Genomic DNA, 59,465 nt, shown 5'->3' on the forward strand with positions numbered 1-59,465 from the left:
TCACACGTGGCATCCATGGGAGCACACCCAGCGTACTTGGTCTCCAGGACAGAATTGCTGCGTGAAGCTGGCTCCACGCTCCGCGTACAGGGACGTATGCCCCGCGTCTCCTGTTGGATGCCTTTGCTCTTCCTTTCCTCGGTTGGCTCTCCCTGGGTCTCATCTCTTGGTTTTGGAATCATACTAGACGAAAGGATGCCCTCATCACTTAACATATTTATACTATGATCGGACTGTAGAAGACGGTTATGAGTTGGGAAGCATGATGTGATATGTGTCACTTGTTGATAGGTGAACATGCGCTGGCCTAAATCTGGAGGTTTGGTATTCCTCAATCCCGCTAGGCCCAAGATTCACGAGATCAATATGATTGTTGTAACAGATGGATCATTGACTAGGATTTTTTTGGACTTCCCAAGTCGAGGTCTCTAATACGGAGTCGTATTATCCACTTTTTCTATGGAGGCGTCATGTGTTCCATTTCCCTATGGTGTTGGTTTGGGTCTCCTAAGTGCCTCATGCGATTTTATATTCACCTAAAATCAAATGTCCCCCACCCCGGGTCTAATTTATCATTCTTTAGAATTAAAAATCATTGGCTTCAGGAAGCATCATACGTGTTGATTCATGAGAAGTTGACAGAGGGGGATTGATCTTTGATAATTTTCTGATTTATTGAGAAATGAGGGAGTGATAAGGATGTTGTGCAGGCTCTTGATAGTTGATTTTCCTATCGCTTAGTTTGCTCATTAATGCAACTGCTAGAGTACGTTTCCTGTGCATTTGGACATCTTTCGAGTTGATGGCGGTTCGTCTTTGTTCATCATGTGTCACAATTTATCATTTTTAGAAGGGGCGTGTTAAGAGTAGTTAATGATTCTTGATTATTACTTGTTAGTAATGATGTTTCTCGTCTCTTCATTTACATCTCGAGCAGTATAAAAGGAGAAAGGGGTTAGGTGAGCCTATTTTCTTTCCTTGTTCATCTGCTCTGCCTTTTGCTGCTTCTTTACAATTTCATCTTTCTTGAGATTTTTCTTGCCAACAAAAGTAATATTTGATCCTTTTCTTCTTTTTAGTTCTATTTTTGTTATGGCTCCTAAGAAACAGAACCCTAAGAAACCTTCTGAGGCCTAGAAACTCGATTGGAAGAAAGTAGTGGACAATGGGAATACAACTTATCCTTGGGCTGAGGAGTATCCTTCCACTTTAAATACCGAGAGGTTGTGGTTGATTCTTGATTTATGAGGGATGAATGTGTGCCTCCCTTCCTCCACATGTTAGGTGCATACCGGTCATCATAGTTACTTGGGTATTTATAGCCAACATGTTGAATTAGGTCTGCGATTCCCTTTAATGAGTAGTGTTGAGGACATTATTTAGTAATTTTCACTTTGTGCTTCCTAGATTTCTCCTAATTCTTGGGTCAAACTTCTGGCCTTTGGAAGATCGCTTATAATATGAGCATTGAATTGAATGGGACCATCTTCTGCCATCTTTGGAAGCCTCAAACTTTGCCTCAGAATCCCCACCTTTTACCTGGAGGTTTCTTTCCTTGTGCACCCATCAATCCCGAGTCTAGTGTTCAACTACCCTTTCCTCACTTACAGATCTGGACTCAGAAGACATGTGTTGGGTTCTTTTACGGTTTATGTCTAGGGTCCTCCTTTTTGGGAGTGCCGATGCTCTTCTATCACTCAGGTTGATCTTTCGGGGGACTGCTCATTGGCATTCTTTGATTTCCTTATAGGGGGGAGTTCAGGATATGTGACATCTTATTGAGGAGTCTTCTTTTCCCCTTAACTGGGCGTTTGAGTCCCTTACCCGATCCATTGGGGATCTATCTCGTTGATGATGACAGCTTTGGGCAGTATGATGCCCGGTTGAACATATGATATTCTCAGGTTTATTCATGTACCTAAGAGTCTCTTCTGTTATTTCCAGCTTTTCTTTAACTTGGGATATTTGGATATGAGGCTTTTGTTGTATGATGTTGACAACATTGTGGATAGATCCTAATTTTTCTACTAGTATTGTTGGGATTTTAAGGCCTCAGTGTCCTCCACCATATCTAGAGCTAGATCGCGATCGGCCTGAAATTGTCGCCGTGCTTTTTCTTTTACGGTAATCTAAACTCCGAAGGTGGGGAGTGCACTAGAGGAAGGAAGTTGGATGGAACTACTTAAGTGAGTCGTTGTTGTTTGATCCACGCTTACCGCATCAATTTGATGTGGTTGAATTCTAAAACTATGCTTGGAGACCAACATTGGACAAAAACAAGGTCACATGGGTTTCTCTGGCTAACCCGCTCTAATGCCTAAGTCAGTTTGAGGTAGAACTCGGGGATGAACACAACAGTAATTCAAAGTTGTAATATAAGCTTAATGAATTAATGAAGTAGTGTACCTTGAGCCGAGCTTACCCTATTTATATTGTGATTAGACTGTAGAAGACGATTATGAGTTGAGGAGTGGGATGCGTTATGTGTCACTCGTTAATAGGTGAATGTGCGCTCAGATATCAGGGCATTGATATTCCTCAAGTCCATTAGGCCCGAGATTCACGGGATCAGACATGATTACAGTAACAGATTGATCATTGACTGTGTTTTTTCAGAGTTCTCGAATCGAGGTCTCTAATACGGAGTCATATTATCTAGTTCAGCTATGGAGGTGTCTGGTGTTCCCTTCCGTCTAGTACTAGTTCAGGTATCTTAAATACCATGTGACGAGTTTATATTTACACAACGCCAAAACCCCCTTCAGACGGCAGTTGAAAATCGTCATCCCACGAGATATAAATCTGTCACGGGGCTCACTACCGTCTGTTGCCCCTTCAGACGATGGTTAGGTTCTGTCATGTGACGATGCGACACATGACATTATCATATCTGCGTACTGTCATATTAATCTTTGTTACAATGCAGCTAATTTATTATTACCGCCACCTTTAATGTCATCACATGACATACTACTAATTAAAACCGTCAAGTTTATGTGTGGGAATTTGGCATATTCAATTTGTGATGACAGTTCGTATAATAATTTCTGCCATCGTAGCTTGTTTTAGATGGCATAGGTCATAATCAATCATGTCAAATGATTAATTTTCAGATAACAGATTCGTTTATTTCAATGTCTTTTTATTGTTCTTTATATGACATTTTTTAAAACTAAAATGTCACTTTTTGCCTTCTTCGTATGGATTTCTGGTTTTTACCAGAATAATTAACACACTCAAATATGAACATGAAATTCTATATAACAATGGTTTTAATTTTATTGGATACCAATACTCATAATCTGTTTATATTTAACATACATTCCTGATTTAAAACTAAAAAAAATAACCAATACATATCCAAATTCTGAAACAAATCGATCAATTCATGTATCCATATCTTGGAGTCATTATTAGGCCTATAATCCCAAAGTCTTGATATCTGCAAAACCCAATCCAGGTCATTAATACATAGCATCATTGCACATAACCCTAACCGCACTAATTAAGACTCATCCCCTTTCACGACCTTTCACTTAGCCACCACTATCATATCACTATAAATAACAAGCATATCATAATCGTTCAGTGTCCATTCAACCCAGAAAACTTACATTATACAATGGATCACCTTGCACTTGTTCAATAACGGATAATTGCTGAGATGGAGAAACTGTACATCGAGAGCCCAGGGTGGCTTCTGGCCATCGATGGTATGTCAATCCATATGTTGTTCTTCAACTCTTCCTAATTTCTTCTATTTACTTGTAATGATTCTTCTTATCTTGGATGATAACAGGTCCTCTGGATGATAACTTCTTCAAATGGTCGATCAGAATAAAAGGCCCACAATACACCCCATATGAAAGGGGTGTATTTGAACCAGAATCAGCTACCCTCCAGATTTCCCAAACAGACCTCCAACAATAATATTAACTTATCTCCTTAATATATATGAACCTACATGACATTGTATACACATACACTAATCAATGTCTCTTCTTATTCTCAGTTTCGCTTCTGGAATAAGGTTTATCATCCTAACGTGGCTCCTCAGGGGATGATTCATCTTCCCCATCTCCTTACTCACCCTCCCTTTCCCACTGCCACGATTTAGATATGCCACCATTTATCTATTTCATTTGATAAACACTTAATCATGTTTGTGATCTAATTATTCTATGCATTTTGTAGCTGCTGTGGCACAATATGATCTACTACTACAACCCCACATTGAGGCGCCATATCCTGGGCAAGAAGCAGTTGCTGAGAAATACCTCAGCAACAGGGAAGTGTATGATGTGCTCGCTTGGAGATGGACTGAGCAGTATGCAAGGTGGATATGAGGGTGTCCAAATCTCCTAAACTATCTTGACTAAGAGAAAGAAGAATCGAAAGGCAATGTGAGCTCCAAATGTGGTTCTCATTCCAATTCCAAATTTCCCTTCTCTAGTCAAAATAGTTAAGGAGCTTTGGACCTTCAATTACAACCGAAAGGCAACACTCATCCCCCCCTTTTGTAATATAACGTAGAGCTTTGCTATTCAGTTCGTATGTATATGTATATTCAAGTCATATCAAAAGACATCAGTTCATATGTATATGTATATTGACCCTTTTACAATGTTCCTCCCACTTGGATTGTACTCGTTGAACAATGAACTTGGTAATGAGGTTTATGATGTTGTCACCACATTCATACATATATTCAATCAGTTCTAACTTCCTAAACAGAAAATAAAACAAGCCAACATACTTCATAGACATACACAATCAGTTCTAGCAATATAACTATAGGAGTATTGCCAATCACAATGAACATTCAAAGCTTAAGAGTATGTCTAATCAGCCACATGCTCAATCAGTTCTAGCTTCCTAAACAGAACATAAAACAAGCCAACATGCTTCGTAAGAGTATTCCCATATCACAATGAATATTCATATTGTTAGACTATTCCTAATGATGCTACATGCCAAATGAACATTCATACACATACTCAATCAGTCTAGCTTCCTAAACAGAACATAAAACAAGCCAATACGTTCTTCATACACATACACATACACATACTCAATCAGTTCTAGCAGTATAGCTCGTAGATATAAGAGTATTCCCATGAGTTCTAGCTTCTTAAACAGTTCTATAGCAATGCACATACCAATCATTTCATAGCAATATAACTCACATTCATACCAATCACTTCATGCATTGTTAAGGTATTCAAGCAAGCAATTAATAGCAATGCACATACATAACCCTTTACAATATTCCTCCCATTTGGATTGTACTCATTGAAAAGTGAGCACGGTGATGAAGTTTGTGATGCTCTAACCACAAGTTCATAACTTATGCTGATAACATCGAAAACTCATCACCATTCTGAATGGTTTCAATCAGATAATAAGCCAAGTGGAAGGTACATTGTAAACCTATCTCAGCAGCATCACCCACAACATCATACATATACTCATTGAGTTCTAGTTTCCTAAACAGAACATCAAACATACCCACAACATCATACACATACTCAATCAGTTCTAGCTTCTTAAACAAAACATCAAGCATAAACAAGCCAACATGCTTCATACACATAGACATACTCATTCAGATAACAAGCCAAGTGGAAGATATATTGTAAACCTATCTCAGCAGCATCACCCATAATATCATACATATACTTATTGAGTTCTAGTTTCCTAAACAGAACATCAAACATAAACATGCTTCATACACATACCCAATCAGTTCTAGCTTCCTAAACAGAACATCAAGCATAAACAAGCCAACATGCTTCATACATATACTCAAATCAGTTCTAGCTTCCTGTTGAGCGATTTCCGCAAGTGCACGGTTTCGCTTGTAGGAATAAAAAGATATCGATCCCACAAGGAATGTTTTTCAACAAAAACTTATTTATGTGTAGATTAAATACGATTTAAGGTTTATAGAAATAGATAATCGTTATTTGAAATTGGTTTTGAAATTGATAGAATAAGAATTAGGTTAGAATATGTAGAATGTTAGAAATCAATTCTGTTTTGAAAATGAATTACAAAACAGAAACGTTTAATGTCTAAAATAAAAGATTTATTGTGTTCGTTTGCATTAAGCAAAGAAAATAACTTTAAACTTTGTATAAATTATAAATGTGTAATAACGTAAACTCCTTCAATTAAAGGGCTTTGAACCGCAGACAATCCTCCTACGGCCGGGTTAGATTGCTACCTTAACCAAATTAATTCTAAAAGAATGAATTTGCCTAAGTGTTGAACAAAGTTTCCTTGTAAAGATATTGAATTTAACTACGTTTTAATGAAAATAACAGAACTCACTTCGGATCATTTACAAAAGTGCTACATAAAAATATATTGAATTGCATGAACTTTATTAGATGAAGTGTGAATTTGATTCAAGTTTACACAGAATAAAAAGCATGGAAGCATTCAAAACGACATGAGAGTTCCGGATCATCAATCCTTTCCTCAAACCTCGTTAGAGTTTGTCAGGCTCCGGGGTTGAATCCGCTACTTAATCTTCTCGCTGAATCTTCAGAATAGAGATGGTTCTTCTACTACCAAAATGTAAACTAATCTTTGAACATATCTTAATCCAAATCTAAATGCTACTGTGTATGTAATTATTTGATAAACAATGTGTGTACATCATATTGCTTCTTACAAAATCGAACTTCTAACTCTGAATCGTTTGACTCAAAATTTCTGCATAAATTCTGTACTAAATCTTAACTCTCAATTTATCATTTTTCAACTCTGAATCAACTCTTTATTTATAAATGTTGAAGAGTCGTGTCTAAGGGACATGTCTGCTATGAAGAGACGTTTCTATCCAATCGAACGGATGCGTATCTTTGAAATTGAACATGTGTAACATGTGCTGCCTGAAAATCTGAAGTCACCGAGATTAGGGAAGTGAAATTTCAGCCTTCGGACGAAAGGGAGGAGTGACTGGCCGATGCGTGTCGCGACCGAGAATAGGGAATCTCGGTCGTGACACGGGTGATTATTCCCGGATCAGACTTCGTTCCCGTCCTTCATAACGGTGCGTTTGATTTTCGTCGTCTTTGACTCTTTTCGTAGGGTTTTTCCTTCATTTCTGACCTCTTTTTGTTCCTAATTGGATTTTACCAAATATTTAGGTACCTTGCATGAAAGAAACATATTCGGACGTAAAAGTACTCTAAATAGATATAAACAACACAAATTCGTAGCAGAACTGATGTAAATAATGATGATTTTTTAGGTATATTTTGGGTTTAACAAATCTCCACACTTAATCTTTTGCTAGTCCCGAGCAAAATTTCACTGAACTTATTCTTTAACTAATCTCTTTATGAAAATAAAACATATATCTCTGTATTACGTTTTAAATTAGTTAAGCCGAAAGGATTAACTTTGCATGGCATTTATACGCAATCAAACTAACTAGCGTAAAAGCGATATATCATTCATCTTGTATTTTCAATTTTAAATTGAAGTATTCGGGACGATGTAAGCACGCATGTTATTGAGTCTTTCGTCTCAAAGCATTTCAAAGCACAAAATTTCCTTTCCCAAACCTAAACTATTATATGAAATATATTAAACGAATTAAGTACTTAGGTTAATTTATTTGCTTAGTTACGCCCTGAGATAAGGGTGGTCTCGATCGTAACTTTATATGCATTTTATTTGCTTTGTGTTCGCTTAAGAGGTACCGACCATGCCATGGGTGGACGCAATCGTTACATTAAACTTTAAACACGCTTAATTTTGCTTTTAAACGTTCCTTCCATACCTCGATTGTGATAAGGGTGGTCGCAATCGTGGCCAAAAGTACCGTTTACTTAATTTTTCTTCCCTTTTATATCTAGATTGTGATAAGGTTGGTCTAAATCGTGGCCAAAAGTTAAGAATACGAATAACTGATTTTATTAATATGAAAAATTGTAAATTGGGAAAAGAAAAATAGCACATTCATCCTATATTGACTTAAAATTCAACATGTATTATGGCTAAAGTTTCCTTAAAAACTTCAATTGGTGTTAATGTAAGACGAAAATCAAACCAAGCTAAAAATTGTTAGTTCAATTTAATGCCTATAAACCTAATTGAAAAATTAAAATAAGATTTATTGTATCATGAATTGCATGATATAAAATAGAGATTGAAAATAAAGAATTTTACTTAAATACATTCACTCGAGATAATTTTACTTAAAATCGTATCGGAGATTTGTGAAAAATTTGAAAAATATTGCCCGTATAGAAATATATTATTTCTAACGATAATGATAACCTAAAAATAATCATAAGTTAAATGTTACTTAAACATATGAAAATGTTGAGTTTATAAAAATAATGTTTATAAAAGGGTAATTAATTTATTAGTCCCTATATTTTGACAAAACACACTGTTTAGTCCTCGTATTTTAAAAAACACACGGTAAAGTCTCTAACGTTTTTCTCAGTGAACTGTTTAGTCCCTAATGTTTTTCTCGGTGAACTGTTTAGTCCCTACCGTTAGACTCTCATGAAGATTCTGTTAGTCAATTTGGATTTGCATTCTTCTTTTCCTTTCCTTTAAACTCTAATGCATCTGAAATTAACTTTGAATGTTCTTCTTCTTGATTTTCTTCTTAATCGTTCAAATTCGTAAGCATTGGGTCTATCTTTTTCTTGTTCTCCATACAAATAGCTTCTTCTTCTAAATTGGATTTCCTCTTCTGAAGTTTGAAGGTAAATAGTAAAAGGTAATTGTCATTTCCAAAGTTATAAACGGTAAAAAATCTAACAAACAGACGAAAGAACTAAACAGTTTACTGAGAAAAAGGTTAGGGACCTTACCATGTGTTTTTTAAAATACAGGAACTAAACAGTGTGTTTTGTCAAAATATAGGGACTAATAAATTAATTACCCTTTATAAAATAATGTCATTGTTTTGAATAAGTGTTGCAAAAATGTGTTGCATTTGCAGAAAAGAAATGTTGCATAAAAAATGTTGCTTAAAAATGGATCTACGTTTATCTTTATTCGTTATATTCATTCGTACTAAACAAAAATGATATATGTAATATCTCCTCCCACACTTAATTTGGACAATGTCCTCATTGGTGCAAAAATTGATAAAACACGAAAAATTAGACGAAATAACGCGTACGGAATGAGAGATAAAAATCATCCAACATTAAAAATAAAATAAAAGCATTCAACATGAAATAAAAATAAAAATGTACCAAGCATAATTGAAAAGAAATTGTACCAAACTTAGCATATCAAAAGAAATGAGAAAGAAAAGATAAAACCTAAGCATGTGATGGTGAATCCGGTGGAGATGGTGAAGTGTCAATATTTTGACGACGGAATAATGAGAGCATCCGACGACGGGTGGACTTGTTCTCCCTCCTTAAAGTGTTGATATTGTCATTTATCACATTATTGTTCTCAACCAAATCATCAATTCTCAAATTCATTTGTCTATTGTGGGCATTGATTTGGTTCCAAATCCTTCTTAAATCAATAGGATCCTCCTCATGTGGTGCTTGGGAATGTGGTTGTGCATGTGGAACATCATGAGCTTCGACCTCCGCCTCGTCCGTCGCACCGCCTTCTTCGGTACCTACAAATTGAGAACTCGAGGCTCCTCCTCCCGTATTACCACTAAGATGGGCAATACGTGACTCATACGAAACAAAAACGGGAGGATGAAAACTAATCAATAGGTGGGCGCGGTCAAGGGCCAGAATGTCTAAAAGAGGAACATAGCCATGGTAGGAGGTGATGTCAAATCTTCTAATTCCCCACGTGCACCCATCACTAAGCCGGTAATAAAATTTCCTAGAGGTACTTGCCTAATGTGTGACTTTGAAGCACGGTATAAATTGTCAAATAGCATTCCAATGCTATCAACCCTAAGACCTTTCAACAAATAATCCAGAACAAACAAATCTCGAACTTAAACTTTGGAACTCTCAACCCGACCAAACAACGAAAAACTCAAAAACTTGTGAAAATAAAACAGACAGTTGTCCCGAATCATTTTGCTTGAGGTGTTTTTGGGATTAAAATAGGCTTGACCCGAAAGTGCATTCCAAATAGTATCAGAATCAACATCCTTAGGCTTATCAACAAAACCACTCGTAGGAAACCCGAAAATATTCCCCATGGCCTCATAATCAATAGTATAAGTTACACTATTGTTCCTAAAGGTGATAAAATTCTTCTTCTTGTCAAATTTCAATGTAACCGAAAATTTCACAATGAATTCAGTATTGTTAGGGAATTTCATAGAAGCAAAGGTATTCCAACCTAGAGTATCAAGGAAAGCATTAATCCGATCAGAGAAAGATAACTCTCTTACCGAATCAAAATGTAGGAAAGGCATGTCCACAAACTCTATCTTCATATTGGAAAATGAGTAAACCGTTGTGCTTCTTCCTCGGAAGCAATATCGAAATAAGCGCCGCAACGGATACGAAGACGATTGGCTTTGGTAACCTTAGGCTTGTGGCCGGCAACTTTGGTTCTTGGCATGATGGTGAATTGGTGTTTGAGAAAAATAGAAGAAGAGAAATTTTGAGAAAAGCAAAAGCTTAAAGAAGCTTTGGTAATGGAATGGGTGAATGAATGAAAGAGAAGGTAAAAGAAAGGGTAATTGATTTGGAATAGGGATATGATTAATTGGGAAGAGTAAACGTTGTATATTGGGAAGAGTTTAGAGTGAGGGATTGGGTAAAAATTGAGGTGATGTGATGTTTGTGTAAGGAGTAGGTATATATAGGGTTGAATAGAGGTAATTATAGGTAGATTAGGAATAGGAATAGGCTCAAAATAGTGCAATTTTCGGAATTCCCCCTGCCTACAGGTCGCGTGTCGTGACCGAGAATCCAGAATCTCGATCGCGACACAGCCTCTTCAAGGAGGAATTCCTTTCGAGTTTGGCTCGCTTTTCGCTGGACTTACCGAGATTTGGTGCTCTCGACCGAGATTCTGCCCTGGTGGTTGAATTTCGCGCGTATTAACTATGTTCGTGCATTTTTCTGGGTAAATATGTCCTGTAAATAAATAAAAGTGTACCTGAACTTAAAAACACAAGTTAAAACATTAAATACAAGGAAAACCAAAGGTTTATCCTTATTAAATATGAATAAAGAATCATTAAATGTCTTAATGTTGAGTTAATGAACAATTAATGTGCATTTAAGCATCTAAGTTAAATGAACCAACTTTAATATAATTAATGTATGTTCATGTAGGTATTAATGTACGGTTAAGAACCGAAACATTAAAACTCAAACACCATTAATGAATTGTGATACAAATTCATTTTATAAGTGATGTACATTAACTTCAATAAATTCCTACTGATACATGAATAATCATTATGAAAAATTCATACAAGTTCATTATATAAAGGAAAATGCATTATCATGTTCTTCATTCCAAACATTATTATAAGTCATTAACATGAAAACGATTTTTATGGATTAAGTGGAATCATGGAAAAATTGGAAAATATAAAAATGAAAGAATGAAAGTAAGTAAGGAATGGAAATTGTATTTCATAAAAACATAATTACAAAAATGAACAATATATATACAAGGAAAAAAATCAAACAAAACATAAATATTTACAAACTTAAAACTTAAACAAACTAAACTAATCTAAATACTCATCCCGTTGAATCGGGATTCGCATTGCCCTATAACGATCTATCTTCATCTGCACGAAGATTTGCCTTTCTTCCGCAGAAAGAAATCGCGGGCCTACCCTAAAGATACGTTTCACGAGGCCCTCACTTTCCAAAAATTCATTGTCTAATGTTGGAAAGGATTCAGCATCGCTCCAAGGAATAGAAATAGTTCCCTTGGCCCCGAGAATTATTCCACAGATGATATTGCCAAAACCAATCTTCTTGTCCTTAGATCGAGAAGCGACAACAAGACCTTCCATCAATATTTTTGAAGTATTAACGGTATTCCCTTGGAAAATATCACCTAAAACGTACAAGTCTGTGTCTTGGACAACACTGCTAAAAGTGCGGCCAAATAAACTGTGGCATAGAAACTTGTGCAGATACAACATCGAATTGGAGTTGATGGATTTGTTGTAGGCGAGACGTGGATTGAAACGCCAGAAACCGGTTAACATCCTCCAAATGTCTCTGGATGTCATATCTTTACCAGGATGATAATTGGTTGTATCCCGTGGTGGAAAACCAAACCAGGCATGTAATTCAGGGTATCCAAATGTAAAGGTTTCGCCATCCCTGCGAAAACTCAAATGAACTCGACGCTTGTTCACGAAGCGCACTGTACAGAAGAATTCGAGAATCCAGTCTCCAATAATAGGAAACCGCATGTGGGCAAACTTTGACCATCCCAGATTCCTCACATAGCGATCCATATCGTCGCTAATTCCGAGTTCATCATTTAAGAACTCATCCATATATAGCATGCCTACAAAGAATGTGTAGCGAAGTTGATAATAACATCGGCCCTCGTCATGGTTATATATAGGAAATGGTACACCGTAGCGTTCTGACAAGTCAGGATGCTTATTGCGTGCAGCAGTTATCTTCTTGGAAGATTGGCGCTTGGAAGTCATGGTTTTGAAACAGGAAAAAATCTCTGGAACTTGTAAAAAGGTGTTTGAAATAATTTCGAGAAGAAGTCAGAAATGTGTCTGATAGAGATGAAAAGAATAGGAAAAAGATTTCTGCTCCTCTCTGATTATTTATAGGGATTATAGAATGAAATAATGTGTCTTTTTGTTGCGAAAAGGCATCCAATTAGACCTCTTGGACTTGAAGAAACTCAATTTTTCGAGTTGAACAACTATGTCTGCAGGGAAGAAGAAGAAACAAAGTCTGACAGGTGCTGAAAGCACTTTTGTCAGGACCGAGAATTGCGAATCTCGGTCGCGACACGCCATTTCCCTTAGGGGAAATGGGTACCGTGACCTATGTATCCCGAATCTCGACCGAGAGTTACGAATCTTGGTAAGATCAGAAAAATCCTTACATTCTTGGACAATTTTTGAAAGTGCTGAATCTCAACTGAGATTCCTGAAATCTCAACCGAGATTCCTAAATTTCTTCTAATTCGAACTATTTACCTAAAATCTAATTAAAAACATGACTTAAATATATTTTTATGCATTTTAAACTTGATATAAACTCATCTAAAAACTGAAAATCATAAAAATGAAATGTGTAAAAATAAATAAAGCAAAATAAAATTAAAAATAAAAGCTAAACTTAAAATTAAACAAAAACGAAACAATAAAATGTATGAAAAGCAATGAATTAATCTTTATAAAATTTTGTTATAAACTTCATTTCCTTAATTGGAGCGTTTTCATAATAAATTTTGCATCTATTACCGTTAACCCTAAAACGAACTCCATTAGGTCCTTCAAGTTCTAAGGATCCATAGTCAAAAGTTTTAACGACTAAAAATGGTCTTGACCACCTAGACTTAAGCTTACCTGGAAATAGCCTGAGTCATGAATTAAACAGCAGCACCTTATCTCCAACATGAAAGCTTTTGACTTTAATTTTGGCATCGTGCCATTTTTTCACTTTCTCTTTATATATTTTTGCATTCTCGTAAGATAAGTGACGTAATTCATCCAACTCGTTTAAGTCGAATAAACGTTTCTTACCTGCTTCTTGTAAATCATAATTAAGTGCTTTAATAGCCTAATAAGCTTTATGCTCTAATTCTACTGGTAAATGACAAGTTTTTCCATACACAAGCCCGTATGGTGTCATTCATATAGGTGTTTTAAATGCAGTATGGTATGCCCATAATGCATTGTTAAGTTTACAAAACCAATCTCGTCTCGAAGACGAAACTGTTTTCTCTAATATCCACTTGAGTTCTCTATTTGATATCTCCGCTTGACCATTCGATTGAGGATGGTATGGCGTAGATACGCGGTGGTGTACTCCATATTTTCTCATAAGTGATTCAAAAATTCGGTTTATAAAATGGGTACCTCCATCACTTATCATAACTCTAGGGACTCCAAATCTACAGAATATGTCATCAAGAAACTTAACGACAACCTTAGCATCGTTTGTTGGGGTTGCAATTCCTTCAACCCACTTTGAAACATAATCTACGGCTACTAAAATATAAGTTTTACCAAAAGAAGGGAGAAAATGACCCATGAAATCGATCCCCCACACGTCGAAGACTTCAACTTCTAACATGTTTGTGATAGGCATCTCATCTTTCCTTCCTAAATTCCCGGTTCTTTGACATTTGTCACACCGAATAACAAATGAACGAACATCTTTAAACAATGTAGGCCAAAAGAATCCACATTCTAATATCCTAGCTACTGTTTTACTAACGCCGTTATGCCCTCCATAAGAGCTTGAATGGCATTCTGACATTATAGACTTGTATTCATTTTCACTAACGCATCTCCTAATTATACCATCACCACAAGTTTTGAACAAGAAAGGATCTTCCCAAAAATACTTTTTAATATCGGAAAAGAATTTTTTCCTTTGTTGGAAACTTAACCCTTCTGGAACAACATTAGCTGCGAGATAATTAGCTATATCCGCATACCATGGTGACATGACACTTTTTATCTGATAGAGATATTCATCGGAGAAATCATCTCGTATCCCGATAGTTTCTTTGATAGGACCGTTTTCATCTTCAAGTCTCGATAGATGATCGGCGACAAGATTTTCTACTCCCTTTTTGTCTTTAATTTCTACGTCAAATTCTTGTAATAATAGGACCCATCTAATAAGACGCGGTTTTGCATCTTTCTTAGCAAATAGATATCTTAAAGCTGCATGATCGGTATAAATAATCACTTTAGATCCTAACAGGTACGACCTAAACTTATCACATGCAAAAACTACTGCGAGCATTTCTTTTTTAGTTGTGGTGTAATTTAACTGTGCACCAGACAATGTGTGACTGGCATAATAAATAACATGAAGCTTCTTATCCTTCCTTTGACCTAAAACACATCCTACGGCTAAGTCACTTGCATCCATGATTATCAAAACCGGACCGATCAAAGAACCGGAAGAGCTAAAGGGTGAAGGGTTTAAGGTTTAACCAGGGTTAAACCGGGGTTGAACCGAGGTTCAAATAATCCTAAAAAATTATAATTTTCATTTTATTTACACCTTCCAACATAATAAAAATGTTAATTTGAATTTTATATTCTAATATATAACTTAATTATCATGACCAATTATAACTTGCATATTCTGAATGTAACAAAAGCTTAACATAACTTGACTAATTTATATTTTGATATATATAAGTTATATAACCAAATTATGAAATTAAATAATATAACTTGATTTTATTACATATATTATTAATATTTTTTTTACTACATATTCATCAAGCATGATTTAATTTATTGGTTTGTTCGATGTGAAAAAACAAAAATCAATTATCAACGGAATCAAATGAAAGTATGAATACCAAACCATTAACAAATATTCCTTCTTAAAAAAAAATATTCCAGTACTAAATTAATACTAATTTGAAAGTTATTTTTTTAAAATGAAATTCAAGTTAATTTTTTCTTAATTGGATTAGTAATTTTAATTGAAAGTTAAATTTTTTATTTTTTTTTTTAAAAATTACAGTTCAAATATTGAACCGTTTGGACCGTAAAAACCGTGACCGGGTTTCCGGGTCGCTGGTTCAACCGACCGGGTCACCGGTTTTTTAGCGATTTTCTAAGATGTAATAAAATAGTCACTTCCGGACCGGAATACCTACCGGGTCCGGTTCAACCCGGTTGAACCGGCCGGGCCGGTCCGGGTTTGATAACCTTGCTTGCATCACACATTATTTCAAAAGGTAAATCCCAATCGGGTTTAGCAATTATTGGTGCACTGACTAAAGCTGCTTTCAATGTTTCAAAAGCTTTAACACAATCTTTATTAAAATCAAAGGCTGAATCTTTCATGAGTAAATTAGTAAGTGGTTTGGAAATTACAGAAAAGTTTTTAATAAATCTTCTGTAAAAACATGCATGTCCTAAAAATGACCGTACTCCCTTAACAGTAGTTGGAGGGGGTAATCTTTCTATCACTGAAGTTTTTTCTCTATCCACTTCTAATCCTTTTGCAGATATCTTATGACCTAAAACAATTCCCTCGTCAACCATGAAATGACATTTTTCCCAGTTTAAAACTAAATTCGTTTCTTCACATCTAGATAACACTTTATCTAAATTTTCTAAACATACATCAAAAGAATCTCCATAAACTGAAAAATCATCCATAAAACTTCCATGATATCTTCAATGAAATCGTTAAAAATTGCAGTCATACAACGTTGAAATGTTGCTGGTGTATTACATAGACCAAAGGGCATTCTCCTATATACAAAAGTTCCATAAGGACATGTGAAGGTTGTTTTATCTTGGTCATCCGGGTAAATATATATTTGAAAGAATCCGGAATAACCATCGAGAAAACAATAAAAAGCATGACCAGCTATCCTTTCGATCATTTGATCAATGAAAGGTAGAGGAAAATGATCTTTCCTAGTTGCTTTGTTTAGGTTCCTATAATCTATACAAACCCTCCAACCGGTGGTGGTTCGCGTAGGTACACAATGGATTGGACTAACCCATTCACTATTCGATATAGGATAAATAATTCCATTGTCTAAAAGTTTAGTAATCTCTTTTTTTACTACTTCTTTCATGTTCGGATTTAAACGTCTTTGCATATCCTCTTTAGGTGGCTTATCTTCTTCTAAATGAATTCTGTGCATTACAATACTAGGATTAATTCCTTTTAAGTCTGATATTTGTCATCCCATACTTCCTATCCTATTTCTAACAACTTCTTTCAATTTTTCTTCTTGAACTTTTGTTAACTTGTTGGAGAAAATTATAGGTAGAGAATCGCCTTCGCCTAAGAAAGCGTACCTCAAATGGTTTGGTAACTCTTTAAGTTCTAATTTAGGGGGTACTACAATTGAAGGCGGAATTGGTCCATCTTCTCGAATCAAAGGCTCTGGGTCCTTATCTTCTAATTCTTCTCCCATTATAGGTTCTATTATTTCTTCACTTTGAACCATTTCATTAACACATTCTTCGACTAAGTCAAGTTTCATACAAGCGAATTCCTCCATAGAATACTTCATTGCTTTGTTCATATTAAAATCGATCTTATCTTCACCTATTCTTAAAACTACTTTCCCTTCCAACACATCGACTAGAGCACGTCCCGTGTTCATAAACGGTCTACCAAAAATTAGTGGACAATTAACGTCGTATGCAAAGTCTAATATAACAAAATCGGTAGGAAAAATAAATTTATCAACTTTGACTAAAACATCCTCAATTATACCATATGGTCTCTTAGGGGTTTGATCCGCTAATTGCAAAACCATATTGGTACACTTGATATTTTCTTCTAAACCTAACTTATTAAAAATAGACAGCCGCATTAAGTTTATACTTGCTCCTAAATCACAAAGACAACTTGGGAATTCAATATCTCCCAACTTACATGGAATGGTGAAACATCCGAGATCTTTGAGTTTAGTGGGCAAATTATTTGACAATATTGAAATGCAGTCCTCAGTTAGCGAAATGGATGAAATTCCTTCCCAACTGATCTTCTTTGAAATCAAATCTTTTAAGAACTTACCATAGTTAGGAATCTGCATAATCGCATCCATAAACATCAAATTAATATGCAAATTTTTAAGTTTATCCAAAAATGTTAAAAGTTGTTTGTCATAATCTTTATTTCGGACTTTGTGTGGAAAAGGGGGTTTGGGTACAAATGTTTTTGTATTTGAGTCAATAGGTGAACTTTTTGCATTTAATGTATCTTCTTTGGATTTCGTTGGTAAATCAGTTCCTTGTAAAGTAGAATCTCCGGGAATTTCCGGACCTAAGTAATTTTTCTCTGAACGAAGAGTGATAGCCTTTACTTGCTCTTTCGGATTTTCTTCCGTATGGCTGGGAAGACTTCCCTCTTTTTGGGATGGAATTGATTTAGCAATTTGTCCAATTTGAACCTCCAAATTATGGATGCTAGATGAGTCGTTTTTAATAAGCTGATCGAATTTATTCTCGATCCGTTTAAAACCATCGCCGTGATTACTTATTTTTCCACTGATAGCATCTATAAATTTGTCGATTTTAGAAGATAAAGTGCTAATCATATCTCTTGATTGATTTTGATAATTATTGGTACGATTTTGATTAGCATTTGCATTATTATTATTATCTTTCTAATTAAAGTTAGGATGATTCCTCCATCTAGAATTATAAGTATTAGAATAAGGATTATTAGTTTGGTTTTGCCCTTGGACAAAATTTACCTGTTGAATCTCGCTCATATCTTCATAATCCACATCCGTTTGGATTGGATTACCATTGGTATCGCACGGTGCCATAAACCTATCAATTTTGTGCGATAAGGAAGAAAATTGGTCTTGTAACATCGTGACTGGATCAAGATTCACTATACCTTTAACGGATGATGTGGTTGAGGACGATGGTTTCACCACCGGTATGTGTCCATGTTCTGCGGGCCACATACTGCTGTTGATTGTCATTTCCTCCAAAAGTTCTCTCGCTTGGGCGGATGTCTTCTTCATAAATAACCCTCCCGACATAGCATCTAATGAACCTCTAGTTGTAGGATTCAATCCATTATAAAATGTTTACATTAAAAGTGCATTGGGCAATTGGTGGTGTGGGTATAAACGTTGAAGTTCTTTAAAACGTTCTCAAGCCTCATAAAGAGTTTCATTATCATTCTGAGAAAAATATGTTAATGTTGGTCCCGTGTAACGTGACAAGATTAGTTCCAAGGGGGGGATAGGAACTATTCAAAAAATTTGTCCGTTATGGCTGACTTCTTTTCTTAGGAAAAGGTTTACACAGTAGTGCTGAGTAGTTTAAGACACAAGCTTAGTCAACTGATGACTAAGTCTGTTTCTTTTCTTGAGTCAGGAGATAGCACTTGAGTCTATTCCTGAACTCAGCTTCTCAATGCACTTAACTCAGTGTGAGTTCGTTACTTGGTCAGTTTTATAGCAAGCAATATATAAAGGAGTTAAGGGTTAGAAATATGTTACTCAGCAGACATATCCTGGTTCGGCCTCTCCGCCTACGTCCAGTCCCTGGAACTCGTTCCGAGCTTTTTGAATCCTCTACTGAGCTCTTTAAAGGTAGAGCACGAAACCTTTTACAACAGAAGCTGAGTATACAAGAGTACCTTCCTCTATTCCTCTACTCACTCTTATTACTACCACTGAGTACTATAACCGAGTACTCAGCTTCTCCTTTCTATGCTTCTAGAAATGATAAGTGTTTGTCCTAAACAACAATTGCTAAGACACTTTAGATGAATAAGATCACACTAGACTTTTACACAAGATTGTAATTGGTGTAAGATTTGCTTTGCTTTTCTCACAGAACTTCAAGTATCAATTTGGTCAGCGTTTCGACTTGATTGAAGATCTGCATCGAATGAAGCATTTGAGTGGCCTATTTATAGTGACACTTGAGGCACCGGTGATTTCGAATTTCGAAATAACCGTTGGAGTAAAACGGCTTCCTATCGCTTTCACTCAGTACGTGCTCAGCGTCCTCGGCCAATCATATTCTTGTATCTTCTGTCTTCGCCAGTACTCAGCAGCTTTTCATCAGATGAAACGGAATGTTCCCATATTTATGGCAAAGTGTTCAAGACAGCTTCCTGCGCCTTCTGAGCTTTACCCAAAGTAGAAATACTTTGTCTCCAAGTTTATTCTGTTCTTCCGCTGACTTGTACTTCTTGTCGTTCAACTCAGTAGCTTCATCTTGAAGCTATTGGTAGAAGGCGTCTCGATCCTTCTTGTTGTTGGGTTTATATCTTAGTCAGTACGACGACGTTTTAAGTCTACTTGGGCCATGAGGCTTTGATCTGTTGACTTGGGCTTGACTTCCTCTTATGGGCTTTTAGGCTTTTTATCTTAATGTCTTATAAATCAAATAACTCAACATTGAACAAACAAATTAGTGTGAATAAATCAAAGCATTTAAATTTAATGTGTTTAGAATATTTTTCATCATTAACATGAATAATTTTGTCAAATCAAAATCATGTGGAAAGGTGTTTCAACAGTTAACTCTTTTATGACTCTTGCGGTTTTTGCTAAAGGAAAATATTTTGATAAAAACGTTTGGGCTAATTGTTCCCAAGTCGCAAATGTTGCGCCTGACATAGAAGTTAACCATTTTTTGGCTCTATCCTTCAAAGTGAAAGGAAATAGTCAAAGTTTGATTGCTTCGGCAGTCACATCTGGTATTTTAAAAGTGTCACAAATTTCAAGGAAATTTGTCAAATGGGTGTTAGGATTTTCGTTAGGTAACCCATAAAATGTCATGTTATTTTGCAACATATTAAGCAAAGCGGGCTTAATTTCAAATTGGTTTACCGTGATTCTTGGTCTAACGATACTATTGGTTACACCGGCCACCCCTAGCCTAGCATATTCCATAAGTGTTGGTGGATTTGCCATATTTTCTATAGCTCGGAATTTTGTTTGTTTTTGTTTTTCTTGTCTTTCTTTTTCTTTTTAAGTGTCTTCTCAATTTCTAGATCTAACGGGTTTGGTGCAATGCCTGAACTTCAAGAACTGCGCATGAACTTGAAATTTTGCACGAAACTACCTTCAAAACAGAATTGAAAAATAAATATGTTAGTAAATTAAAATTAATAAATTATAAAAGTTAAAATAAGTATGTATAAACCTAGATTCGAAATAAAACACGAAAAATCTAAATTTTTGTTAAAAATTTTGGCGTTCCCCGGCAATGGCGCCAAAAACTTGTTAAGCGATTTCCGCAAGTGCACGACTTAAGGTTTATAGAAATAGATAATCGTTATTTGAAATTGGTTTTGAAATTGATAGAATAAGAATTAGATTAGAATATGTAGAATGTTAGAAATCAGTTCTGTTTTGAAAATGAATTACAAAACAGAAACGTTTAGTGTCTAAAATAAGAGATTTATTGTGTTCGTTTGCATTAAGCAAAGAAAACAACTTTAAACTTTGTATAAATTATAAAAGTGTAATAACGTAAACTCCTTCAATTAAAGGGCTTTGAACCGCAGACAATCCTCCTACGGTCGGGTTAGATTGCTACCTTAACCAAATTAATTCTAAAAGACTGAATTTGCCTAAGTGTTCAACAAAATTTCCTTGTAAAGATATTGAATTTAACTACTTTTTAATGAAAACACCAGAACTCACTTCGGATCATTTACAGAAGTGCTACATAAAAATATATTGAATTGCATGAACTTTATTAGATGAACTGTGAATTTGATACAAGTTTACAGAGAATAAAAAGCATGGAAGCATTCAAAATGACATGAGAGTTCCGGGTCGTTAATCCTTTCCTCAAACCTCGTTAGAATTTGTCAGGCTTCGGGGTCGAATCCGCTACTTAATCTTCTCGCTGAATCTTCAGAATAGAGATGGTTCTTCTACTACCAAAATGTAAACTAATCTTTAAACATATCTTAATCTAAATCTAAATGCTACCGTGTATGCAATTATTTGATAAACAATGTGTGTACATCATATTGCTTTTTACAAAATCGAACTTCTAACTCTGAATCGTTTGACTCAGAATTTCTGCATAAATTCTGTACTAAATCTTAACTCTCAATTTATCATTTTTCAACTCTGAATCAACTCTTTATTTATAGATGTTGAAAAGAGTCTAAAGGACGTGTCTGCTGTGAAGAGTCATTTCTATCCAATCGAACAGATGCGTATCTTTGAAATCGAACATGTGTAAGATGTGCTGCCTGAAAATCTGAAGTTACCGAGATTAGGGAAGTGAAATTTCAGCCTTCGGACGAAAGGGAGGAGTGACTGGCCGACGCGTGTCGCGACCGAGAATAGGGAATCTCGTTCGCGACACGGTTGATTATTCCCGGATCAGACTTCGTTCCCGTCCTTCGTAATGGTCCGTTTGATTTTCGTCGTCTTTGACTCTTTTCGTAGGGTTTTTCCTTCGTTTCTGACCTCTTTTCGTTCCTATTTGGATTTTACCAAATATTTAGGTACCTTGCATGGAAGAAACATATTCGGACGTAAAAGTACTCTAAATAGATATAAACAACACAAATTCATAGCGGAACTGATGTAAATAATGATGATTTTTTAGGTATATTTTGGGCTTAACACTTCCTAAACAGAACATCAAGCATAAACAAGCCAACATATTTCATACACATACTCATTCAGATAACAAGCCAAGTGGAAGATATATTGTAAACCTATCTCAGCAGCACCACTCACAACAACATCATACATGCAACCAATCAGTTCAAACCAGCATAACAATAATATATACTCAATAAGTTAAAGAAATCTTCCCATATGCTAAACGCAAGAGCTGATTGACAATCTCTTCAGTCAGCCTTTCCCATGTAGCATTCTTACTATCCCTGCAAATATTATGTTCAAATAAAAAGGAATCAGAACATCTTCAGCATCAGGCACTGTATTGCCCTAGGTTAAAAAAGATAAAGATCCAAGCTTTCCAACAGTGAATCTAAAAATGAATACAATAAAATCAGTGTATCTAAGCGAGAGATCTAACTCTTTCAACGATAGGTCTGAAAATCAATAGATCCTTATTCCAGCTGCTAAAATCGACATACACAAAAGTAAATCGGATGAGGAAAAGATAGAGTAAGGAACAATGAAAATCAATAGATACTTACCAGTACCGTGTTTCGAGCTCACTGATTTCATGTAGGAATCAACCATGGAGATAGAGAGAGATGAGAGGGATGAAGATTGCGTAACCTAAAAAATGGGGTTTTGGGTGAGATACAAGGTTTATATATGAGTTGAAATTTCAGTCAAAACATTCAGCGCCTAAATTTGGTATATGGCCGCGTAAGTGAAATTTCAATTGCCGCTTTTTTGTTTTTCTTATACAATGACAGTCATTTATTGCAGGTGTCATCTGATGAATAAATGAAATTTAACAAAAACGTGCGTTTTCTTTGGATGACAGGATTCTGTCATCGGAACGCCACATGTGAATCGAGTGCGTTTTTAATTACGCTTTCAGATGACAGAAATTTAAAATACTGTCACGAAAAATATTCAGACGACACGAAAACAAATGTCTGTCATGTATCTTGTGTCACGTGAAAGGGAAAATCGTATAGTGTTACCTACTAGCAATTAGTTATAAGTAATGTTTGATAGTTAACGCATTCCTTACTTTTAGGCTGGGAAGTTTATATGCATTGTTTAGTATTTGAGTAATCCAATATTAAAGTAGTAGATAGAATGCTGAAAATTTGAGACCTAATTTTAGCTAAAAAAGATGCTAAAAAAGAGAATGGTCTCACATGATTAAAAAGGAATACTTTATAACTATTCAATATAACAACGGTGATGATTCTTCGCTTTTTATTTTTTTCTTTTATCGAAATCTATTGTTTTTAAAATATGTAAATGATTTTATATCACTTAAAAGAAAAATCTAGGCTCAACATGCAATGGTAGTAGCATAAATGGAAAGGTTGCGAATCAATATCATCATTTTATATTTTATATGCTGCAAAATATATTTCTTTTATAAAAAAAAAAAATCATATCAAGAAAATAGTTCGTTTGATCGGGGGCTTTTAATTTTTACCCAAGAATTGAACTCCTACTGTTTTGTTGGACAAAAATACAAAAATATTTATAAAGTTTAGGGTCGTTTTTACAAATTAGGAAATAACTATAAATTATGGGAGTTTATCCTTATTGTCATCATGTCCCTGCCCTTAACAGTGGAATTAATTTGTTATATAATAAATTTAGATAGAATTATATAGTTAATGAAGGTTGTTTAACGTTAAATATAATGATAATTAAGGATCATCCTGATTATATTTTTTACTCACTCGGATCGGATGTTAGAACTTTTGTTTAGATCACCGGAGCGGATCATCCTACAAGCTTCATATTTTGTGAGTTAAGGATGTCTTGTCTTGGGTCATCTATTGAGGCTGCTTTGGGTCTGTCTGGTTCAGTTGAACATTCATGGACTTGGATATGCATTTGAAAGAGAAAAGTAGAGTTACTGAAGGCGGCTGACAGTGAATAGCAATTTCTTTCACAGGGGTTAGGAAATCTTTTTTTTCTACTATGAATTCCTTAATTATCCATGGCCAGGTCTCGACTCATATTTAGGATATCATTGACTCTTGAGAAATGGCTTCATTCACTCGACCCTCAAGGTCCAAGGTGCTTCATAGATTGAATGGTGCTGACTAATTTTATTTTTTAAATTATTTCTACAATCCTAGATGACTGCCTGACCTTTGCTTCCAAAATTATCTCTGATAAAGGGCAAAATATTCATCAATTTATAACTACTTACTTGGAGGAGATAAATATGCTCAATAAAAAATGTTTTTGGGGTAATTTAGCTATTAAAAATTGATATCTGGTAATGTTCTTCCTACAATAGCATTATAAGACAAAGTGGTGTTTATATTGATAAATTGTGATCTATTTCTCCATTTTAGTTCGGAGTCTCCTAGCTCTACTTCTAAGTGAACATTGCCTAGGAGAGTATGTCCAATAATCCCAACTAAGAGGGTTGTATTTGGTGTCAATTGATCCACCCTAATAGAAAGGTTCTCCAGTATCTTTCTTATGATAATGTTAACACAAATACTTGTATCAATGAAGACCTTTCAGATTTTAAAGTATGTTATCATCATTTACTATAGTGTCGTCTGACTTATTTTTCAAGTTGTCGAAGTACAAATCAAACCTCATCTCTTTCAATTTTTTCCAGGCTGGCAACATCTCCTCGCTTCCTTTTAGGCCATGATCCTCCCGCTATGACGTTTATAATGCCCTTTAGGGTACGCTCTTTAGGCTTCTTCTCTTTTCTTGATTCTTTTGTGTATTTTTTAAGAAAACGGTCTAGTTTACCACTTTCGATAATAAAAAATTCAATTCTATGATTAATTGTCTGCAATCTTTCGGTTCATGACCTTCACTTTTATAAAAGTGGCAGTATTTATCGTTGCTTCGGCTCTTCTTCAGTTTGTGTGGATATTGGATTCACATTTTGTTGTCTTTGACCAAGAAAAGCATTCATATGAGCGTTAAGGATGACCGAGGCTTTTCACTTTGCTCCTAAGGTTTTTGTTGATTTTTCTCTTGACGACTTGTTGTCGTTGTTTGGGTTTTGCTGGTTTTTTAGTAGGGGGTTTGACTTGTATTTGTCCCATTGAGTGTAATTCCTTACTCTTTTCATCAACTCATGAAAATCCCTATGTATATCCGCGATGATGCTTTACTGAAGATCGATGCTATGGCAATTGCCCGTCATGGCATCAATAGCTCCCCCTACATTGAATTCTTTTATCCTGATAACCAAAGCCTTAAAATGCTCAATGAATTGAGCCAAATTTTTCCCTTCGGTTTAAGTCTTGCATTGTTTTTCCCTCCGGAATGGAGGTTACGAAGTGATCCCCAAAAAGATGTTGCCATTTGATTGAAAGTATGAATAGAACGTGGGAGGAGCTACTTATACCAAAAAGCTAACAAATCTTTTAGAGTTATGTGGAAAAGACGACAAAGAACTGCATCGGTAACCGTTGTTGCTTCCATGATCCTTATGAATTTTTTAAGGTGATTTATTGGATCCCAATCACCCTCGTACTAATTGAAAGTGGGTACCTGAAAACCTCTAGGCATTGGTTGACATTGGATTTCTAAGGATAAAAAGGAGTGCATGTATCTGTTAAGGCCGAAGTCCTAGTGTATGCACTGTAAGTGTCCTTATTTTCCCAATCTTCTTTTTGGATGATCTTGTTCATCTCCTTTTTACTAATGGGTATGTTCTTGCCTTTATCCTCTTCATTCGATCTGTTTTTCTCCTCGTGTCTTTTAGACCGATGTCTACAGGGAGCATGTCTACCACTCTTGCCTCTTTCCTCTGAGTGGTGTCTAGGCCTTTCTCTATAAACCTCTGGATTCTCCCTTTGTTTAAATGGACTACGTGATCTGGAATATTTTCTTCTTAGGGATGGGCTTCGAGCGTACCTTCTAGGTGATTGAGATGGTTGACGATTGGATTCTCCAGGGTCGTGTTAATCATTCTGCAGGATCTCTTTCGTCTTTTTCAATTTTTCTTTTAACCCAACCATCTCTATCGCATGTTCTACCCTGATTTCATCCATCTCTTTCTGAATTTCCCCTAAATTTTGGCAAAATCAACTAGTGACCTCATCTACTAACCTTTGGTAATGTGGCTCTAGTTTCTCTTGGTGTTCAGATTCTAGGTCAGATTCCTTTCTATAGTCTCCATGGATTTCAAATAGGATGGGCCCGTTCCGGGTGTGATATCCTCTTGTCATTGTTATGTTTCTGAAAGCCTTACGCTTTAGTTTGAGTCCACACTTATCGCACGAATTTTAGCTTTGTTACTGAAGCTGCCTTCGCGTCCTTCCTTAAGTGAACTCGCTCCCATTCCTAAGTAAGCAAAAGTTGGAAGAGTTTGAAGGTGATAAATTACTTGTCAAGTAGTGATATTAACATACCTTTAGAATTTATCATATTTGTCTATAAATAGTGTTTCTGTTGAATCATTCTTCTTCTAGGAATTCCTTTTATTTATTAGAAATCCTTATTCAATTGGGAAAAAGTCTTCCATTAGGAGTTTTACCTAGGGGACGTTTCCTGGACGACACCCACTAGCTAGCAGGAGGGTTTTCCTAGTGGAAAATGGTTCCTGAAAGCCCGTCGAATCCGAAGGCCTGTAATATTTCATGTAGCCATCGGATTCAAAGGTTCTCTCCTTTTATTTCTTACAATATCAAAAGATATATTACATTAAAAAAAATGATGGAATAATTAATTTCACTAATACTTAAACCAAGCTTTCATTGATTTTTTAATTTAATTTACTAATTTTTTACTTTAAAAATAAAAATAATATATAATATTGATTAATAGAGAAATAGAAACTTAAAAGCTTGAAAATATGAAGTGCTCCTTAAGTTTTGGAGGCTTAAAGTGGAAGTTCGAGTGATTTACCCCTAGGCCTTACTTATGAGTAAAAATTAGTGAAATTTGTAGGCATATAGATACAGTATATAGATACAGTATATAGATACAGTATAAATTGGAAGAAATATGAAAATTAAATTTGACATGAATATTGAAATTTGTAGGCATATAAAATAATAGTGAAAGGTAAATAAAAGGAGGGGAGAGAGAGAGAAAAGGTAGAAATAGACAAAAGGGTTAAGTTCACATGGGCATGTGATGTGAATGTACATTACATCTTCTTCTGTCTGTCTACCATGTGGTTTAGTTTAACCTCCCTTCCTCTTCATTTTTCTTATCTATCTGGCACCAGCTAAGCAAAGCAATCCCCTTTCTTTTTCTTTTTCCTTTTTTCTTCTTCTTCTCATATATGTAATTAATTAATAGGATAATTAATCACATGACTCTCTCTCAACCAACCAACAATATCCTCAATTAAATTAACCAACTATTTCATTCTCAATTTAATCTTTTTTATTTAATCACTACTTCAATTGAATGTCACCCATCAACCCTTCAAATATTTATATAATATGCTTTTTTTTTTTTACTTTTATCAACTATACATACATATTGTATCATGGCTTTTATTATATAGTTTACTTGTACATATGTAATTTTTAAATGTGACGATAGGAGGTCATCACTAATTATATTCACATTAATCAATAGAACCTTCTATAGTGGCAATTCAATCTCCTCCCATTATTATTTTCTTTTTTTATACCCTAGCAAGAGTAAATTTTAAAACTAAAGATGATTAGAGTAAATGACAAGTAATTACAAGCATGTGCAAAGATTTCAAAATTAATCATAAATAAATAGGGTGTAGCACATAAAGTTGTATGATTGATTGGAGAGTGAGAACATGTGCATTAGATTAGATGGTAGTAAATGTAATGTAAAATAGAAGAAGGTGAATTAAATGATCCCTAAATAGTTAATAGTTAATTAAAGCATAAACCATAATTAGTGAAGTGATTAAGAAAATACTACAGAGTGGATGGTGGACCCCATTTAGGGGGGAACCTAAAGAAAAAGCACTAAAAAAAGCCCATATTGAGAGTAAATTTAAGAGAGGGTGGAGGCTCCCATCCCATGTGATGTTCCCTTCCCACTCCTCTCATTCTAATAACACTACCTTCTTTTTTATTTATTTATTTATATACTCTCTCTCATGTCCATTTCTTCCATATTCCAATTATTATTATTTTAAAAAATTAGATAATGTTAAAAAGTTTTTATTTTATTACAATTATTTTTTATTTTAATTTCTTTTAGCTACTTTTTTAATTACAAATTACACAAAAATTGATATATGTTGGTACTATGAAATTTTTCTAAAAAAAACTATATTAGTAATTTGAATATAATTTTTTTATTTACTTTTAGTATTAAATTTTGAGTTGTTTAAAAAATCAATATGTTTACTTTAATTGCTTTTTACTTGAATGTTAAAAGTATATTAGTAATTTCTCTTATTAAATAAATGTCCATTTATTCTATTCTTTATATTAGAAATGTAAATTTTAAGAGGTTGAAAAATACTAAATTTAAAATATTTAATGAAATTTAAAAATTAATTTTTCTTATTAATATCAATGATAAACTAAGAGTGGAAATTCATTTTGAAAATTATGAAATATTTAATAATTCGAATAAAGTATATTAAATGATAGATTATATCAAAAAAAAAATTATACATAAGAAATGGTAATTTTAGCATAAATGTATTGATAGAAATGAATGATAAACAGAGTGGAATGTATTATTTAAAAAAGAATTATTAAAGTGAAGTAAAGTAAAGTGAAGTAAATAATAGTATATATATATAAAATGTGAATCTTAGAATTTTATCACATCGTCGAAATAATGGTTTGGTGTTCTTTAAAAGGTTGTATAATACTATAATTGTTTAATTAATTTAAATTGCCCTTTTATGTCCACTTCTGAATCTGATGATGTGAAACTATATGGATAACATAACAAGATAAGGCTTTGCTAAAACACTTCTGTGTTAGGTAACATTTTGTAGCTTAACTTCCATACGGCCCACACTACAAATACACCAACATATTATAACATAATCTTTTTTATTTTATTTTAGGGATCAAATTCAAATTTTGGCCCATTTCTTTTTGAGAAAATGTATAAACGTGAAAAATGCTACAAATTTACCTTTAATATACTCAAGCAAGATTAAATTTGTCCCTATTTAACAAAAAAAAAAAAAAAAAAAAAATCAAAAGGACTAGTTTGCCAAATGTTTGAGTGTCATATCAGATTTTTAAATAAATTTATATTGTACGTTATTTGTAATTATTTAGTAACACAATAAATATTTTTACTTTGATGATGGTGAAGCTCTTAGTCTAGTGGTTGAGAGCATACATATGACTATGAAGGTTATGGATTTGAATCACATGAGGTGATGTGAGGGAAAGTGTTGTGGGAAAAAGCTAATAAGTGTTTAACAAGGGCATGATAAAAAAAAATTAAAAATTAAGAAACAAAAAATATACAAATTATGTTATATTAAAAGTTAGAGTCAATTCTTAGAAGATAGGATTGGGGTTAGCTTCCCTAGGCTAATTCCTGGATAGTTTGTTGTTATTCGTTTTTCTTTTCCTTTTCTACCAAAAAAAAAAAGTTAGAGTCAATTTTGTAAAAAAAAAATATATCATTTTTTTTTATAAGTTGTGAAAGCTTCTTTTTCAAAAAGCTTACGAATTGTAGTTTTTCTTGAAATCAGTCTCTGAGCTTTTAAGAAAAACAGTTTTACATTTACCGAATAGTGCTTTTAGGTGGGAAAGCTGCTTTTAGAGTATGAAAAAGCAATGTGAAATGAGGTCTAAGTTGTTTACATTTTAGCAGGCCATTATAACTGTATTAATAGCATAGTAAATATTTTAAAAATAATTGATGTTTACAAGGTCTAGTGCGATTGTCACACCCGACCCTAGACGACCTCAATCGGCATCGGGCGTGAAATAGAAAGATCATAATCAACATTTAAGAGTCTCCAATTTATCCCAATATCATAATATCATATTATATTACAATTGAAATACCAAAGTTCTAACCATAATTCTATCAATAAACAGCCAACGTCCAAACCTCGCCTAAACGGTCGGTAACCTTCTCTATATCATGTACTTTCTCACCTAAAAACATTAAAACATTTAAAAACGTGAGACAAAAATCTTAGTAAGAAACTATCAGCTATAAAAAAAACCAACTTTACTTAACATAGCTACATATATACATTTATAAAGGGATTTAATCAAAACCTTAAACCAATTCATAATTAAATAAATGTTTTATCAAACCAACTTATAATCAAATAAGTATTTTATCAAACCAACTCGTATTCAATCAAACGTAAAACCTTATATCAAAATCAATCATAACAGAAAACATAATCCAAATGAATTTAAAATAGTGTATCCATCCTCGAGTTTCTCCCCTTAAGTATCAATTCATAACCACATATATAGTCGAGACGTCTCTTAACATTGCTTATCTCATATGGTCTTACCCAACACTTCGCTGCCATACCCAATAGGTCTTCAGACTGTGTACACAGGCCATGGTCCTCACTGAACATGGTCTTCAAATATAAAACCACTGATCCGGATAACTCTCGATGGATATAAAATCATAAAATCATAGCGTGCTCAAATTTCCTTTCACAATCAAATTCCAAACTATTTCATTACCATAAATCATTTGGCTTCAATTAGCCCTTTTGTATCATAAAAATCATATTTGGACTTCAATCCAAAATAATAACAACAATAACCGCAACAGATTTCTCAATCCAAAAACAATTCGTAAGAAATCATCAAATTCATTTTGTTCAATATAGATATATATTGAAACAAAAAACATATATGTATATATGTAAATCAACCAAATTAAACCTTAAATCAACATAATCAAGTAAATCAACATAATAAAAAGCAAAATCATGAAAAACCCCAATTGTTACAGAATGTCTGCATAACCCTAAAATATCAATTTCTGAAAAATCTTTGATATATATTTATCTATATACATAAAACTCAAAATATAGTTGATAGTTACTTACCTTGGCTACTAATTGAAGAAAATACAACCGTACAATCCTCCTCTAAATTCTGTTTAAGACATTTCCCTCCAAACACTGCCGAAACTCAAAAACTCTTCGGTTAGGATTTAGATCTATGCTTAAGGATGCTATGGTTCCAATTTCGAGTGATTTGGACGGTCGAATCTTCGTAAATCAAAGAAACGGTGGAGAAACGATTCAGAAAAAACTAATGAATCTAACCTGAATAAAAAAAAAAAAAAAAAAAGAGAACGATGGTGAAGATTCTGGATTTGGGAATATATATCCAAATCTGGAAAATATCCAGTTTGGTCCTCCATCTTTGTATATTCTTTTAAAAATTACTCTAAACTTGTAATTTACACATAAAACCATCAAATTAACTCCAAATTTTCCGATAGCACCAAATTAACTTCACACATCCAATAATTATAATATATATTACTATTAAGGTATAAATTCTAGAAATTTAGACACGGACGTGACAGAGATAGCCAGACAACTGTTAAACAAGTCTTTTCAAATTTGTGCTATTTCGTACGTTAGTACATGAGTTTTTTTTTTTACTTTACCCTAAAATAAGAGATAAGGTCCAAATTTACCCCTCTACTTTTCGAAGAAGTGTGTATTCACCCATAATGTCCAAATTAGTTTATATTCACCCCTAAAATAAAGAGATAAGGTCCAAATTTGTTCTTGTACTTTTTGAAAAGGTGTGTATTCACCCATAACGCACGAAATACACAAAAAGTATAGGGGAAAATTTGGACCTTATCTCTTTATTCTAGGGGTGAATATAGATTAATAAATTTCTACTATTTCGTATGTTTAGGGTGAAACTAATAAATTGCACACAGATTTTTGTTTTGCTAAAAGCGATAATCTTTTAGTTTGACACTGTATAAATAATCGTCAACGATCTTGAAATGGAAAATCTCAATAACTAAAGTTGGGTAGTACCACGTTTACTATGGAACCTAATTTTTTATTTTCTAAAATGGGTTAATACACATATTTTTTTCTTGTGTTTTCAAATTTAAACAGATTTGTCCCTATATCAAATAAACACACAAATTTATCTAAAACTTTTCAAATTATAGCAAAATTTGCCCTAATCTAACATACTCAGTATGTGGCATAAACGACGACCCACGTGTGATGCCACATTGGACTACGTCAGTTGCCAACACGTTAAAAAAAAGATTATGAAGTGAACTGAACCCACTATATAATATCTTCTTCTTCCTACCCTTCTTGAATTGAGATGTTCTCTTCTTCTTGCCCTTCTCAAATCGCGATCTTCATCTCCTTGTCTTGCTAAAACAATTTAGGTTTAGGGCATATTGTTCATCAAGCTCGTTTTCTCTCCTTTCTTGTTGGTGTTCATCAAGCTAGAAGATGACACATGAAAGATCGATTACTTTTATGCATTCTATGCACCCTAGAAGGATGGAACAAACATATGATGACCTGCCCAAATTTTGCTACTAGAAATTGAAGGCACCCAAATGGATAAGTTGGAGTGCTGAGAACCTTGAAAGGAGATTTTATGCTTCCCCTAAACTTCGTTTAAGTTTTTTATGGTTTCATTTTAGGGATTTCAAGTATCGAAAGTATTAGGGTTATTTTATTTATAGATATAGAATTTGAAGTTGTTTGTGAAATTTGTATATATATTATGTGAAGTTATGGAATATGCTTATGATTTTCAAATCAATTCAGAAAATGATTTTAGTACATAATGTTTGGGTTGATTGTTATAATATATGTTTATTATATAATGTAGTATACAATGTTGTATATAATAAAGATTTTAATTTTAGGTTATAATTAAGATTGTTATAATATAATTTGAGTAGATCTGGGCATGGGCCGGTGAGCCCGCCCTGCCCGCCTAGGTCCATTTAGTCGGGTTTGGACACATGAAACTGGTGTCATGGCCCGGTCCGAGTCCAAGCCCGTATAAGTCCGCCAGAAACTGGACGGATTTGGGTATATGAATTTTCCATTGGGCCAGTCCGGTCCGACCCCATATACTATATATATATTTATATATATTATAATTTATAAAGATAAAATAATTATATTTTTTATGAGATGATATATATACTTACCTTACTACCAATAGACAATTAGTGTATTAGAATTTTTCCAAACTTATTAAGTATTGTGTTGTGTATACTATTTTTTTATTAAAATAAGTTGGTGTGACATTTTAATTGTATTTTTTTAAATATACAGATGGGATTGGACGGGCGGACTTGGGATTTATATTTAGGCCCGAACCCAACCCGAGTCCGACTCAATTTATTATGGACTGGACTAGGCTTAGACTCGTCAAGTTTTATTAAAAGCCCGATAGGCCCGGGCCATGTCCATGTCTAAATTTGAGTATATAATGTAGTATATTTTGGTGTGGTTGTTAATTTGCAGGACAATGGGTGTGGCTATTTTGACAGGCATGATGAGAAGATTTATGTGAGAGAAAAAAGTGTGGTTGATGAGATCTTTCAACAAAACAAGCAACAAAAGGAGGAAAATCAAATCTTGAGGACACTAAACCGGAAGAATAAAAGCAGAAAAAAAATTAACAGAGAATCATCCTTCTTAAAGACCAACTACCTCAATTTTCAATAAGAATATATTGAAAGTTTGTAGGAGGCGCATCACATTCGTGATGATCCAAAGTTAAAGAATATGCAGAACTCGTCATCCAATAAATAGCCTTGATCTTTTTTGTGAATTGCTATTTACCGCCTCCTAAATGACTTATTAGCCCCTTCCCCGTTATATTTCAAAAAAAAAAAAATTTAAACCCCCACACACTAATTTCTCTACTCATTTCATTCTAAACCCCGAACAACAATTCATGGCGGGTCGTTCAAGCAAAGGAAAAGGCGTAATGATTCCCCTGGTAAATTTTCGTAAAAAAAAAAATTTAAAAAAATACATGTAATTATTGCGGCAAAATCGGATCTCCGATTTTGCCTAGGCGAGTCCTGGACCCGCCATATATTGAGCACGGGCGTGGCTAGAGGCCCGTTCATGCTATGTAATGGAGGGTCTTGGACCCGCCCTTCATAATATATGGCGGGTCTTGGACCCGCCTAGGCAAAATCAGTGATCCGATTTTACCGCAACAATTATTTAATATTTTTTTAATAAAACACTGACGTTCACTATTTTAAACATTTTGTAGCCCGACGTTTTAGCTGCTTCTGGGCATCGTCACCCGAATACGTGTGGTATCACAGCCTTTGCTTGGAGGAACCAAGAAGCAAAGAGGGTCATGGCAGAAGCACAGAGGGCGCACAAGACAATGCATTAGCCCATGAGTGAGGATGAGGATTACGTCGTTGTGGATGCTGATGAGGATTGTCCCGCAATCGACACTATCCCAGTTCGTCGGGTGGTGAAGGGGAGAGACGGTCGTTTTGTTCGTTCCGAGTTATCTCGTAAATAATTTACATTATCTTTTATTTTATTATTAGTTTACTTTTTTATTAATGTAGAACTATAATTGTTTAAATGTTATATGTGTAATATAATTACAGGGAGCAGCAAGCGCTCTAGGGATGGTGAAGACGATGATTGGATAGTGACGGATCCGGTCTCCGGTGGACCAGTTGATGGTGCTATGATTCCCAACTTGTTGGGACATGTTGCTGCTAGGATGTGGAGCGGACAGCTCAGGGGCCATACTAGAGGGACATTTTGCAGGAAACTGATTGATTGGTATAAGGCAGCTCGTCTAGAGGTCAAGACATTTATAGGGGGATCGAGACTATCACACCTCCCAGGTACCATGTACCCGCACATTGATATGCCTCTGATATGTGCATTTGTCGAGCATTGGCAGCCGGATACGTCATCATTTCACATACCATTTGGTGAGATGACTATTATGATGCATGATGTGTGAGAGATTCTATGTATCCCAATGGATGGACGACTGGTGTTTGCTAACAGTGGGTCTTCGATATCATCGTATTTCAGAGTTCTCAGATCCATTTTTTGTCAACTTTCTAATTTGCTCGGGAGAGAGGGAGAAGGGATTTCAAGTTTTTTTGAAAAAATAAATGAGAATGGTAAATACGGTAAATAGGGACAGTAAGTAGAAAAAAGTAGGACAGTAAGTAGAAAAAAAGACGGTAAATAGCAACACTTGTTTTTTTTTACTTTCTTTTGAAACGTCATGTGGTTGGCTTTGCTGGCTTGTTAATGTGGAAATAATATATAAATAGTTTGGTCGCCACTATGTAATCAGATTACTGTTATGATTAATTAATTAATTGATTAAAGCACAGAGCCAAATTAAGATTTATAAAGTTACGTACATAGAATGATGTTAAGACATTAATTAAAGAAAGGATAGCCCCATCTTCATGCTCTAAGCAAGATTATTTTGACTAATCACTTTTGTTGATGTGATGTGAGAGTTAAATTATAATTAAGCGGAAAACAAGAAACACTAATTTCCTAATTAGTTAGTCTAATCTGTAAAGATAATTACAGATTATTGGAGTGTAGCGGATTAGCTAGTTATCATTGATATTTAAACAAAAACTCAAATTTATAAAGCGTAAAAGTTGTATAATTATGTACTACCTTAAAGTTAGGTAAAGACTATGCTTACTTTGTTTTTTACAAAATAAACCTTACTTTATGTGTTTTCATCATTGGATTAATCTTATACTCCATAATCCAATGATGAAAACACATCAAGTAATGGTACTTTATCAAAAAAAAACAAAGTAACCATAGCATAAACCAGTTAAGTTAATAAACTCCATACACTTTTCGTTATACATTAAAAATGCCAACCCAATAATTTGATTTAATTAAAGTCCAATTTGTCATATAGTTGGATATAGCACACACCTAAATTTATTAATTTGATCATTTAGACATTCTTATTTACTTATTTGAATTTTTTTTAAAGATGTTGTGACACCTAAAAGTTAAATTTCCACCTAATTATATAAGGATGTTAGAAGTCTAAAATTTATAATTTCAGGTATATGATATGTTGAGTGATGGAGTCATATATGAGGGCTAATTTTAGCCTTTGCTAACAATGTCAAAGTTAGATTTATGAAATTGGGGATTGTTTCTGAAGTCCATTATATTAGAACTACTGAGCAAAATCTTTTCGGTCTCCAACACCATAAAATTTTATTGTTTTGAGGTGTTGAATGTTAAAAATGAAAAGTGACCACCTAAAAGAACTAATTTTTTTTTAAAATATATCACTTTTATCTTTTTTATTTTTAATTATGAATTTCCTATAATTTTCACAAAAGTAAATTTTAATTAAAAAATTAGGTTTTTTTTTAATATCTAAAATTAAAAATTAATTTAGAAAAAAATAGTAGAAAAGGGTTAAGAAGATAAAGAAATTAATTAATAATAATAATAAAATTATTTAGAAAAGAAAAATCAAATAGATAAACAAAAGCCTTAAAAAATTAGGTTTTTTTTTAATCTTCAAACTTAAAAATTGGTTTAGAAAAAAAAAAAGTTGAAAAGGGTTAAGAAGATAAAACAAATTTAGTCATTCACTATTAGATCTAGGCTTATTAAATTTAAGCCGGGTTCTATCAAACTCATACCAGCTCCTCTTTATTCATCGACTGGCAATGCATCTCCACCAGATTATTCTAATAAGTCTGGATCTAACGATGAATGACCAAATTCATTTGGTCATTCAGGGTCCATGTGAACACTACTGTTAGTAATAATAATAACATAATTACTTTTTTTCTTAATGGAAGAAAACGAACCATTAGAAATTTTTATTAAATCTACATATATATTCTCTCTTTCTCCTCATTAGCTTGCAGATTCATAAGTTTAATGGCTTATGATCCTTTATTTTGCTCTTTTCTTCACTCTATATTTCTTTGCCTCTATATTTAGTATCTCCCATGTGATGTAAACGGGGCGGGGTGGGGATTGGAGTTCTCATCCTGACTAAACGGGGAATCCCCATACCCGCCCACGAAACAAAGAGGGACAAAATTCATTCCCTTCCCCTCCCCACGGGGAATTTCTGACCCTGCGGGTATCCCCGTTTACCTATTTAAAGTTTAAAAGAATATATGAAAAAATAAATAAATGAAAAGAATAGAGAAAAAAAAAGAAAGAAAATATGAGAATATGATGAACAAATAGATATAGAGTGAAATAGAGGTAAAGCATTTGGATCGGATTAATCATAGGTTCGAGTTTTTCTATTCGTATTTTTTATTTTCTATTATTAATAATAGGTTATCGGGGATTAAACGGGTAATCTGTCGGTGCGGGGCACAATACGGGACGGGTTCGGGGATCCCTGCAGGGCGGGGCTACCCTTTCCCATCCCCGCCCCATCCCCACTAACGGGGTACATATTAGTCCCCGTCCCTGCTTTACATCCCTACATGTGAGAGTATCTCTTCCTCGTGAGAGAGTTTACTAAGGTTCTCGTTGATTGATCAGAATGTTTGCTGATTTCCGCTGTTTGAGTAACGGTTTCATCCTCTGATTCTATTGTTGGAGATACGGCTTCTAGGCATCGTTTCTAGGTATTGTTTCTGAGCATCGTTTTCTGGATTTGGATTTTGGGTATCAATTTGGTTCGTTCTTCTGAGTAACGTAACTGGTTTATGTTTCATGGGTATTAATTTGGATCCGTTTTTCTGGGTGATGTCTTTGTTACTGAATTTCGCTTCCTAAATGTCTCTGATGACCTGAGATGATAACAAATAGTCAGAAAAGTGGGCCAGAGTCTGGCGAATGCTTTCTGATGCCTAAGTCAAAATGGTACTTGAGAAAGTATGAAATGAGCTTGAAAGCAATTGAATAGGAGAGAGAATATTGAGAATGACGTACTTGAGGCCTTGATTTCCAAGCTATTTATAGGCAATCCAGTTACTTACACAGAGCTTGTGTGCTTTACACATGGCAATTCCTCATTGGTTTCGGACCCTATCTTTCTTATTGTTCCGCATTAAGTGGGAGCTGGGAGCGTGCCTTTGGGATCTAAGACGATTATTGGTCCACATGCCCGCCTAGGCAGCTCCCAAAAAAGCTTTCTTCGATGTTAAGCCTTCTCACTTCAATTCTTTATGGCCTTAATACACTTAGGTCCAAATGCTAGATTCGGGCCTTAAGTTACTGCTTAAGCATTTCAGGCCCATACATTTGCTATCGTATCAATGGGTATTGCAGTCGATTTACGTTTCTGGATATCAATTGGGACCATTTTCTGGATAACGTCTTTGTTCTCTGCATTTATTCCTGTCGTTTCTGCATTTATTCTTATCGTTTTTGTTCTCTACATTTATTCTTGCCATTTGTTCTCTGTAGTTAGAAAACTCTCTCCTAACTAAAGAACACCTAAATGATCTCAAAACAACAATATTGAAGAATTAAAGTTGCTTAGAATATCATTTCCATCAACTTTACAGCATAATATTACATGTTATCTATTCGAGTGGTCAAGATTAAGTGACTTTTAATGTTAGAAAGTGCAAATTGAGTGCCTTTTATGTTACATTTTGAAGTTTAGGGGATATAGGGCATGTGTGGTTTACCTGTTCTTGTTTGCTATTGATGTTAGCAGTTTGTTGTTTGCTGTCGCTGATAGGTAGTAGATGTTAGTTGATTTGTCTACTAAAAATAGTTGTATCGAAATTTTAGGAAACACTTTTTTTATCTCCTGTTTAGAATTAAATGCAAAAATCAGCTCTAAAAAATGGAAACAAATGGGCACATAATGTTGGGTAACGTTGAGTGGCCATGGGTGTATTTAGCATATATATAGTATTTATCCAATGTGATAGATTCTAAATCATCTTTGCCTTCTAAGTGATTTCTTACAAAATAGGGGAGGTGTCGGCTGCCCCAGCGTAAGAATTTTGATGCTTAAGCCAGCATCACTAAGAATTTTGATGCTTAAGCGAGCATCACTTTTAAGAATAGTGAAAAGGTAATAAACTGAGGCTAGGGCTTTGAGCATACTTGAAAAATTCCATTAAAATCTCTATTTATAGGTTGTTGTAGCTCTTATTAGGGTTTTGAGGTGTGGTTTTCCTATTGCAAGATCACCCTCTCCCAATAAGAAACCTCCACTTGTATCATATTTTTTTCATCGCGTTCACACTAGCATTCTCGAGATATATGTCATGGCGTCTGAATCCCAACCTCTTAGTCATTTGACATTTGGAACATATATTAGCTTACAATCGAATTTTTGACGTCTGAATTTGGAACATCTTGATGGCTGCTTATTGATCCCTATTTGAACCCTCTATAGGTGTTTCGAAGGCATCTCGCTAAGGGTAAAACACCCCTAAAAAGGGTAAAACGCGTCATTTAAGGCCATAGTAATGCATCGACTCCAATGCTTTGTCTACATGGCTAGACATTTAATGAGAATGCCCCTAGGATGCATGGATAAACGATGATCATATCATCTAGATGTAAGTGACACTTGTATCATATTTTTTTTTTCATCGCGTTCACACTAGCATTCTCGAGATATATGTCATAGCGTCTGAATCCCAACCTCTTAGCCATTTGACATTTGGAACATATATTAGCTTACAATCGAATTTTTGACGTCTGAATTTGGAACATCTTGATGGCTGCTTATTGATCCCTATTTGAACCCTCTATAGGTGTTTCGAAGGCATCTCGCTAAGGGTAAAACACCCCTAAAAAGGGTAAAACGCGCCATTTAAGGCCATAGTAATGCATCGACTCCAATGCTTTGTCTACATGGCTAGACATTTAATGAGAATGCCCCTAGGATGCATGGATAAACGATGATCATATCATCTAGATGTAAATGACACAAAGGTCGCTTCATATGACCGTTTTTCGAATTCACTTTTCATATAAATGGGAATTAGTCTCATTGTTTTCTTATTTCACGTTTTCAATATTTTTGCACTTTGTTTTTTTCTTGAGAACTATTCTAGCAACGTTACACTCTTCCCTACAAAGGTTAGAGCTCTTTTTTCACCGGTGAGTTCTCTCTAAACATCTTTTGTGCTCTGGTTCTTGTGTTTATTTTTTCTTAGTTTCTTTTTCAATTTCTTTTGGAAATCCAAAATAAGCCAAAAGAAAGAAAACCCTCCTCCCTAAATTAACGAGGCACCTTGAACATTTGCGGATCTTTACTAAACAACTTTTAATCATCCAAATTCCTCCAACAATGAGGCCATTTCCACTAACAAAGACAATTCCATTTCTCAACGGGAAGTGGAAAATTGGGTTTTTAAGAAGAAATTCATAGCCAAGAACCCTACCCATAGGATTCAAGATATGTTATCACATGTGAATATTGGTCTAGTTTCGGGGAAGCGTCTTGTTTTCCCATGGCTGCGATCAGTCAAATTTGTGGTGTCTCTTTTTGAGGCTAAGCCCTATAATTCTCATTTTTTCCTTTTACTATATACCTAGAGCAGAGAAACAATGGGTTCTTTTACCCTCTCTCTGGCCATATGACTTCTATTTTGGATGCCTATCATTTGTTCCGTAATTAGATCCATTGCATATGTACATCGATTTGGTGGGCCATTTTTAGCTTTGTGAGGGCATGAGTAGATCTATAAACACTTATATCTTCAGCCAATTGTATTATCTGGCCATCCAAAATTCAAAAGACAATACAACTTTCTTTCGTATCTCTAAGTGTTGCCTATATGGATGATACATATATGGGTTCATGAGTGGAAACTCTTGGGGCAAGCCACAAAAAGATGTTTTTTACCCATGATAGAACCAAACATGAAAATTTCTTCTCATCCAGATCCTCGCGAATAAAATGATTAAAAAAATATACATGTCTTTCCTTTTATTCCAAGAAAAAAAAATGCTCGCTCGAAAAAAAATCTTAGAACCAGAAAAAAGGCTTACTCAAATTATATAGAATTCTCTAGAAAACCGATGAAAGTCGTATGTACGGCTTGGAGAAAACCTATTAAAAATAAGAACACATTCCAACTTTTTTTTTTGAAGAGGAAGACATTCCAACTAATTCCCAAAAAATATAAATTTATATCAAATTTGAAATTTACCATCAGAAAAGAGGAAAAAATGGAGCTTGTCCCACCAATGAGTAAATATTTCGTAGTAGCCCAAAATGAACTCCCGGTTTCACAAGTTTCCAATTTGTGATTCTTCTTTTATTGTCATGGAGCGCTGAATTGTTGGTTCAATGATTTCAATTCCCATCTCCGATGTCATCGAAGTTGGGGGTAATTATTATCCCTCATTATCAAGCTAGAGTGATGATTTATCAACTCTCCACTCCTAGTGTAGGTAGGCTGCGCTCTCAAACTTCCTTGCCATCCCACGTTGTATTAGAGAATAAAATTCTCGGATGTAACCTAAACCCTACTATACTCATATTGGCTGGACCGTGGACATCAACCACGAGGTTTGTGGATCCAAAAGGGAGCTCCGCCTATAACCCTAGTTGTGATGCTATTTTGGCTTACATTGTTGTGAAGGTGTTAACGTCCCGAGGGCTCATGTCTGGATTTGGAACATCTTAGTGGCCGCTCATCGATCTCTATCTCAACTATGTATAAGTGTTTGTAGAGCATCCAGCTATAACTTTCTTAAACTAGTCTGAAAGGTAATACTTGCATGTTTTTACGAAGGACTCTGCAATCTAGTTGAAGTTGTGGATAGATACAGGGAGAAGCTGCTCATACCAAAAGGTTCCTGATTCTTTAAGAGTTATGGGGAAAAGGTGACAAAAGACTACATCTGTGGTTGTCTTTGCTTCCATGATTCTTCTAAAAAAATTGACGTGATTTACTAGATCTCCACTACCTCCATATTGACTGAAGGTAGGAATACGAAATTCTCTAGGCATCGGTTGGCGCTAGACCTCCCTGGATAAAGGCGTATGTGTCTGTGAGGGCCGAAGGTCCAGTGTATGTGCATGATTTCTCCAAAATTTCCTTCTTGAGAATTTCGTACATTTCATTTTTACTAACGGTTTTGTCGTCGTCCACTTCTGGATTACTTTTCCACCGTGTTTCCGGTAGGGTGATCAACGTCTTCGCAGTGACAACATGCCACTTCTTCTTCACTCTTCCAAATGGTGTTTGGTTTTTCTTGAATCATCCCTTCGTCTGGTTGGACTTCGTGATCAAGCGAATCTTCTTTTAGGGGCTGGTGTTCGGGTGTGTCTTTTTGGCGTTTGTGCTGAGTGATGACTAGATTCCCTTGTGTTGTTTGGATTATTTTGCAAGTTTTCTTCAGTCTTTCTCAGCTTTTGTTTTAACTCTCACATCTCTATCGCGTGTGCGGCCCTCTTGTCATCCATCTCTTGCTGTGTTGCTCTTAAATTCTGGCAGAAACAATGGGTGACTTCGTCCACCAATCTCTAGTACTGAGGCTCAACGGGCCCTGGTGCCTTAACTCGTGAGTGGATTCTCCCATGTTTTCTCTGTAGATTTCTGACTGGATGCGATGTCCTTTTGCCATTGCATAGTTTTTTTTTTAATTTTACGTGTTTTTTCGAGGTCCACGCTCACCACACCAATGATAAATGTGTATCTGAACTTTGTATTGTGTGTCCGAATCTCCTGCCGGTTCTTTTGAAGTTTAACCTGTAAAATTATACAAGAGGTCAGAGAGCGGCTGGAGTCTGGCAAACCCGCTCCAATGCTTAAGTCAGTAGGTGCTGGAAGAGTTTGAGGAGTAATGACTAGTTGTGAGATAATAGTGTTAATGTATCCTTAGGTGTGACCATATTTATTTATTTATAAGGTTTGATTGGTCCCTTTTTCTTCTAGGAATTCCTTTTGTATTAGGACTCTTTCTTCTACTAGAAGTCTGGCTTCAGAAGAAGTCACTCATAACATGGAGTCATCCATGGGGGGTTTTCTTTAATGGGAAACGTTCCATGGAAGTCTTTGGCCGATATGAAGACCCCGTGTTTTGACACGTGGTGTCTAATATGAGAGTCCTCCTAATACCATGTATCTTGATTCATTTCGTATGATATCAAAATTATATATATAAACCACAATACTAATTAATCATATATGACTGAAAATATTAGAGATTATTGAATAATATATTTATCTCTAACATTTAATCTAGACGAGTGGTGTAATGGGCAGATTCTTTCCAATTATGGATGTGTTGATGCAATATTAATATTTGTTGTTGGGGATTAATAAAATATGTTATCCACTTCTTTTAAAAAAAAAGAAAAACATATATATTTATCTGATTATAAAAACAAAAACGAAACGAAAGGATTTGGACATTGTCGAAAGCTAATGCTGAAATCACTAATTGGATAAATTAATCAGAGATTCGTTTTGTTATTGAAGAATGACAAATATGGTCCAATTTTATCCAAATTCATGAATTGTTTCGCATTATTTCTCAATCCACATCTTTTCCTTCCTCTACGTCTATGTTTTTTTATTGACTATTTCACCCCCAATTCTCTACTAGTAAATGATATTTTGTCATTCCTTTTCAATTCATCTTTCCTGGAATAATTTCTGTTGCGAACAAAGAATATAATTTTATATTTTTTATGTTTTTGTTTTTAAACTCATCACTGATAAATAAGTAACATACAGCATGCCATGATCAACAACACTTCTAAACTTCTTCCTTTTTTATGGTTTTGAGTTAGTGAAGATGGGATACGTAAGAGAGAGTATGAGTCCATGTACGGTTCTGGCCTTATTAATCCCGAAGAAAGATGGGTCATGGAGGATGTGTGTGGATAGTAGGGCCATCAGCAAGATTACTATTCGATAGGAAAAAAATCTTCTGTCCCGAATTCCCTGTCCCCTTTCCTGTCCCCCATTCAATTTTTGACACGTGTCCCTTTTATCTTACTTTATTGCTACTAACTATGGTTAGATATACTTAACTTTGGTTAAAGTGTAGTTAAAGGGACACGTGTCAAAATTTGAATGGGGGACAGGGAAGGGGACAGGGAATTCGGGACAGAAGATTTTTTTCCTATTCGATATAAGTTTCTCATACCCCGACTTGATGATATGTTAGATCAATTGGGTGGTTCTAAGGCGTTCTCTAAGATTGACTTGAGGAGTGGGTATCACCAAATCCGGATTAGAGCGGGGGATGAATGGAAACCCACTTTTAAGACGCGGGACGGACTATTTTTATTTATTATTTTATCATTAAAATTATTAATTATTGTTATATTTACCAATTGTGAGAGAGAGAGACTCATCTGAATGAAAATAGGCAATCATAGGGCAGCGGAAATACAAAAAAAAAATTACCTATTTCCTTAAACCAAGATCCATTAATCGTTATTTCATACAAAGAATGATGGAAGAAAATACATTATATGATGAACTATATACCGTTGATAACGAAGTGCCCTCAACTCTAGTTCCGAGTTCACGAGCACAAAGAAAAAACAAGATCAAAGTAAGTTAGAATCTCAACCAAGAAAACAATCAATAGAGATTGTCTCTAATAAATCAACACAAGATTAAAGAGAAAGAGGAAGAGATAAAATTAATCGAATGGAAGCAAGCGGTGCGATTTCGTCCTTTACGGTAGAGGGTCGAAATTCTCACTCTGCACGGGATTAGGGTTGGCCGAAATTTACATTAAAGGTGGTATAAATAACCTCTTGTATCTAAACCCTAGTTAGATAGAATTACGTTATTTATTAAGAGTTTTATTCTAAATAATACTCTATTATTATTATTATCTATAATTATATCTAAATATAAAGATAATATTAAGTTATTTGATAGGATAATAATTAGAAGCAATTTAATCACAATAAACCTTCTAACTTAATTATCCTATAATTAATTTAATCCACAATTATAATCTAATTATAATTGTCAAAATTAAATTAATTCCCACATGTGTTTTAACACATAGATTTCGCCCCCCCCCCCCCCCCCCCCCCAATTAATGGGCCTTAATGGACTACGTTGGACTTCCATCTATTAATTACTATTCATCCCTCTTTTTGGTTCTAAGTCTTATGTGTGACCCATTAGGTTCTTATTACTAATAGCCGTATACAACCATTAAATTAATTTCCCAAAATTACATTTAATCTTTGTATAACAGAATGAGTGTGTGGACTGTGAATAGCAGAACCATAAACATTTCCCCAGAGCTATAAGAAGACAGGTTGATTCCGTCATTGACCTTTCCGTAACTACATCCTTGAACTGAATCTTATGACTATGGATTATGTCAAGTCATATATAGCGAGACGTTCGTTTTATTTGTACATGCCGATTTAACTCTGAATAGATAAGTTAAGTGAAATCTCTATTTCAGGTCTTAAGATATCACTTTGCAAGGATTTAGAGTCAAGTCTTCCACAAGCAATCCTTGGACATATCTCCCATTTATAAGGAGTGACAAATGCTCAATCCAATGTTAACTATTCTGCAATTACTTCCTGTGATACCCAATGCCTGCCCGCACACACCCCAGAGTCATCTCTCTTATGGATCGTGTTTGAATAGAGTCAAAGCACCACATTTCATAATTCAGAATCACTAATTAACATTCCTTTGAGTCTAATAAGGATTACTTATACCTATTAATACCAATGTGATGAACAGGTGACACAGGATAAATCCATCCATCCTGTTATCTCAAGTCAGGTCCCCAATCCTAATGAACTCCTTCACTAGATTCATGTAACTGTCCAGATATCCACATATCTGAAGTTTGTGAGATCAGCTCTATATCTCGACAGAAAACATTGTTACATGCAAGTCTCTACAGTATTATGGCAATCCCTATTCAAAACATATTACTTGACTTGGGGTGGTTTTAAGTTTATTAGTTTATTATAATGTTTTGTCTCACTTCATGTTTGTATGAACACTTTATAATCACTTTAAATAAACTCAGGGATTTCCTTTTATTAGACTTATTTAGTTCTTAAAAGTAATTGTCTTTATATAGTTTGAAAACCATATCTTATTAAAACAAATGATATAAAAGAACAATTCATTTACAACTGGTTTATATTGTAGAACAATTGACTATAGGACGCTAAACCCCAACCAATAATAAATTATTAATAAAAAATAAAATAAGGAGGCACCAAGAGTTGATATAGATGCTCTGTTAATAGAGATGATGAAGATGCTTTTAGACCATCTCCTACCCATTTCATCATTTTCGCTACATCAAACAATATTTTCTTCATTTTCTCTCTCTGTTTTGATGTTGCTACACAGTTTTTCCTCCAATCCATTTCCGCATTTTCTCTCTCCAAACACAAGATTCCTTTCAAATAATAATAGGGTTAATACACATATTTGCCTTTGTGTTTTTTCGAAAAAACAGATTTGCCCTTAAATCAAATAAACTCACAAAACTATCCCTGAATTTTCCATAAATCTGTAATTATACCCTAATCTGACGGAGCTGCTAAACGGCGATGATATCAAACATTCTTATCTCTAGAAAAACTTCAGAAAAGAACAACCAATCACAAACAGAAAAAAATATGCACATTCAATTTCGATTAAAAGCAAGTTAGAAGAACATATTGGTCAAAATTCATTTTCATAAAAGCTCAATCAACCTAATAAAATGGCGTCTAAACCTCCTAATTAATCCAAAAGCAATAGCAAGAAAACAATAAGAAACCAAATGAATTTTGATTGTCGTCATCCAATTTTTTTTGGAGACAAGAAGGTTTGATGTCATCGTCGTTTAGCAGCTCCGTCAGATTAGGGTATAATTGCAGGTGTATGGAAAATTTAGGGATAGTTTTGTGGGTTTATTTGATTTAAGGGTAAATCTGTTTTTCCGCGAAAACACATGAGCAAATATGTTTATTAACCCAATAATAATATTATATAACAAAATATATAATAATTATGTTATATAAAAAAGTAAACAAAAAAAATAAGAAGATAATAATAAAATATTATTCTTTTAAAGAAATAATAAAAAAACTAATGACATCAAAATTTGATGAAAAAACCGCATTCATCAAAATGAAAATACGGTTTGATGAACCATCATCAAATCTCCTTCCAAACATTAATTTGATGTTGGGTTCGAGATAGCTTTAGTGATTTGAGGAGTCATTAAAAATAGGGTCAAATACATGAATATCATAATTAGGTACAAAATTACATTTAAGTTATATCACCAAACTTAATTTTTAATATGTCATTATTCTCTATATGTTATGATTTTAAACCATAGTTTAAAAATTCTAGACTCCAATTCATAAATCATAAACTCTAGAAACTATATTCTAGACTTATAATTTATAAATTATAATCCTTAAAACATATTAAAAGTACTGATTTTATTAGTTTGACATAATCTAAAATTATGATTTGATATAGTTGTAAATAGTTGCTAAAATATGAATTTCTGTGTAAATTTCCCTTAAAAATATTGGAATTGATTTTTAACTCTCTCTCTTCTCAAATTTTTACTTAAAGAACCAAATTAAAAGGCTGTTGGAAATGCTCTAACTCCTAGTCGATTTTTTTTGGACTAACTATTTGGTATCCTAGATCGACAGTCTAGACTAATCCGGATTTGAGCCTGGTAAGTCCCTCTCGCGAGGCAAAAGCTCTCATACCAAGTATTTTAGTAAATCATAAATTATATAATACACTTTTAGCTACGTAATAACCTCATTTTAATGGACTATAAACATATATATATATATTGGATGTTTGTAAAAGTATGAAAAGACTAGATAACTATTGGCACAATTGAAGCAAAATGCAGAAATTAATAGTGGGTCTTATTATTATAAGTTATAACGGTACTATTTGAAAACAAATCCATGAAACCTCGATTATCAAACAATCATATCATTTGATAGTTGGCTATTCCCATATGATTTAGTGAAATATGTACATTATAGCAAAAGTCAATTCATAATAATAATAATAATAATATGCTTATGTATGTTTTATGGTTGTTCTAATGCATATATATTTTCTGGCTTGGTATAATTACTAATTATAGTACTAAGATATCGAAAAAGTTCGGGAAAATTCAGTCACTCTCAGTGGGTTGAATGAAAAATAAAATCCATACCCAAGCAAGGAGGTATTACTCATTGATTGATTGATTAATTCATTAATTGTGTCGACATTAATTAATAGATTCCCTTATACATCAAATTAAGCACTATGAGATAGTTGATCCACCTGTTAGATTAAAACTTAAGGCAAATTCAACATGAAATATGAAAGCAATAAATTTATCAAAGTAATAATGGGTCCATGATCAACATCACCCATGAAAATGTCCAGAGAATCAATAGCTTGAACATAGTCTTTCTTGGTTGGCTATGGAAACAAAAGGAATATGAGAAATCCTCACAGATTTCAATGTTTTTACTATAGATTTCTAACTTGGAAAATAGATAGATTTGCCAATCATCGTTAAAAGATATACTTTTTTTTTTTTTTTTTTTTTTTTTTTGAAAGGGATAGACTACTTTACTATACTTGAGAAGAGACCAACAGATTTGTCGGAGGAGAAGCCTGAGTCGGACGTTCCTGCTCCGATACTTAAGTCACTGAAGATACTGAGATTTAGTATATTGACTAGAAAACAGTGTAATCAAAAAGTTGTTGCGATATTTGAGATGGCTATTTATAGAGATTGAAAAGGATACACTGTATTTGAGTAGGCTTCCATGTGACTATTTCATTAGCTCACGTATTCATGCGCTTTTAGACCAGTTTCCTCACTCTATTTCAAATCTTTCTTTATGATTGGGGCACATGTCCATGACGGTTATGCCTTTTGAGGAAACGTTCTTTTATTGGTCCACATCTAATCCCCTTTTAAGGACTCTTTTTGTGATATGACATCATATGTTTCTGCCTTAGACTCTTTTATCCGAAGTTTTTAGGGTTTCGTTTTGATTTTTGAACTTTCTGTATACACATGATGGAACCTGAAGTATCTAAAGCCCACTTTTCACCACGTGGGGTTATTTGTAATTTTCTAGACATTCTCTATCTTCTACCGTTTTGTAGAGGTTTTATTACCTATTTATCATTCTTCAAGGCTATCCTAAAATAGGTTATTAAGATTAATATATCGCCCTTTGCATTTCTCCAAGTTTAGGTATAAATTTGAAAAGGTATCTCCAGTTTTTCCTTATTACATGATAATATCAAACTCCTTAAAACATAATATGTCCTCCACAACTTCTAGACTTGGTCATAAATGATCTCCATCAGGAAAATCGGAAATCAATGAAAATTGACCTAAATGAGTCAAGAAATCAATCTTCCTCTAGGAGATTGACTTGAGTCCCGGCTCCTAAGTGTTTTGGACAATAAACCTCTCTCAGACACAATTTGAACATGATGTCAAATAGATCTGTCCACGGCCCGGGTACCCGTCCAGACCCGTTTCCCTTGGGCCGGGTTTGGACAATGATAATTGTTGTTAGACCCAGCCCAGCCTAGGTCCGTTAAAGCCCGTCTATTTTTTAGGCGGGCTTAGGATTAATAAAAAATAGCACGGATCTGTCCAGTTCAGTCCGCCTATTAATATTAATTAATAAATTTTATATATTTATAGATTTATATATTAAATATTTATTTTTAAGTATTAAAATTTATTTTTATAATTAAAAATTATGTATGTATGTTTAGATGGGTTTACATGGGTTGGGCTTGGGATTTGATTTTTAAGCCCGAGCCCAGCCAGGCCTGGCCTGAATCCGTCTAAATTACTAGTGGGCTGGGTGGGCTTAGACTGAGGACTTTTATAAAAAAGCCCGCCTGGCCGGCCCGACCCGACCCATGGTCAGGTCTAATGTCAAAGCATCGCATTCCGACTCCATGTCCACAGTATCTTTCGAGCATATACTTACTTATATGCGAATTTCCATATTTCTTCAGAGAGTGGGTCTATCTCAGATTGAGGAACAGCTCACTGATTTTAGATTGGGCAACAATTCGGTTAATAGACTTTTATTCATTACATCTGCATTCGAAATTTGTGTTTTTTTCACTGTTTAGAATCAGTTTTGGATGTGTAATGTGGATGTAGAAAAATTGTAAAAATCTTAATTCAAACTGTAATGAAAACATTTTTTTTAATAATTTCAAATACATATGAAGTTAATAACGTATTTTTAACAGTATTAGATGTTCATAACTTACTTTTTTTTTTTGGTAGGAAAGGAAAGAAAAACAAACAAACGAAAGATCAGTCTGGGAAAACTGACCCCCACCAAATCATCCAAGATCAGAGACGAAATGAACAACGGAGGAGAAGTTAATAACGTATTTTTAACAGTATTAGATGTTCATAACTTACTAATTTGGTCATAGAGGGCTTAATGAGACCAAAAATAAATAATCAGGAGCCTAATATATCCGAATAACAAGATCAAGAGCTTAATGAACCAAAAAATGAAAGAGGCCTAATAATATTTTTTGCCTTTGAAAAATGGTATCAATTTAGCCTTTAATAACGGAATGTGATATGTCTGTTAAGTTCTGATTTCTCTCTCCACGTACAATTGACAGAATTTAACGGAACAATATAAATGACGTATCACGTTACATTATCGAGACCTAAATTGGTACCAGCTTTTTTAAACGTTGAGCCAATATATCATTTACATGCCTTTAAACATTACATTATATGAAAGAAACATAGAACTGAAAATTAGAGAATCCAAAAGATGTGTGTTTTGTTTACCTTTTGAAATTGCAAAACAGAACAGAGCATGTGATTAAAGAATAATTAGTAAGAATAAATGATGAGATGGATAAGTTTAGAGGTAAATGGATATATTTGCCAGCTTAGATTATAAAAAAGTGGATTTCTTCTTCCATAATAAGAAAGATTCATTGATTGCCTACATTTGTCCTCTTCTTATCAGCATTCATCAATTATTAAACATCTCACCTTCTTTCAACTTAATTCATTATTAAAATTTGTAACCATGTCTCTCCAAACAAACAAAACAATATTATTCAAACTATGTTTTTATTTTGTTTCATATTTTTAATCAAGTTTAATGCTTAAATAAGAAAACTTATTATTTTCATATATCCTTTTCAACCTAGTTAACTGAATTTACCTACTCAAAACAATATATTTCTTGTCATGTGTAATGTATAATAATAATAATAATAATAATAATATCATTATTATTATTATTAGAAAATACTTGGTATGGTTGAAAAGACAAAAAAATAAATAAATAAATAAATTGGATATCATTTATTAGACCGAGTCTGTGGTAAGCTTATAAAACCCTTTCATCTTGATTCGAATTCTACAGTCCTATAGCGTATCATCTTTTTTATTCTTTTCTAAATAGAATACAAGAAGGAGATTATTCTTATTCTAAATAGAATTTTTATTCTTTTATATAAAGTACAATCTACATTGCAATATACAATATTGTTAATGTTCTTATTATTCAATGTTATTCTCATATATAATTGGTGACTTAAAGTACGAAAGAATTTCCAGCCGGATATCAACCACTTTCTTTGTTTGTTCACGTTAATCTAGATCTTCCATAAAGAAATGTATGGTTCAACCAGGTAAAAAATTTCACGAAGTTATCATTGGTGCGCTAAGTGTTAGATTTCAGCAAATTAAAATATATAGCGAAACCAAAAACACCAAGATCAAACGTAAGATCTGTGCATTTAATTAAATCAAAAGGAAATGTAGAATTATCAACCTCAATTGAAGTGCATATTCAAGTCTGTATTTAGCTTAGTTCTAAGAACTCATTTGATTCCAATGATTTGTTTTATCATGAGGCCTTTTAATAAGCTCATACGTTATTTTTCTCAATCATAGCTAGCTCCTCCTACATTGCGGCTACCCATTTTTCCTCCTTTTTAGCTTCAGAATATTCTGCAGGTTCAAAGACTACTATGCTACAGTTTTGATAAATTTTTGAGAGAGAATGGATTCCCTGAATGGAAAAGTCATCAATTTGCTCCTCAAAAGTTGTCAACTCATCAACTTTCACCTGTTGTAATTTTTCTTCCTAATTTTATTGATTTTGTTCATTGAAATGAACATCTCTGCTTGTCAGACTTTTTCCAGTTTATAGTTGAAAAATTCTATAAGATTTAGATTACAAACCATAACTAATGAAAATTTTAAGTTGTGCCAGTTTATCCCTTATAACCTGAGATACATAAGAAAAACATAAATAACCAAAAATTTTGAAATTGGTTAGTGAAGGTTTATACCCATGTCAAGCTTCAAAAGATGTTTGGCCTGCAACTGCTTTTGTAGGCAACCTATTCAACAGGAATATAACGGTGTTTGCTGCTTCTGCCCATAAATTCTTTGGAAGTCCTTTCTCATGCAACATACATCTTAACATCTCCATGATAGTTCTATTCTTCCTCTCGCTTACTCTGTTTTGTTGCAGAGCCTAAGGAACAGTAAATTGTTGCTCAATTCCATTGTCTACACAAAAGTTTTTTAATTGATTTGAAGTATACCTAGTTCCATTATCTGACCTGAGCACTTGTAGTTTGCAGTTGCTTTGATTTTTAACCAAGGCTTTGAATTTCTAAAAAACTTGAGCAACTTTGAATTTAAATCTTAAAAAATAAATCCAACACATTCTTGTTAGATCATCAATAAAAATGATGTAGTGCCTGCTCCCTTTTAGCGATGGAGTTTTTTTTAGGACCTCCAACATCTGTATGAATGAGCTGCAACTTTTTGTTGCTCTCTAGGTTGTTTTGTGAATGGAAACCTTGTGAGTTTGCCAAATTGGCATTCCTCACAGGTTGAGAGCTCATCGTGAAGCGGAGGTAAACCTTTTCATATCTCAATTTTTTGCATAAATAAGAGCTTTACAATAAAAATGACCTGGCCTCTTATGCCATATATCAGTGTTGGATATTGAACATGAAAAAGCAGCTTGCTCCTCCTCCATAGGCTCCAATGTGAAATTTTTACTCTTCCTTTGAACTTTGAATACTTCATGATCTTTAGTTAGACATTTTTTATTCTAAAAAAACATCTTGAAGCCTTTCATCAATAGGTGTCCAACACTCAACAGATTTTAATCAATTTCAGGCACATAGAACACATCAGGAATAGTTTTAGTACCTAAATAGCTTTCAAAAGCTACTATTCCTTTTCCTTTCACAACAATATATCCACCATTCCCGATTCTTACTTTTGAGGTTGTAGATTTATCCAGCTCTCTAGAGAGTTCTTCATCATTCGTCATGTTGTTAGTCCAACCACTATCAATCAACCAACTATCACTTGAACGGCAGCCTACAAAACAAGTTGCAACAAACAAGTTCTCTTCTTCTTGTTGATCTGCAAGTTGAGCTTCAGTTTTTTGTTATTGATCTTTGTTCTTGCATATTACTTCAGCATGCCCAAGCTTGTGGAACTTGCTGCATCTCATGTCAGGCTTTCTCCAACATCTGAAATGAGGATGATTACTCCTTCCACAGTGCTGGCATGGAGGAAATTTCCCTCCTTTTTTATTGCCGAAGTAATTACTACCACTAGTAGGATGAGTTTTAGCAAGGTTCTTGTTTCCCTTCTCCTTCTTATAATGACTTCCATTATTACATTATATCTTGGCTTATAATGCACCCTCTGTTGACCCTTCTTGTCTCATCCGCTTTCGTTGCTCTTGTGCTTGCAACGCAATTAGCAACTCTGCTAAAATCTTTGACATGTCCTTAATATTTTCTAAGGAAGCAATTGTTACTTCAAACTTCACATGTATTGTTACAAGAATTTTCTCAATAATTCTACTATCATGAAGTTCAGAACCCAACAATGTTACTTTGTTTACAATTATGAGAAGTTTTTCTAAGTATTCCTTAATCGTTTCAAATTACTTCATTCTCTACCTTTGAAATTTTCTACGAAGATTCATCACTTTCATACTTTTGATTTTTTCATCATCTTGGTATTCCTCCTTGAGAAGTCTACATATTACATGAGCTGATTCCATAGTCATAATTCTGGAAAAAAAAAAGTTGTAGTTAATGCAGCATATATATGTATTGAATCAGTTGAGAGAATGAAAATGGGGAAAACCGAATGAATATTATTAAAGAGAAGTACTGCTTATATAGCAAAGTACAGAAAAGGAAAAACAAATTAAAACAACAATTACAAAGCTGAGCTATCAACACCCGCCCCTCAAGTTGGGTGAGCATATATCATCAAACCTAACTTGGATAAAGCTGTATACATTTGAGCGCCAGTGAGGTTCTTAGTTAACAAGTCTGCTAACTGCTCATGTGAAGAAACATGGGGTGTGGAGATAAATCCTTATTGCAAAAGCTCACGCACTATATGATAATCAATGTCGATATGTTTAACCTTTTCGTGGAAAACTGGGTTAGCAGCTATAGCAATAGCAGCTTGATTGTCACATCGAAGTTGAATAGGTAGACTGACAGAAATCTGAATTTCTGGTAGCAGGTAACTAAGACATTTTAACTCACAAGTTGTAGTTGCCATGGCTCGATATTCAGCCTCAGCTGAGGACTTACTCATTGTAGGTTGTTTCTTGGACTTCCATGAAATGAGACTATTACCGAGCAAAATACAATACCCAGTCACTGGACGTCTTGTAGTTTGACACCTGCCCCAATCTGAATCACAGAATGCAGACAAAATAAAAGTATTCTGAGCTGAATAAAACAAGCCTAACTGTTTTGTGCCTTTTAGATACTTAAGCACATGAATAGCTGCATCCCAATGCATCTCTGTAGGAGCATTCATATATTGGCTAAGTTGTTGTGTAATGAAAGCCAAGTCAGGACGAGTGAATCCTAAGTATAAAAGCCTGCCAATGATCCTCCTGTATTTGTTAATATCATGAATTGTAGGAGATGTAGTATTAGCATCTGGATCATCTAATTGTATTCCACTTGGAAGAGGGCTGGAAACAGATGTACAGTTCTCTAGACCAGTATCAATCAGCAAGTCAGTAATATATTTGCTTTGTGAAAGCAAAATGCCATCTTCAGACCTGTGTAACTCCACTCCAAGAAAATACTTGGCAGTACCAAGATCTTTAATGGTAAATTCCTGATGTAAAGCAGCTTTAATATCTTCTATTTATTGCTGTGAAGAACCTGTCAGCAGCATATCATCCACATAGATGACAATGGTAGTAAAATGTTCATTTGATTGTCTAGTAAATAGACAATAATCATGTACGGACTTAGTGAAGCCCAAATTCTTCAAAACAGAGGTAAAAGCCTTATACCATTGTCTGCCTACTTGCTTCAGCCCGTATAAGGATTTAGTCAATTTACAGACTTACCCTGGTTGTGCCTTTGTGTAACCTGCTGGTGGAGCCATATATATATATCTTCATCTACATAACCATGAAGATAAGCATTGTTCACGTCCACTTGCTATATTGGCCAACCATTAGCAGCAGCTACAGCAATGAACAATCTTACTGTCACTGTCTTTGTAACTGTAGAAAAAATCTCGGTATAATCAACACCAAATTTTTTATCAAAACCCCTGGCCACCAGCCATGCTTTATACCTTTCAACACTTCCATCAGCATTGTATTTAACTCTAAAAATCCACCTTGAAGTAACAGTCTGTTTGCCCTCAGGTAACTCAGTTAGAATCCAAGTTTCATTATCCTCTAAAGCTTGCAACTCCTTTTTCATTGCTTCCTGCCATGCAGGATGAGCATTGGCCTCTGCAAAAGTGTTTGGTTCCTTGACTTTGATTATCTCTGTCAAGTAGGCTGAATGATCATCAGTACAAATCAAAGATTGGTCAACATGATTGACAACAAAATCCTGCATCCAAGCTGGAGGTTTAGAAATTCTGGTTGTGTGTCTTACAAGTGACATTACAGGTGTTGGTGGTTCTGTAGAAGCAGGAGGAGTAGGAGGAGTATCATTTGTGGGTGTCAGAGTTTGCATTGTTGTTGGGGAAAAAGTAGCATGTGAATTTTCAGAGATATTGACTGAGGATGTATTGATAGGTGAAGTAGTGGGGGGTAAATGTATAGGTGCAAAAGAGATATCTGAAGGTAAGACATCGATTTCAGAAGGAGGAATAAAGGCGTATGCTGTCTGATTCCTGGTATTATCTCCAGGAAACATGGATTCATAGAACTTAACATCATGAGAAACTCCAATCTTATGAGTTTCCAAGTTATACACCTTACTACCCTTTTGACCAGGTGAGAATCCTAAATATAAACCCTTATAGGATCGAGCTGCAAATTTATCCTTATGAGTTTGTGTATCTGTAATATAACAGAGACAACCAAAACTCTTGAGATCTTTGTAATTAGGATCCTTTTCATAAAATTTGCTATAAGGACTTTGCCAATTCAGGACTTTAGTTGGCATAAGATTGATAAGGTAGGTTGCATGCAGCATAGCCTCTCCCCAAAACTTGTTTGACAAACCTGCCTGAAAAAGCAAGGATCTAGCAGTTTCAGCTAAAAATCTATGCTTCCGTTCCACCACACCATTCTGTTGTGGTGTGTTAATGCAAGATCTTTGATGAACAACACCAAAATCCTGCAATATTTGTTGAGTTTGTTGACCAGTAAATTATGTACCATTATCTGTTCGTATGGTGCAAACCGCAGCATCAAATTGTGTCTTGACCAGATGTAAAAATCTCTGAATTAATGAAGGAACTTGATCTTTGTTAGCAAAAAAAAGATCCATGTAATTCTAGAGTAATCATCCACAATTGTCAGCATATATCTAGCTCCTGTGATAGATGATTGTCTATAGGGACCCCAGACATCTAGATGTAAGAGTTCAAAAGACTTTATAGATTTTATTTCACTCTTAGAAAAAGAAAATCTATGATGTTTAGCCTTGTGGCAAGCATCACAAACAAGATTAGTTTGTTTACATGGCAAGTCTTTGATATGAGCTATTTTGCTAGATGAAATACGACCTAGTCTATTGTGCCAAAGCACCATATCATTTTCATCATTATTTTGTAAAACAACATTAGTAATAAAGCTATGAGAAATATCTTTCTTACTAGCTACTCCCAATTGTTGTAGTTGATATAAGCCACCTGTTTGTTCTCCAATAGCTATGACCAAATCAGAATCCAGGGCCTGCAATACACATTTTCCAACAAGGAATTTAGCACATAGGTTATTTTCTTCAACTATTTTTCCTACTGACAGTAAATTATACTGAAAGGTAGGAATGTACAACACATTCTTCAGCTGTAATTGTGAGTTGATATCAACAACTCCAAAATGTGTAACAGCTTGTGTTGATCCATCTGAAAAATAAACTTTTCTAGACATTCTTAGGCTCTGAATGCTAGAAAACAAATTTTTGTTGTTGCACATGTGAGCACTAGCTCCAGAATCAACAATCCATGTTTGATTATCACTAGTTTTAACAGCATTAGAATTAATTGAGAGAGCATGAAAGTGTACAATACCACTGCAATCTCCCTTAGCAAAAGTAGAGAAATCAGTTCCAGTAGCTCCCGTGCCTTTGCCGCTGAAATATTTGTGCATTTCCCTCTGCATCATCTCAGAGAATCCTTTATCAAACATTCCTGAAAAAGAGCCTTCAGTGAGCTTATCATTTTGCACTTCACATGGAGAATCAATCTCATAGGCTACGCAAGCTGCTTGAGGCTTCTTTCCTTTGTAGTTCGACTTGAACCATTCCGGATAGCCAACAATTTTGAAGCATTCTTCCTTGACATCACCTCCTTTCTTGCAATGTGAACATTGCTTATCTGCCTTCGCAAGAGCAGTTTTCTTCTTAAGAGAATCATTACGAGTATGAACTGCATTAACAGTTGGAGTAGAAAATTCTACTGTGTTCTCTGAGTCAGTTTGTTTCTCAACACGTAGAACCATAGAGAAAGCTGTATTTAACTCTGGATAAGGATCGATCAACAAGATCTGATTCTTAACATGTTCAAACTCATTATTTAAGCCACCAAGGAATAGCATCAATTGATCTTCATTACAGAATTTCTGAACTCCACAACTACAAGAAGGAATAGGCCTCAAAGTAGCCATTTCATCCCAGACTTTCCTTTGCTTTGTGAAATAAGAAGTAACTGACATTGAACCTTGAACAATACTGTTTACCTCTTGTTTCAGACGGAAAAAGAGGATTCCATTGTTCGCACCGAAGCGTTGTTTGATATTCTTCCACAGAGCATATGCAGAAGTAGTGTAGAGAAAACCTTCAGCAAACTCCTTTGAAATACAATTGCAAATCCAGGAGGACACAAGGCTGTCTTCTTCTTCCCAGCAAATATGCTCCGGCGTATCTTCCTTTGGTTCGAAATCTTCCTTTAAGATGTAATCAAGCTTTCGCTTAGCTCGAAGAGCTCGAATCATCGCACAACTCCATGAGATGTAATTCCTAGTGTTGAGAAGCGTAGGAACCAGAATCAAACCAAGATTTTCTGTTTGTAGCATTGAGCGAAACGGATCTGGAATCTTCTCATCATTGCGACTCATCTCGAATCTCGGATGCGATGCTGTTGGATTTTCTTCGATCGATTCTACTGAAGAATCAGAGTGATCTTCTTGATTTCCTTCGGTCGATTCTACTGATGAATCAAAGAAATCATCTTCAAGTCTCTCATCTTCGAATTCTGTCTGTAATGCGCATAGATAGGAATATGAATGCTTTACCATTGAGAAAGCATGAATTCCTCAACCTTGCGCTCTGATACCATATTGAATCAGTTGAGAGAATGAAAATGGGGAAAACCGAATGAATATTATTGAAGAGAAGTACTGCTTATATAGCAGAGTACAGAAAAGGAAAAACAAATTAAAACAACAATTACAAAGCTGAGCTGTCAACTTATACAGCTGTCAACAATATGTAAGCTTTTGCTTTGAACTTCTTTGTTTTTTTTTCTTTATATTGTTTCATCTAAGCCATTGTTGGAATGTCGGATGAAGGTGTGATGACGTAATCCTCCTCTATTGCTTTCCAGAGATCAAATGCTTCCATATGAGTTTGCATCTTGATAGTCAGTGGAGAAATAGAGGAAAAATAACTTTCTGTTTCTATGTGTTTAGGTGGTTTTTCATGTAATAGGTTGCATTTTAGGTTTCACTCAAATAACAATCACAAATTACTCACAAGTCCATTAAAAAAATCAGCTCTAATGCCAATTTGGTGGTGTCAAATTTAAGAACTTAAGGAAGATAAGAAAATGGACTATAAAGTATGTTTTTATTGAATCAAAACACTTGCTTAAATACACAAATATTCTAATTGAAAAGCAATAAATCTGA

The 59,465-nt window shown here is 34.5% G+C and overlaps 1 non-coding gene across 1 annotated transcript; it reads left to right on the forward strand.

The window, feature by feature from the left end:
• Positions 1 to 18,709: 18,709 nt before the first annotated feature.
• On the forward strand, positions 18,710 to 18,815 carry LOC136201731 (small nucleolar RNA R71). The gene has a single exon (XR_010674073.1). It is a non-coding gene; the product is annotated as a small nucleolar RNA R71 (small nucleolar RNA).
• The last annotated feature ends 40,650 nt before the right edge of the window (positions 18,816 to 59,465 follow it).

Source organism: Euphorbia lathyris, chromosome 7 (assembly GCF_963576675.1).
Source record: "Euphorbia lathyris chromosome 7, ddEupLath1.1, whole genome shotgun sequence".
In the NCBI taxonomy this organism is placed as follows: Eukaryota; Viridiplantae; Streptophyta; class Magnoliopsida; order Malpighiales; family Euphorbiaceae; genus Euphorbia; species Euphorbia lathyris.